The sequence below is a fragment of the Balaenoptera physalus genome (genome assembly GCF_965194825.1).
Source record: "Balaenoptera physalus genome assembly, chromosome: 1".
In the NCBI taxonomy this organism is placed as follows: Eukaryota; Metazoa; Chordata; class Mammalia; order Artiodactyla; family Balaenopteridae; genus Balaenoptera; species Balaenoptera physalus.
Window position 1 is genome coordinate 187935745 of NC_138882.1, and position 63531 is coordinate 187999275.

At 50.5% G+C, this 63531-nt stretch overlaps 1 protein-coding gene across 1 annotated transcript; it reads left to right on the plus strand.

Annotated features, from left to right (window-relative positions):
- Positions 1 to 20473: 20473 nt before the first annotated feature.
- Positions 20474 to 36704, plus strand: CIROZ (ciliated left-right organizer protein containing ZP-N domains; the record flags this gene model as incomplete). The annotated part of the gene is given in 15 exon segments (XM_082458328.1): positions 20474 to 20548; positions 22767 to 22808; positions 22810 to 22918; positions 23980 to 24077; positions 26927 to 27001; positions 27244 to 27323; positions 28798 to 28859; positions 28862 to 28940; positions 28942 to 29302; positions 29304 to 29474; positions 34448 to 34501; positions 34505 to 34532; positions 34535 to 34720; positions 34723 to 35807; positions 35953 to 36704. Coding segments are annotated over 14 exon segments (1566 nt in total). The 3' UTR covers positions 34869 to 35807; positions 35953 to 36704.
- Positions 36705 to 63531: the final 26827 nt, after the last annotated feature.

Below are 63531 nucleotides of genomic sequence, written 5' to 3' on the forward strand. Positions count from 1 at the left end.
GTAGCTATGTGTGTAGGGGTATGTGTGTAGGCGGAATGGACTTTGGATTGTCAAATAGGGAAGAAATTTGCTTTTCAATTACTGTTTCCTCTTCTCTTTTTCAGGTTTAAACAAAGACATAGAAAACAAACTTGTGGCTACCAAAGGGGAAAGGGGGGAGGGATTGATTGGGAATTTGGGATTAATAGATACACGACGGACCTACTGTATACTATATATAAAATAAACAAGAACCCACTGTATAGCACAGTGAACTATATTCAATATCTAGTAATAACCTATCATGGAAAAGAATATGGAAAAGTATATATATATATATGGAATTGAATCACTTTGCTGTACACCTGAAACATTGTAAATCAATTATACTTCAACAGGGACTTCCCTGGCGGTCCAGTGGTTAGGACTCCGTGCTTCCACTGCAGGGGGCACAGGTTCAATCCCTGGTCGGGGAACTAAGATCCCCCATGCCAGGCAGCATGGCCAAAAAAACCCCGCAAAAAACAAACAACTATACTTCAGTTAAAAAAAAGATATAAACAAGAGCTCAGGGGTGGTCCTCGTAGGTTCTCTTGAGTGAGATGAGTGAGCTGTGTACGGGGACACTGGCCTTGGCATTCCTGGGCGAGGCCTTCTGAAGAGGTCAGGGTCTCCAGAGAATCCCTGTGAAGGTTTAACCAGCTGTGTGTTCTGCTCTTGTTTGCTTCTGTTGGGTGTCGTGAGGGCCCTCCCATCCATGCATGAATAGACTCTGGTGACGAGCAGCCTTCAGGTACCGCACTGGGTCCTGATGTCCAACCCCATGTTTTCTCAGGTGGCTCATGATAAGTCCAGAGCAACGTGGGATTAAAAAAAGTTGATCAACAGAGTGATGAGTCAAAAAGAAATAATCCAAAATAGATGGAGCAATAGGTCAACAATCTAAGTAGAATCTCTGTGGTGGTTACATAAGTGTTTGTTGTACACTTTCGACTTTTCTGTATGTTTGAAAATTATCATAATAAAATGCTGTGTAAAGGGAGAGTCCAACTGAAAAAGAAAAGGTCTTGTTATCCCCAGACCCCCAAACTTTTAATTCTTATGTAGCTGGGATAATTTTCTTCCAGCTCAGTTAAAAAAAAAAAATCTGAAAATGATTGACAGAATTAATTGGATTCCTACAGATATTGAAAACAAACTTATGGTTACCAAGGGGAAATGTGGGGGGCAGGGATAAATCAGGAGCTTGGGATGAACATATACACACTACTATATGTAAGATAGATAACCAACAAGGACCTACTGTATATAGCACAGGGAACTCTGCTCAATACTCTATGATAACCTGTACGAGAAAAGAATCTGAAAAAGAATGAACATATGTGTATGTATAACTGAATCACTTTGCTGTACACCTGAAACTAACACAACATTGTAAATCAACTATACTCCAATAAAAAAAAAAGAATTAATTGGATTCTAAGAATGAAATGGAGAGGTAGATTCCTGACGTTTAAATTCTGCTGCAATCTTGCTCACTCTGAGTGGGCAAAGCAAGATGGTGGCTGTTGTGAGCTGACTTGTGTCCCCCCAAAAGATGTGCTCAAACCCCCGGTACTTGTGAATGGGACCTTATTTGGAAATACAGCCTTGGCAGATGTAATCAATGTAAAATGAGGTCATCCTGGATTAGGATGGGTTCGAATCCAGTGACTGGTATCCTTATGAGAAGAAGGAAATTTGGACCAGAGACATACAGGGAGAACGCCATGTGAAGATCAAGGCAGAGATTGGAGTGATGCGTCTCTAAGCCAAGGAACACCAAGGATGCTGGCAACCACTAGAAACTAGAAGGAAGGAAGTATCCTCCCCTAGAGCCTTCAGAAAGAGCATGGCCTTGCTGACAACTTGATTTGGACTTGTGGCCTCCGGAACTGTGAGAATCAACCTCTGTCTTTGTAAGTCACCAAGTGCGTGGTACTTTGTTATGGCAGCCCTGTAGCAGAGTGGCTGCTTTGGGCTGTAGCTGAAACAGAGGAGGCTGGCCCTGTTCACCTCTGGGCCAGATCCTGGCACAAAGTAGCTCATCAATACGTAGTTGGGGCTGACTAGCAATATTACATAATCAACTTCTTTTTTTGTCTTTATAGATTTATTTATTTTATTTATTTATTTTGGCTGCGTCGGGTCTTCGTTGTTGCATGCGGGCTTTCTCTAGTTGTGTTGAGCAGGGGCTGCTCTTCGTTCTGGTGTGCGGGCTTCTCACTGTGGTGGCTTCTCTTGTTGCAGGCTCAGTAGTTGTGGTACACGGGCTTAGTTGCAAGTGGGATCTTCCTGGACCAGGGCTCGAACCTCTGTCCCCTGCATTGGCAGGCGGATTCTTAACCACTGCACCATCAGGGAAGCCCTATTACATAATTAACTTTTTTATTTGCTTATGGCTTGTTCCCCTCCCCCAATACTAGAATGTCACCTCCAGGAAGGCAGGGAAGACAGTTCCTGTTCACCATTGTGATCCCTGCACCTAGAACAGGGCCTGGCACATAGTAAGTGCTCAATGAACATTTGTTGAATGAATGTCCACTATACTTCATAGAACTAAGGGTACTCCCTACTACTTCTGCCCTGTTGTTCCTTTTTTCATTCAGTGAGCATTTATTAAGAGCTACTGTGTGTCCAGCTCTCTGCCAGAATTTTGAAGTTCCTTGACTTTCGGTGATGGCAACTCTTTGAGGGGGAAGAAAGGCATATGTATAGTTAAAATAGAAGAGTGGAATCAAAACTGTATATTTTTTACTCACAAGGGTTCTTAGGAGCCTTGGGGTCCTAAGCCCTCATTTTGCATGTGTATTAGTCTGCTGGGGCTGCCGTAACAAAGTACCACAGACTGAGGGGCTTAAACAATGGAAATTTATTTTCTCACAGTTCTGGAGGCTAGAAGGCCGAGATCAAGGTGTCAGCAGGGTTGCTTTCTTCTGAGGCTTCTCTCCTTGGCTAGTGGATGGCTGTCTTCTCCCTGTGTCTTCACGTGGTTTTCTGCCTGTGTGTGTCTGTGTTCTAACTTCGTCTTATAAAGATACTAGTCAGGGGCTTCCTTGGTGGCACAGTGGGTGAGAATCTGCCTGCCAATGCAGGGGACACGGGTTCGAGCTCTGGTCTGGGAAGATCCCACATGCCGCGGAGCAACTAGGCCCGTGAGCCACAACTACTGAGCCTGCGCGGCTGGAGCTTGTGCTCCGCCACAAGAGAGGCCGTGAGAGTGAGAGGCCCGCGCACCGCGATGAAGAGTGGCCCCCGCTTGCCACAACTAGAGAAAGCCCTCGCACAGAAACGAAGACCCAACACAGCCTAAATAAATAAATAAATAAATAGCGTTCCCTTTAAAAAAAAAAAAAGATACTAGTCAGGTTAGATTAGGGCCCACCCTAGTGACCTCATTTGAACTTAGCTACCTCCATAAAGACTGTATCTCCAAATAAGGTCACATAATGAGGTACTGGGGTTAGGACTTCAACATATGAATTTTGGGGGGGACACAAGTCCATCCATAACAGCATACGTGGAAAGGCAAGCACAGGAAAATGAAGTGACTCACCCGAGCTGGTTAGCAATAGAACTGGGGCCAGGATGGGTCTCCCAACTTCCGGCCTGGTTCTTCTTCCCACTCTTATTTGTAGCCTTGCTTCGTGGCACTAGGATTGCTAGATAAAAGATAACCTTCAAAAAATCATATCTCCACACCAATAATATCCAACTAGAAAGTATAGTGGAAAAGGTATGCTTTTCATCATAAAACTATATAAATGGACTTCCCTGGTGGCGCAGTGGTTGAGAATCCGCCTGCCAATGCAGGGGACACGGGTTCGAGCCCTGGTCCGGGAGGATCCCACATGCCTCAGCGCAACTAAGCCCGTGTGCCACAACTACTGAGCCTGTGCTCTAGAGCCCGTGAGCCACAACTACTGAGCCCACGTGCTGCAACTACTGAAACCCGGGTGCCTAGAGCCCATGCTCCGCAACAAAGAGAAGCCACCGCAATGAGAAGCCCGCGCACCACAAGGAAGACCCAACACAGCCAAAAATAAATAAATAAATAAACTTACTTAAAAAAAAAATGTATATGAAATAAATGTGTATGCTTTTCTCCTGTTAATCTGTCTCGTCAGTTTAATTTTGAGACCCCACCAGGGACCCTAAGAAGGTCTAGGAAAACTTTTCTTTCCTCCCTACACAGGCTTCTCCTGCAAACTGAAGTTGAGGTCTTGCCTCTCAGGGAAACCGACCTATTGTCATCTTTCTGATCCCCACTCTTACTTGGCGCCCCCAGGGCTAAAGCAGGAGTTGGGAGATGCTGATGCCTACCTGTGCTTTCTGAGTGACCCTCGAGACCTGTACTGGAGGGGACGGGGAGAGGCTGGCCATTCATTTATGTGCTTGGAACTGCTTCCGGGTCAATTCGTCCAGCGCAGGAGAAAGCTGCTGAGCCTGAGGACACAGCGGTCCCCAGGGGTGGTCTGATGAGTGTCCCTTATCCAGGCTGTCCCCAAAGTTCTCACCTGGTTATTGTGGGACTTGGGGAGGCTGTTGGAGTGCTGAGCACGGCTTGGAGCAGAAACCAAATATTTTGTCAGAATTCTTTTAAAAAATGATTTTATTTTATTTTTTTTGGAATTGTTAAATATTTAATTTAAAGGAAATATATATTTAAATAACTCAATTTTTACAAAACCAAGTTTGTACAGGGATAATCCCAAAGAAAAGGAAACGAATAGGAAAAGCTTTGAAAATGAAATACACTTTTTACCTAAAAACATGGTAACTTAGAGGCTGAAAACTCTTCAAATAAACAAGTTATTTATGCACTATGTTTTCTTTTTTTTTTTATTGGAGTATAGTTGCTTTATACTGCTGTGTCAGTTTCTGCTGTACAGCAAAGTGAATCAGCCCTACGTATACACATCTCCCCTCTTTTTTGGATTTCCTTCCCATTTAGGTCACCACAGAGCACCGAGCAGAGTTCCCTGTGCTATACAATAGGTTCTCATTAGTAATCTATTTTATACACAACAGTGTACATATGTCAATCCCAATTTCCTAATTCATCCCACCACCCCCTTCCCCCTCGGTATCTATACGTTTGTTCTCTACATCTGTGACTCTATTTCTGCTTTGCAAATAAGTTCATCTATACCATTTTTCTAGATTCCACATGTAAGCGATATTATACGATATTTGTTTTTCTTTGTCAGAATCCTGAAACCTCGCATCTCAGTGGGAAGAGGGGCCCCAATGTGTGAGGCTTGACCAGGTCTGGGCGTGCTTTGGGAGCGGCTGGCCTTCTGGGGTGATGCCCAGCCACAGTTGCTCCCACCTTCCTGGGGCTCCTGGAATTCGAGTCATTCCGTCTTGTGAAGGAGAAAGCGCAACACTCCTTGTTTTTCTTAGAGGGGTCCTTAAAACAAGTTAGGGTTCACGATGCCCGAGAGATGCTTGATCTCAAGGAGTTTTCAAATGGCAGGGGCCCTGGTCACAAACTAGGGAATGGTGAGGATATGGAGAGAATCTCATTTGCATCAACAGCACGATTGCTGCTTCCCTTCCCCAGCTGAGACCCACTTTTCAGAAGCACTTTGAAAAGCTCCTGTGAGTGGGAAGGGAGGCCTCCAAGGACAGGCTTGAATGTCAACAGTAGCTGGCTGTTGTCACTTCTCCCGGGAGTGGGGTTGGCAGTTGGCTGCAGGGCTTCTGTTTCAAGTTTTGTGAGTGGAGGAGGGTGGTCCAGGAGGAGGCCTGGGCTCTGTCCCCTGTGAGGTCCCCAGGACCCACCCACTTCTCACAAATGCCCAACAAGGGGGCTCAGTTTTGGGATAGGTTGTCATTCCATCCCGAAGCCGCGACGGGAGATTTCAGGACCCGCCTCGGCTGGGTTGCAGAAGTGAGGGGGCAAAACCCAAACCCGCATCTTTCTCTTAATCGTTTATCAATCTTCAGTGGGTCAGTAGCTCATGGAGGAGTATTGGAGTGGGTCCGGAAGGAAGGGTGGCCACCCACCCCGGCAGCTCCTGGCCTCTTGCAAGGTCAGTTTCATGTAGCTTTCCTTAATGTAAAGGCAGAGGCAGGAATTTCCCTGGGAGGATGGGGCCAAATGTCAGAGACAACCCTTCTCCTTCTCTGGTTTATTTCTCTGCTCCAGTTCCAGATTTACTCGCCCTTAGAGAACCTTACTTCAAGCCCTACTGCCCCAGCCAGGTCTTTGTTTTCTGAATTAATCAAATAATTATAGCGTTCCCCCCTGCCTGGAGCCAGAGGACGCAGCAGGTTCAGCGAGTGGGGAGGAGCCTGCCTCCTCCAAGGGAGGCCTCTCTCGCTGGTGAATTTGGTGAATGAAGTTAGGCTCCCTTAGCCTCCTGTTCCTCTGGCTCTCAGGCTGCAGGCTTGGCTCAGATTCCCGGCCAGGAAATTGCCCTGTCATTCTTGCCAACCCACTGTGGGGAGCCTGTGGGCCTTGGCAGTTGGCCTGCCCCATCCCAGGGCTTGATGACAGCAGTCTTAGGTGGAGTCACAGCACCCTACCCTCCCTGCCCTTTTATCTTTAATTAATTAATTAATTTGGCTGCGTTGGGTCTTTGTTGCTGCACGCGGGCTTTCTCTAGTTGTGGCGAGCAGGGGCTACTCTTCCTTGCGGTGTGTGGGCTTCTCATTGTGGTGGCTTCTCTTGTTGCGGAGCACGGGCTTCAGTAGTTGTGGCGCATGGGCTTAGTTGCTCCGTGGCATGTGGGATCTTCCCGGACCAGGGCTCGAACCCATGTCCCCTGCATTGGCAGGAGGATTCTTAACCACTGCGCCACCAGGGAAGTCCCTGCCCTTTTATATTTAACTTTTTAAATTTAACTTTTAAAATTGAAGTCTAACACACAGACAGAAAAACCTATAGATCTTGTTAAAGGAGAATTTTTAAAAATAGTATAATCATGACTTTTGTACAAATATAAAATGAACATGTGGAGACTTCCCTGGTGGTCCAGTGGTTAGGACACCGCACTTCCATTGCAGGGGGCGCAGGTTTGATCCCTGGTTGGTGAACTAAGATCCCACATGCTGCACGGTGCGGCCATTAAAAAACAAACAAACAGGGCTTCCCTGGTGGCGCAGTGGTTGAGAATCTGCCTGCCAACGCAGGGGACACGGGTTCGAGCCCTGGTCTGGGAAGATCCCACATGCCGCGGAGCAACTAGGCCCGTGAGCCACAACTACTGAGCCTGCGCGTCTGGAGCCTGTGCTCCGCAACAAGAGAGGCCACGACAGTGAGAGGCCCGCGCACTGCGATGAAGAGTGGTCCCCACTCGCCGCAACTAGAGAAAGCCCTTGCACAGAAACAAAGACCCAACACAGCCATAAATTAATTAATTAATTAATTAATTAATTAATTAATTAATTAAAACAAACAAAACACATGTAGAAATCTTATTTAACTCATTAACTAACAAGAGAACCAGTAACACATTACAGTCTGTTCAAGGAAAATCCAAAGAGCAGACACACATATAGGCAGTCAGGAATGCTGGAGTGAATTTGCTTAGTAGATACAAAATTGGTCAGTATCCACAAGTCAGTAACCAACTGCAACCCCACTGGACACAATATATGCATTCTTCTGGACAATAATCATTTGTATTATTATCGATATTTAACAACTTACAGAGTTGTAAAGTAGCTCAAAGGTGATGAAAGGTGCATAGAATCAAATAATCCCAAAGAGTGCACTAGACAACTCCTGGTTTTCTATTAAAGAAACCTAGGAATTTTGGAGATCTATTTCAAAGGATTTCAGTTTTCCCTTCAGCTCTAGTGTATGGCCCCATTCATTGTTCCAAAGCAAGCACTTTTGTAAATACCATCCAGGACAAGAAACAGACCATCATCATCTCCTTGGTGGCCCTTCTTGGGCTTCTTCTCATTCATTCATTACTCTTGTCTTCCTCCCTGTAGTAACCACTCTCCTGATTTCCAAACCCAAGGGCTGTTTTCTTCTCTTTTTGAACTTCTATCAATGTAATCAAAGACTCTTCTATACGTGGCTTCTTACCCTCCTCAAAATGTTGCTGAGATTCATTCGTGCTGTTGTACACATCAGTAATTTGTTCCTTTTCATCACACGACAGCACTCCATTGGATGAACTGACCCCTATATCCATTCTACTATTGATGGGCATTTGAGCAGTTTCCAGTTTTAGGAAATAATAGTGCTGTGGTGAACCATTTTCTCTGCGTCTTTTGGTGCCCATGTGCTCGCACTTCGGTTGGAGTGGAATTGCTGGAGGTCAGAGGGTGGAGGAGGTATGTTCAGTTTAGTAGATCCTACCAGGCATCCAAAGTGGTTGAACCAATCTCATTCCCAGAGGAGGCAGGACCTTTCTCACTGCTCCGTATCCTGCTGTCTCTTCCTGTTATAGCCAGTCCTCTCCAGCTTCTGGCTCCAGGATTGCTTTCTGAACTTCCCTAAGGAAAATTTCCTCCCAGGAAGCTTAGGCTCTTGCCTACAGGTCATTTTTATTTTATTTATTTTAAAAATTTATTTGTTTATTTTTTGGGCCATGCCGCACAGCTTGTGAGATCTTAGCTCCCCGACCAGGGATCAAACCCGTGCCCCTGCAGTAGAAGTGTGGAGTCCTAACCAGTGGACTGCCAGGGAAGTCCCTACAAGTCTTTTTTTTTTTTTTAACATCTTTATTGGAGTATAATTGCTTTACAATGGTGGGTTAGTTTCTGCTTTATAACAAAGTGAATCAGCTATACATTTACATATATCCCTATACCTCCTCCCTCTTGCTTCTCCCTCCCACCCTCCCTACCCCACCCCTGTAGGTGGTCACAAAGCTCCGAGCTGATCTCCCTGTACTATGCGGCTGCTTGCCACTAGGAAGCTATCTATTTCACATTTGGTAGTGTATATAAGTCCATGTCACTCTCTCACTTCGTCCCAGCTTACCCTTCCCACTCTCCGTGTCCTCAAGTCCATTCTTTACGTCTGCATCTTTATTCCTGTCCTGCCCTTAGGTTCTTCAGAACCTTTTTTTTTTTTTTTAGATCCCATATATATGTGTTAGCATACTGTATTTGTTTTTCTCTTTCTGACTTACTTCACACTGTATGACAGACTCTAGGTCCATCCACCTCACTACAAATAACTCCATTTCATTTCTTTTTATGACTCTGAGTAATATTCCATTGTATATATGTGCCACAACTTCTTTATCCATTCATCTGTCGATGGACACTTAGGTTGCTTCCATGTCCTGGCTATTGTAAATAGAGCTGCAATGAACATTGTGGTACATGACTCTTTTTGAATTATGGTTTTCTCAGGGTATATGCCCAGGAGTGGGATTGCTGGGTTGTATGGTAGTTCTATTTTTAGTTTTTTTTTTGTTTTTTTTTTTTTTAATTTTTTTTTAATTTATTTTTATTTTTATTTTTATTTATGGCTGTGCTGGGTCTTCATTTCTGTGCGAGGGTTTTCTCTAGTTGCAGCAAGTGGGGGCCACTCTTCATTGCGGTGCGCGGGCCTCTCACTATCGCGGCCTCTCTTGTTGCGGAGCACAGGCTCCAGACACGCAGGCTCAGTAATTGTGGCTCACGGGCCCAGCTGCTCCGTGGCATGTGGGATCTTCCCAGACCAGGGCTCGAACCCGTGTCCCCTGCGTTGGCAGGCAGATTCTCAACCACTGCGCCACCAGGGAAGCCCCTATTTTTAGTTTTTTAAGGAACCTCCATACTGTTCTCCACAGTGGCTGTATAAATTTACATTCCCACCAACAGTGCAAGAAGGTTCCCTTTTCTCCACACCCTCTCCAGCATTTATTGTTTGTAGATTTTTGATGATGACCATTCTGACTGTTGTGAGGTGATACCTCATTGTAGTTTTGATTTGCATTTCTCTAATGATTAAGGATGTTGAGCATCCTTTCATGTGTTTGTTGGCAATCTGTATATCTTCTTTGGAGAAATGTCTATTTAGGTCTTCTGCCCATTTTTGGATTGGGTTTTTTGGGTTTTTTTTGATATTGAGCTGCATGAGCTGCTTGTAAATTTTGGAGATTAATCCTTTGTCAGTTGCTTCATTTGAAAATATTTTCTCCCATTCTGAGGGTTGTCTTTTCATCTTGTTTATGGTTTCCTTTGCTGTGCGAAAGCTTTTAAGCTTCATTAGGTCCCATTTGTTTATTTTTGTTTTTATTTCCATTTCTCTAGGAGGTGGGTCAAAAAGGATCTTGCTGTGATTTATGTCATAGAGTGTTCTGCTTATGTTTTCCTCTAAGAGTTTTATAGTGTATGGCCTTACATTTAGGTCTTTAATCCATTTTGAGTTTTTTTGTGTGTGTATGGTGTTAGGGAGTGTTCTAATTTCATTCTTTTACATGTAGCTGTCCAGTTTGCCCAGCACCACTTATTGAAGAGGCTGTCTTTTCTCCATTGTATATTCTTGACTCCTTTATCAAAAATAAGGTGACCATATGTGCGTGGGTTTATCTCTGGGCTTTCTATCCTGTTCCACTGATCTATATTTCTGTTTTTGTGCCAGTACCATACTGTCTTGATTACTGTAGCTTTGTAGTATAGTCTGAAGTCCAGGAGCCTGATTCCTCCAGCTCCATTTTTCTTTCTCAAGATTGCTTGAGAAAGGTCTTTTGATTGCTATTCGGGGTCTTTTGTGTTTCTATACAAATTGTGAACTTTTTTGTTCTAGTTCTGTGAAAAGTGCCATTGGTAATTTGATAAGGATTGCATTGAATCTGTAGATCGCTTTGGGTAGTATAGTCATTTTCACAATGTTGATTCTTCCAATCCAAGAACATGGTATATCTCTCCATCTGTTGGTATCATCTTTAATTTCTTTCATCAATGTCTTATAGTTTTCTGCATACAGGTCTTTTGTCTCCCTAGGTAGGTTTATTCCTAGGTATTTTATTCTTTTTGTTGCAATGGTAAATGGGAGTGTTTCCTTAATTTCTCTTTCAGATTTTTCATCATTAGTGTATAGGAATGCAAGAGATTTCTGTGCATTAATTTTGTATCTTGCTACTTTGCCAGATTCATTGATTAGCTGTAGTAGTTTTCTGGTAACATCTTTAGGATTCTCTATGTATAGTATCATGTCATCTGCAGACAGTGACAGCTTTACTTCTTCTTTTCTGATCTGGATTCCTTTTGTTTCTTTTTCTTCTCTGACTGCTGTGGCTAAAAATTCCAAAACTATGCTGAATAATAACAGTGAGAGTGGACAACCTTGTCTTGTTCCTGATCTTAGAGGAAATGGTTTCAGTTTTTCACCATTGAGAACGATGTTGGTTGTGGGTTTGTCATATAAGGCCTTTATTATGTTGAGGTAAGTTCCCTCTATGCCTACTTTCTGGAAGGTTTTTATCATAAATGGGTGTTGAATTTCGTCGAAAGCTTTTTCTGCATCTGTTGAGATGATCATATGGTTTTTCTCCTTCAATTTGTTAATATGGTTTATCACATTGATTGATTTGCGTATATTGAAGAATTGTTGCATTCCTGGTATAAACCCCACTTGATCATGGTGTATGATCCTTTTAATGTGCTGTTGGATTCTGTTTGCTAGTATTTTGTTGAGGATTTTTGCATCTATGTTCATCAGTGATATTGGCCCCTACAAGTCATTTTTAAGTAGCCACAGTCTCAGCAGCCAGAAAGATTCTTTTGAAACGTAAGGGAGAGCCTGTCCCTTCCTTGCTCAGAGTTCTCCAGGGTAAAAATCTTCATTTTTTAAGATAAAATCCTAGTCTGCACTTTTTTGCTCTGGCCGCTGCCTGCTTGCCTCACTTTGTGCCCACCACTTGCCCCCTTGTCACTGGCTCCAGCTCCACTGACCTTCTTTTGGTTCCTTAAACACACTTGACTCATCCCCTACTTTAGGATCTTTACACCTACTGTTCCCTCCCCTGGGGATACCCCTCCCCAGAGCTTTGCCCGGGACTCCTTGACACACCGTCTTGGCCCAGATGTTACTTCTCAGCAATGTTTTATCTGACATAGGGAATTTGGAACAAGCAAAAAAGATTACTGCCTGTCTCCAGTGTTTACAGGACACCCTTCCTGCTATCTGACTCCAGTCCTTCATTGTCTCTGACCTGTTTTACAGTGTTGGAAGTTGTAGAGCACCTATGGCAATGCAAGTGTTCCTTGTCTTTGGACATGCAAATAAATTGAGTCCAGGGCAGTTCAATCAACTTCCAACACCCTGAGGGAGAAGCCAGTTTTGGTCTATTTGCAAATTCATTCCAACACTTTTCATCATAAATGTGTCTGTTCTTTGATTTCTCCTTTGAACTGGTTGTAACATCTGCCTGGTTCCCTCGTTAATAATGAGTTAGATAAAATCTTTAACATGGGTTCTTTGTTGTATTTTTTTTTTTATCAGTACAGGAGTCATGATGTTACCTTTTTTTGAAAATTATCTTTTTTTTTTTAAATTGAAGTATAGCGATTTTTTTTTAAATTAATTAATTAATTTATTTTTGGCTGTGTTGGGTCTTCGTTTCTGTGCAAGGGCTCTCCCCAGTTGTGGCAAGCGGGGTCCACTCTTCATCGCGGTGCGCGGGCCTCTCACCATCGCGGCCTCTCTTGCTGCGGAGCACAGGCTCCAGACGCGCAGGCTCAGCAGTTGTGGCTCACGGGCCCAGCTGCTCCGCGGCATGTGGGATCTTCCCAGACCAGGGCTCGAACCTGTGTCCCCTGCATTGGCAGGCAGATTCTCAACCACTGCGCCACCAGCGAAGCCCTGAAAATTATCTTTTAACACTGACCTTCCCCAACCAAACTCTTTGCATTTCATTGCTTTGTTTTACTTTCTTCAGAGCTGGATCATCTTCTGAGATACTTTGTTCATTTATTTCTTTACTTGTTTTTGGTGGTCTTTCCCTGTCTTGGTCACTGCATGGGGTCGCACTCCAAATAAATATAATGGACTGAATGAAGGTAGGTAGATCAGTAGCAGCTGTCTCCTACCCATGGCCCTTCTCTGTCCCTCCTCTCCTGCAGGTCCGTCTGTCTTGTCTGTGTTCACCTGTGGTGTTCCCAGGGATCTTCCCCTTCAGATCAAACAAAGACAGGCCCACCCTGCGCTTGAAATTTCAACAAGTATATGAATGACATTTTTATGGCTTGCATCAGGCTTCAAGCATTTCCCCACTGAGCAGACTGATAAGTGACCTGGTGATACTGGGTCACTTGGAAAGTGAGAAGCCTTCTGCAGAAGCCTGGATTTCAGTCTCTTGTTCTCCCAGTGGGGAACCGGGAGGCCAAGTGCCGGTGGTCACGTGGGTGGCTGGTGCCTGAAATGGGATTGGACCTGGATCCTCTGACTCAGAGTTCAGCACTTGTTTCAGTAATAAAAATCGTCGTGGAGCATGTGTTGTGTGCCGGGCCTGCCTTCAGGGATTTGGGTCTATTGACCCATCCTTATGAAAGTATGACTTTTAGATAAGGAAACCGAAGTCCAGGGGAGGGAATGGCTTGTCTGAGGTTCCATGGCAGTGAGCCAGAGGATTTCACCCCAGGCAGGCGAGCTCCAGAGGCTCTGCCACCACACCAAATAGAAGACACTAGAAAAATAGCACATCTTTATTGAACACTTATTCTGAGTGTTGTATGTACATCATCTCATTTTATCTTCTTGGTACCCAAGGAGGGAGGTGCTGGTTTAGGAGTCCCCAAGACCAACCTCTCTTTTGACATCAATTTTTTTTTAAATGAATTTATTTATTTATTTATTTATTTATTTATTTATGGCTGCGTTGGGTCTTTGTTGCTGCATGCGGGCTTTCTCTAGTTGTGGCGAGCGGGGGCTACACTTCGTTGCGGCGTGCAGGCTTCTCATTGCGGTGGCTTCGGTCGTTGCGGAGCACGGGCTCTAGGTGCATAGGCTTCAGTAGTTGTGGTACGTGGGCTCAGCAGTTGTGGCTCGCGGGCTCTAGAGCGCAGGCTCAGCAGTTGTGGCGCACGGGCTTAGTTGCTCCACGGCATGTGGGATCTTTCTGGACCAGGGCTCGAACCCGTGTCCCCTGCATTGGCAGGCGGATTCTTAACCACTGCGCCACCAGGGAAGCCCACTAACATCAACTTTAAGTTCAGGAGTCCCCAAGACCACCCTTGGTTTGGTCATTCATTAGAAGGATTCATAGAACTCGGAAAAGCTGTTATAGTCATGGTTCTGGTTCATTACAGTTAAAGGATACAGATTGAGATTAGCCGAAGGAAGAGGAGCACAGGGCAGAATCCAGAACAGATCCAGGTACAAGCTTCTAGACATTCTTTTCCAGTGGAGTCATGAGAACAGAGCTAACTTCTCCCAGCAATGATGTGTGACAGTATGTCAGGGTATTGCCAACCAGGTAAGCTCACCTGAGGCTTGGTGTCCAGAGTTTTTACTAGGGGTCAGTCATGTAGGCATGGCTGACCCCCTGTGTGGCTGACCTCAGTCTCCAGCCCCTCCAGAGGTTGAGCTGATACCACAAGGTTCAAAGCCCCCCACCATATATCACATAGATAACACAGACTATCCTGTGTGGTCCAAGGCCCCCAGGTAGAGAAAGACACTTATCAGGTGAGATATTACAAGGGCTTAGAATTTACTTCCCAGGAGCTGGGGGCAAATGGCCAAACCTTTCTGTGGGCAAGGTTAATCCTTTATTGAACATATGCCCATTTTGCAGAAGAGGAAATGGAATCTCAGAGAGGTTAAATAACTTGCCCAGGTCACACAGCTAGATCCAGGATCTGAAACCTGACAGTCCAACCCCAGGTCCCCATGTATCTTGTGCTCTTCATGGCAGCTTTAATGTCTCCACTGAGAGAGAAATTAATCCAGGAGTTAAGATTTTTCCATCTCCCCATTTCTCTATTTGTCAGATAAGTCATGTCTAGAGTATATTGAATTTAAGATCTCCTCTATGCATTAAGGAGGCCTGGGCAGGGCTCTGTTTGGGGAATTACATCATGTCCAACAAGATTCGATATTGTTTTTCCTGTGTGGTTACAGAAAACTGTACTGTACTTGGAATGAAAACACATATTTAACACTTATTTATCAGGCACTGGGCAAGGGTTTGGGGTGCTATGGTGAGTAAGTTGGACACAATTTATACCTTTTCATGGAGCTTATATTTTATGGGTCGGGGAAAGAAGGGAAATAGACAAATCACCAGGCCATTACTTCTTCCATCATTCCCTGTCTCCTGGGCAGGCTAGGCTGCAGCTAAAACCATTTACTGGAGAAATATTTACTAAGCAGCTACTCTGTGCCAGGCACTGGCCTTGGGAAAAGAGAGTGAACAAGATAGATACAGTCATTGCCCTCCCCGAGCTCGTTTTCACTTGACTGAGAGACAAGATTATCTGTGCTTATCTTCAGTCAACTGGGAAAAATATGCAAAAATCCTGTGAACCACTAGATAACATAATGTCCAACAGAGATGTGAGCCAGGAAGGAAACAAACACAAAGTCAGGGTAGAGAAGAGATGGGAGTGGGCAGGGAGGGCCTCCCAGAGAAGCTGACATTGAAGCTAAGACCTCCTGGATGAAGAGGAGCCAGTCATGTGAAGAATGAGGAACAGTGTTTCAGGCAGAGGGAACAGTATTGCGGAGGCCCTGAGGTGGAGATAAGACCGGCTTGGCTGGAGTGTAGTGATGGAAGAGGACAGAGAGGTGGGCAGGGCTGCATGGGCTGTGAAAGTGTTTGGATTTTATTCCAAGGGCAGTGGGGAGCCATTGAAGGGTTCTGAGAAGGGACTGACATGATTTTATTTACTTTTTTTTTTTTTTTTGGCCACTCCATGCGACTTGTGGGATCTTAGTTCTCCGACCAGGGATCAAACCCGTTTCCCCTGCAGTGGAAGAGTGGAGTCCTAACCGGTGGACCACCAGGGAAGTCCTTTATTTACACTTTAAGATCCCTCTTGGCTGCCATCTGGGGTGGATTGGGGGTGGGGAGCAGGGGTGAAGATAGGGTGTCACCAGGACACTGCACACTGCCTCTCACCTCTGGCTGCGCCCACTAGCCGGAGTTGCAGCTGAGTTGCAAAGCTCCAAGGATGCCCTGGTTTCCCCCTACTTCACTTTTATGAGTTGAGTGACTTGTAAACAAGTTCCTACTCAGGGCCAATTCATACCTTTAAACTGCACATGCCTATCACGTATCTGTGCTGGACAGATTCAGCCCAGAGCCCCCATTTTCTCCAGCCTCCTTGTGGGAGGCTGTGTCCACAACAATGACCCTGAGGCCAGCCAGGGGGCAGATGTACTTCTCATACTAGCAGAGGAACATCACATTGAGTTCAGTATTGATTCAGGGTCATGTGCGTTCTAGTGTTTATTCGATCTCTCTGACACCCTAATTTATTGACTATGAGCTGGAAAATGATGGTAGGAATGTTTAGGCACCGGGTCCTGCTGCTCCGTGACTCTGTACAAGTCCTTTAATCTCTGGGTGACAGTAATTATCATTGTAAGAGCTGTCATCTTTAGGCACCGCTCTCTGTGATGAGCACTCCGTGAAGATCATTGTGTGCATGACCTCATTCAAGTCTCACACCCACCCTGTGAAGTTCTATCACCACCGTCATCACCGTTATCACTACCATCATCATCAAAATCATCACCATTGTCACCACCACCATCACCATCATTACCATTATCACTAACATCATCAGCACCACCATCACCATCATCACCATTATCCCACCATCATTACCATTTTCACTACCATCATCACCATCATGACCACCACCATCACCATCATCACCATTATCCCACCATCACCATCACCATCATTACCATGATCACTACCATCATGACCACCACCATCACCATCATGACCACCACCATCACCATCATCACCATTATCCCACCATCACCATCACCATCATTACCATTATCACTACCATCATCATCACCATCATCACCATTGTCACCACCACCATCACCATCATTACCATGATCACTACCATCATCATCACCATCATCACCAGTATCTCTACCACCACTGTGACCATCATCACTGCCATTGTCATCATACAATCAATTTACAGGAAGAAACTAAAACTAAGGAACTGGTAAACACACACACACACACACACACAGAACAGACCCAGGTGCTCTGACTCCAGATCCCTGTTACCATTAAGTCACATTGTTCCCCGTCTCCCCCTGTAAAACATAGTGGTGAGATTTAATGACCGCTAGGATCTTGCTACTCAAAGTGTGGTCCCTGGACCAGCAGCATTGGCATCACCTGGGAGCTTGTTAGAATTGTTGAATCTCAGGCCCCACCTTGGACCTACCGAATCAGAATCCATATTTTAAAAAGACCTCGAGGTGATTTGTAGGGACCTGAAGTTTGAGAAGCTGCACCCTAAAACATATCCCCTCTGACACTGTGCTGTGACCTCTGCATGGTGTAAAGGGTCTTTCTCGTTGTGACAGTATGACTCCTTTGTGCCTCTTCCTAACCATTCCATTGAAGTAGGGCTCGGAGGAGAAGTATTTTCTTATTTGACAGACGAGGTTGAGTGCTTCTGCACTACATGTCCTATGGGTCCCAGGAGCCACATAGAGGGTTTGAGGCAGTTGCTGAGCAGATCCTGCACGTGCCAGGTAAGGGACAGTTGTTGTCTGGGCAGGGCCTTCACCTAGGCAGAGACACTTGTATGTATACCTCACCCAAGGGCCTTTGCACTGCCTTTCCCCTGCCAGGAATGTTTCTCACGGCTGGTTCCTTTCTGTCACTCAAATCTCTGCTCAAAGGCCGCCTCCCCAAGAAGCCTTCCTGACTCTCCATCAAAAGTAGTCCCCACCCACTCCTGTCACAATCTTATCCTGTTGGCTTCTCAGCATTTATTACTTAAATGATCTTAAAATTATCTTCTACAACGTTCACCTGCTGTCATCTTCGCTCCCCTCCGACAGATGGGCTCCGTGAGGGCAAGGCCCATGTGTTTCTGGTTTATTCCTGCATCTCCAGAACCGAGAACACAGCCTGGTACTTAGTATACACTCAATAAATATTTGCTGAATGAACGAACAGCCTGAAGCTCTTAGAAGAAGTGCCCATCTGGTGCCAATATGTTTCACAATCTAAATTACCCAGAAAAATAAATGGATGATTTATTTTATTTATTTATTTTAAAAATATAATTATTTTTTTAAAATTAATTAGCTTATTTATTTTTGGCTGCTTTGGCTCTTCGTCCCCGCCCACGGGCTTTCTCAGCTGCAGCGAGCGGGGGCTACTCTTTGTTATGGGGCGTGGGCTTCTCATTGCAGTGGCTTCTCTTGTTGCGGAGCACGGACTCTAGGCGCGTGGGCTTCAGTAGTTGTAGCACTCGGGCTTAGTAGTTGCGGCACACAGGCTCAGTAGTTGCGGCACTCGGGCTCAGTAGTTGTGGCTTGCGGGCTCTAGAGCGCAGGCTCAGTAGTTGTGGCACACGGGCTTAGTTGCTCCGCGGCATGTGGGATCTTCCCGGACTAGGGCTCGAACCCGTCTCCCCTGCATTGGCAGGCAGATTAACTACTGCATCACCAGGGAATTCCCGGATGATTTATTTTAAAGGGATTATTCATACACACTTGAAGTAAGAAGCCATCTCATGCTTAGTGGGGGAATTGTGCCCCGAAAATAGCAAAAACAGGGGCATAGTATCATGGAAAACTTTCAGCCATGGGCTTGCCAACAGAAGAAGGGGGGATGGGTACAACCAGATGGGTACCTGGAACCTTCCAGAAGGAACAAGGATAGCGATGTGTAACTTGTCTGCTTCCCTCTGTGCTCTCCATCGGGCATTGCAAAACAGGCCCGCGGAATACCTCTTGTCTTTTGCACAAAAAGAGAGAAATTGAGGAGAGGGGCTTGCCAGTCTCTCTCAGAGACTAGCAAAATCTCCCCGGGCCCCTGTTCATTCTGGAAATCCTTAAGGCACCCTCTGGGACTGGTAGAGCCTAAATCTGTCCTGGGAGGGTCAGCTGCCCAATGGCCGGCCAGCCCGCGATGCTTTGGGAGCAGCATTTATGTCTTAAAAGACCACTTTTCGAGGAGAAATGCTGTGGATACATTAAGCTGTCGCCCGTTCTTTGGAGAGTCATTATTAATGGAAAACAATAGATTAATAGTTTTAAAACGCTTGTTCAATAAGTAATTTTTATGACTCTGGATAGAGCTCATTAAACATTTCTGTGTGTTATTATAAAGAAGTTTTAAGCATAAAATCATAAAGTCAATAATCAGAGAATTAGTCACAGCGGCCAGCCACAGGCCATTAGTTTTAGGCGCTGTCAGAGACACCTGTGGCTTTCGCAGGCGAGTTTCCCTTTCACACGGCCTTGCTGGCAGCGCCAGCAGCGCCAGGTGGGGCTGGAGAAATGACAGTGCCTGCTGCCTTCCATAAACTTGAGGGGACAGCAAGCAGGTGTGAGCAGCGGGGTGACAGGCAAATATTTACAAAGTGCAAACGTGAATGCAAAACTAAAACGATCCAGGTCAATTTGCACATCCAGGCTAAGACACTTTATTTCCCCAGTGATCTACCTTTCAGAGCTTCCCTCTGCCAGAGGCAGGGCCGTGATCGCTTGCTAAGATAGAGGTGGAAGCTGCCGTGCTTTTAAAAGAAAAGCATGTCACCAGAGAATCCCCTCCAGAAAGGCTTCCAGAGCTGTTTTTTGAAATAACGCATTCATCTCCTATCAAGTACACAACTGAGTCAAGCATTTGAAAAAGAAACCATGAGCTTTTAAAAATGACTTAAAAAAATCATGACAAAGCAGTATGCGATAATTATGGAAACTAGAGAGAATCCAAAGGAGATAATGAAAATTACCCATAATCTCTCTACCCAGAGACAGTCCTCTGTATATTTCACTCATTCAACAAATATTTATTGACAGCCCTCTATATGCCTGACTGCTCGAGGCACCAGGGATGCAGCGATGAGCAAAACAGACTCCCTGGCCCCATGGAGCTGACCTTTGGGCGGGGGGACATGAGCCTTAAATATAACAAATAAGGTTAGAAGGTATCAAGTGCTACAGAGAAAGGAAGCAGGGCCATAGGATAAAGCAGGTCAGGGTGGGCCTCACTGAAAAGAGACATTTTTTTTTTTGAACTTTTGAATTCTATTTTATTTATTTTTTTATACAGCGGTTTCTTATTAGTTATCTATTTTATACATATTAGTGTATATATGTCAATCTCAATGTCCCAGTTCATCCCACCACTCCCCCCCCACTCCCGCCACTTTCCCCCCTTGGTGTCCATACATTTGTTCTCTGCATCTGTGTCTCCAATTCTGAAAGGCAACATTTTTGCAAAGACTTGAAGGAGGTGGGGGAGTGAGTCATGCAGGTATCTAAGAGAAGGAGTTCCACACAGAGGGCACAGCCAGTGCAAAGGTCCTGAGGCAGCACTGGCATGTCTGAGAAATGGCGGGGAGACCAGTGTGGCTGGAGCAGTGCGGCTGGGAGGGAGATGAGGAAGTGGGAGAGGAGGTCAGGGAGGTGAGGGGGCAAATCATTCGGGCCTTCAAGGACTTTGGCTTTTCCTCGGAGTGAAAAATGGGGAGGTTTGAACAGAGGAGGCACATGAGCTGACTTAGTTTTGAACAGGATCACGCGGCTGCTGTGTGGAGTACAGACAATTAGGGGCGAGGCGGGAAGCCAGGAGACAAGGAGCAGGCAGCTGCAGAAACCCAGGACCAGAGTGGGGAGAAGGGGGAGGATTCTAGATATATTTTGAAGGTAGAACCAATGGGATTTCTTGTTGGGGTATACCTTTCCAGACTTTTTCCTATTACTGCTATTTTTAATCTATTACCAGTAAGGAGCTTCTAGGCAGAGCAGCCTTTCAGTTTCTATCTGGGTGTCTGAGATTTCCAACCTTGCAGAGAAGTAGCCTGAGCAAGCTCAACCCATGTTTCTGTCCTCCTCTCATTACAGGGACCTGCAGGGCCCCCCCTACAGCCTGGATTCTTTTCCTGCCAAATGTGGCTACTTCCTGCGTCACAGTCCTGATGGTAATTTCATTTTTCAAGCCTGATACTTCGCCTTCTGCACGCAGAAGGAAGTGGGTTTGGGAAACATCAGACTCAATGATGTCTCTTGAGAAGCTTGCATTCTGGGAGACACAAGGAGCTCAGCCTGAGCTCAGGTGTCCAGAAAGGGGACACTGTCGCCCTTCCTCCCCATGAAGTCAGCCAAGGGAGAGGGGTGAGACCAGGCCCTGCCCTCTCGGAGTTTATGGGCACAGATCTCAGAAGACTGCTGAGGTTGTTAACCCAGCTCGGATGCTGCCTTCTCCAGGCCTCCAGGCGGTCTTCCTAATAGCTGATCACTCCTCCTCTGTGCATTGTACCTGCTTCTACCTTGACACCTGCCACCCTGATTAATAACAGCTGCTCACACTGCATCTCCTGCTAGATCTGCAGTGCCTTTGGGGTAAGGGAGTCCCCCCCACAGTGTTTGCCTTAGGGCCTGGCACACAGTAGGTGCTCAGTGAGGTGAGTAAATGCTGATTGACCATGGAGCTGACAGAGCATAAGCCCAGGACCCCTCAGTCGCATGGCCCATTACATGCCTACAAGACCATATGACTCTGTAAAATTTGCAAAAGTAAGATATTTTCATATTCTTTTTCTTAAAGAGGTCCTTCTCCCAAATTGCATGAGCTGCAGGCCCCATAAAACGTGGACCCCATCCAGGGAAGCAGGTTTCAAACCTGGGGTTGGAGGGGTGGGCTCATGCCAGTCAGAGGGGGAACTGATGCTTCTTTGGGGGCCAGGAGGACAAGGAGCCACCCTGATTTAGGCAGCGGCTGATGGCCTGGGGGCTGGAGGGCTGCAGCTCCCTGGGCACACCTGTTGCTTTATTCCACCGCCTGGCCCCCAAGACGGTGTGAACTGCTCCACGGACCCTCATGTTTTCCTCTTCTCTTTTTCTCCTCACCTCCATTTCCTCTTTCCTTCATTTCTTTGTCTTCCTCCCTCAATCCAGCCCAGAATTTCTACCGAGGGGGCTGTGGTCCATCGTGGGGGAGAAATTTCAGGAACTATCCTCTTCCTTCTCTTTCCCTTCCTTTCTGCAATCATCCTCCTCTTTGACTTCCCCCACCTCCCACCCCATCAGTACACACTGTTCTCAGGCCCCACCACAAAGCCTCGAATTGGGTTCGTCCTCTGTGGCTGAATGAGGTCAGCCCCAGCATCTCCTGTGGGACCCACTGGTTTGATATCTTTGAAGCTCCATCTGGCACATGATGCAATGAGCCAGGCAGTCCCAGAGTGGCCACATGCCTTTGGCTTAGTTATTTACCTCCTCTGAGCCTCAACTGCTTCATCTGTAAAATGGGAATAAGAAAGCCTACCCTATGGGATCTTTGTGAGGATCGAGGGAGACAAGTTGTGAGCAGATGCTTGACACCTGTCAAGGGATGTTCAGGCACAAGCTCCTGTTCTGTCCGGACAGGTTGGACCTTCCTGAAATCCACTGGCCCTGAGGGCTTCCCTGGTGGAAGCTGAACTGCTGGATTCCAGAAGCTGGACCCAGGTTTTGATCCCCGGCAGCCTCAGCTCACTTCCTATCCTCTTCCATGAGAACCGCCCAGCTTCCAGTGGGTTGATGTTAATCATATTTGCTGTGAATAGTCACTGACCTATAATTGCAGCCTATTAACTGTGTTTTCCTCTCTCATTTGCACACAGGAATTTTGTCCTACTTCTAGAAAGCAAATTACAGGTTGGAAACCAGAATATTTCAAAGGGGAGGTGAAAAGGTTGGAGCAGAGCGACTGCTACATAATGAAGTGTCCAGTGATCGCGTCCAGGCTGGGCCAAGAGAGTGTCCACTGCCGGCCCACATTCATTCAGCTAATAGGCTAAGAGGCCTGGGGGTGGGAGTAGGGGTTCCCAGGATGGGTTTCTCTCCAGAGGCCGTGGCTCCTGAGCTTCAAGATGTGGCCGGGCCCACAGGTGGCACCTGGAGGTGCCGCGTGGCATGGTTCTTCTGCAGACATTCGTGGGCCCTGGCTGGATGCCCGGGTCTGCTGAGCTGTTGTCTGAGCAACCTGGGAAGAGATGGGATGGAGTGGGAGTGGGGCTATTAAAGGTTCTGAACTAATATTCTCCACTTCCCATCGTCGCTGGCACTGGGGACAGTGGGAGGACGGGATTATCACCAAAGCTGCAATATTATGTCCTTGTGTTCTTTTTCTCTCCATTGAAAAAAGTTGCCAGGTTGCATGCTCCTTCTTGACCTGGGTAGTGCCGAGGAATTATAGACTTTTAGTCATAAAAGAACCTCCGTTACAATCAGGTATAATGTCTCCATTTTAAAGATCAGGAAACAGGAAAGGAGAAATGAAAAGAGGAGTTTGGCACAAAAAGCCTGCTAATGACAATCACCATTCACGCAACAAGCATTTATTAAGCACCTACTATATGCCAGGTGTTGTGCTGTTGCTAAGGGAACAGATTTGAATGAGACGTGGAGCCTTTGCCACAGGAAGGCTTTATAGCTGTGTTCTCATCTGGTCTGAAGTTTCAAGCAGGTGTGTCTGGCAGGGAGCATCCCCGGACCACGGCTCAGAGGACCTGAGCTCCTCCAACTCTGAGCCCAGCTCACTGCCGTCTTGGGCCCATGGGCAGACCTCTCTGAGATTCCTTTGCTTCCCAGTCTTAAGGAGCAGGGGCAGAGTGGCAAGGCTTCCTCTGCCTACTTGCCTTTTTAGTGGCACAAGTGGCCACACCAAGCCTGGTGCTGGTCCTCCTAAGAATCACAGGATCGGACCCCAGGATCCCCAAGCATTGCCACCAGCGCGTTCCTTTGACATTCCGGCGCTGGTCACTCCTCCCTCTGCACTGGGCCTGTAATTTTGGGAGCTGCCGCCAGGCGGACGGCGTTGCCGGTGTCACGCGACATTGGGCTGAGTGACTGAGAAAAGCAAGACCTGCTCCCGGCCCAGGGGCCTGCTTTGTTTCCAACCACCTGCCTTGAAGCCCGGATACCCGAATCCCAGCATCCTTCACCAAGCGAGGTACGGGCGTGTGCGGTGGCCCCAAGTCCCAGAGCACAGACGCAGAGAGGTGGGCAGCAAGTACTCAGCAGAAGACAGGTCTCCGCAGCCCTGGCCCCCCTCCCCGCCACCCCCTTCCACACCCCCCCCCCCAAGAACCTCATCGAATTGACTGATTCATTCCTGGTGACTTCTGCAGCCGCGGCTTCCGTGTCTGCACCTTGAACTTGCATTAAGTTTTAATTAAAGCCGTTTCACCGGCCTTGCCCTTGGCTAAATGCAGCTGTGGGCACAGGGCACATAGATATTTAATACTCTGCCTCTCCCCGCTGAAAGCGCAGGGTGCCCAAGGGTGTACCCGAGCCGTGCAGCTCCCAGCGATCCGCCGCACTCGCTTAAGTGTGCCCACAGGCCCCGAGCGGGAGGCCGAGCAATAACTATTCATTGCCCTGGGTTAAGTGTGCCCAGGGGCACCCGTAAACTCAATGCGGTGATTAGCGATTGCTCCCAGGGAAGGCTGCCCGAGGTCCTGCGAAATGTCCTCGGCCCTAAATATAGCCTCCGCGTGGGGCCTTAAAGGGCCGTGCGTTTTTGCTTTGCTCTTGATCTGTCTTCTCTTCCTTCTTGGAGCAGAACTGTCTCCCTCTTCAAAGTTCAGCCTCCGGGGGGCTTCCCTGCCTTCCTCCAGGTTGCAGTGGAGGACAGGAGTGGAAACGATGGGACAGCTTTGGTGGTGGCAAAGGCAGATGCCGAATCCTCTCCATCCTCTCACCAAAGCTCAGGCATCTGTCCCATTCCTGCCCCTTCGCCCCGCAAGTGAAGGCAGCACCTCCAAAGACAAGGAAACAGCCAGCCTCACTCAAGGAGCTCCCCGTGGGCCATCGTGAGCCTGCTGCCAGGAGAGGCTCTCAGGGCCAAGGAGCAGCAGGGCTGGGGAGCAGAGAAGGCTGAGCTGCCTGGGGTCTCCTCCCGGTCCCTTTCGCTTCTTTCTGCTGCAGGGAGCCCCTCTCTGTCCCTCCGTATGGAGGAGTGGGAGTGGTCTTGGATGGGGGCATCATCAAGGCAAGTCAGTCCCCTCTGGCCTCATTCCTCCCCACATTGTACAGGGAGGGGTGTTGGTCAGATGATCTCCGAGGGGCCCTCGGCTGGTCTGTGACTCCTTCCTTGTGCCGAGACTTCCCTGCCAAGGTCTGAAGCAAATGCAAAGCGGAGTTTGGAGAAAGCAGAAAGAACTGAGAGAAGGGCAGGGTGGAGGGTGTGGGCTGCAGCAGAAGCTCCAGGAAAGGTGCCCAGCCCACACCATCACCTTCCCCTCATCTGTGCATTTCTCAGATGACCATCTGGGAGAACGGTCCCCCCGTGGCGTGGCTGCGAGGTTCACAGGCGGTACGGTGACCGACCATCCCAGTTTGCCTGGGCCTTTCCTGTTTTGGCACTAAGTCCCAGGGGGACCTGCTCAGTCCCCAGGAAACTGGGATGGGTGGTCACCCCAAGTTCAGTGCCAGTGGTGAAAGTGTCCGCCCTTGGAAGCCCTCCCTCCACCATTGCTTTTTGGATCTGAAAAGGAAAGAGAAAGGGCGAGGGAGAAATGGGTGAACTCGGGAGAAAAACAAGGTGGGAGGACTGGGAGATGACCATCCCGGCCACGCGCCTGCGCTCTTGGCCTTGCCAGCTGCTCCCGGGACCCTAGCCGCCCCCTTGGCCAGGCCCAGGGTGGCAGCTGAGGCAACGACATTTCCCTGGGTCTGTTGACACTGGAGTCTCAGAACATAAATGATTTTCTTGTCTTAATGAGCAAACAACCCAGCCGTGTGGCTCTCTCGCCGACCTCCTGCTGGGGTAATTGCCAGCGCTTCTGTGCTCAGACAGAAATGTTTACTCTCACCTTCGCTTACTGCTTTGCCAGGAGATGTTGCTTCCTTTTTGTTCTGCAGGTCTCCCTGCCCCTACCCCTGGGAAGCACCAGTGGACACGTAGGTGGGTCAGAAGCAACTTTCTGGAAGGTTCTACCAGGCCTGGTGCTTGGGGACACCCTGAGGCAGGAGGTTTTGGTTTCTGTTCTCCTTTGGAGCCTTGGTGGACAAGGCCAGCTCTGCTGGGCTCGTGTCTCAGCAGCCGAGGCTGGAAGCGTTCCCTGGTGTCCTGCAGGCAGAGGCCATCTGAGAGGAAATCTGAGGAGGGGTCCCGGCTTTGGGTTGAAGGCCTCTGAGGTCCTCCTCGTGCTAAGATCCTCTCTGCACAGTCTCCAGTGATGGGGAGCTCATTCCTTTGCAAGACCACCTGTTCCCATATTGCACAGCCGTTTCCCCAAACTTTCCTTCTGCTGGTCCTCTGTTCTCCGCAGCCCCCCTGAAGGAGCCGGTCCCTTCTCCATTTCACAGCCCTTTGAATATTTGAAGTCAGTGAGCTTTCCCTTCCTCAAGTCTTCTCCTGAATTCCTCTTGCTAGTCCTCCTAGGATAGGGGCCGGGGGCCCCTCTCTGTCCCCCTCCCGCCCTCCAGGCACCCGCCTTTATTCAAGGCCCCGATGGCCAATGTCCCTCTGGAGCATTGCAAAGGGAACCGAGGCCAGGACTCAGACCGGGCAGCGTGTGGGTCACCCTTTGGCCTTGCTAGTGGGGGTAACGGCTCATTGGATCTTTCAGCCCCGTGGCGCACCTGCCACGTGCCCAGTGCTCCTGCCAGGGGTCTGCTTCCCTGGAGCATAAGGAGTGTAAATGTCCAGGTTGCCTTCCTCCCTCGTGGTCCTGCCTAGTCTCCCCTTGGCCCTGTCACCTTCCTGAGTGTGCCCTCAAGTGCGCCTTCTCCTTGATCCCCTAGCGACCCCATCTCCTTGGCCAGACTGTTTATGAGTACCTCCTGTTTGTCCAGACCCCGTGGCTGCTGTGCATCGGAGGGGAGCCGGTGGCTTCTCTGGGGGACGCCAGCCTGATGGGATCATCAACAGCATGATGATCAGCGTGGACGTCACCGCCACCACCCTCACCTTCCAGAGCCCAAGGCAAGACCCTGTCCAGAGGCAGGAGGTCAGTGGCGGGCAGCAGCCCTACCAGGCGGGGAGCCTCAAGGAGTGGCACCCTCGGGGAGGCCCCGGAGAGCAGTCTGCCGGCTCTCCAGTGCCGATTCAAATGTCCACCTGGAGACCGGACAGATTTAGGCAGGCAGCTTTGAAAATTGGGCTCCATTAGCGTCAAGCGCTCCGCGTGGCAGATGAGCGGCTCCTGCAATCACGCATTCAGCTCGTCGTCCTGATCGTGGTGGCAGGAACGTAATTACCATCTCTTTAAATAGCCCAAAGTTGCCGTGGAAGAGAAGACGGCTCACATGACATTTGCTCCGAGCTCGCTTTCCTGTTAAAAATATCCCGGCTAAATAATATATCCTGGTTGCATTGGAGCAACAGTCCCTGACCTGAGCTCTGGGACCCTTGGGGGTTCAGTCCACAGGCTGGTCCGAAGGTGGGAGGGGGGGCCCTGTGGAGGGAGTTTGCTTCTGGAAGGAGCAGTTTCGGAGGCCACGGGGAGACAATCCTGCCTCAGCAAGCGTTGCACACCCCACAGGGCTCCTGCCGCTTATGGCTTGTCTTTAGGAGCCGCTGGCCCACGGGGTGAGACCCAAGAGGGCCCCCAATGCCCATCCTTTCCGGCTACATCGCCCTCTTGTCCCTTTTGTGTTCCTCCCTCCTCTGGCACCTTATGTCCGTGGTCCCACCCCACCTCGCCTCTTCTTAGCCCCAACCTTGGCCATGCGTTCCTGAATTGCTTGGGACAGAGAGACCTTGGCTCTTTCTGGCGGGTACAAGTGTGTGTGGAGCAGGGGTGGGGTGTAGAGAGTGGATGAAAAGTGAAATCATCCACTTTTCCAAACCCGGGGTCTTTGAACTCCTGGGAAGTCCCAAGATGGCCTCCAGGGGGTCCGAGAACAAAGATGAGAGAGGGTCTGCGGTCTTCATCAGGCTCTTGAGGGCTCCATGCTCTGACAGAGGTTGGGACCCTTGATCTAGACCCTGTATGTGATAACTATTTCATTCAGCTTGGGGTGTGATACAGAGAGGCCCGGAGTCTGGAAGACCACTTCCTACCTCCGGGGAATTTAAATTCTAAGGAACTCTGTATGCAAAGTTAGGTACATCAAAGGCTTCATCCTGAGTGGGTAGATCTGAGATGACTAAGACTTGACATTTGTATAGAATTTTATCATGGACGAGATTTCATGATGGGACTCTGGGGAGTTTAGGGCATTGGGGACGGCCTCACCAAGCCCCCAAACATCCCTTTCCTTATTCATAATGCTTGAAATCCTTTTACTTGGAGACAGATGCTTTCATTTAGCCACTGCAGAGCTGGCTTTAAATGCCCCTGTGAGAGGGCTGACACAACGAAATTCTTGCTAAAGTGCAAACAACTGATACAAGCTTTATTTCTTAAGAGCAGCTTTGGTAACGGAAGGGGCACCAGGCTAGGTCACGGAGCTGAAGACAGTCTTGGCAGAGACATTTCTGCAACTTCCATGGGCAGCCCCGCTCTCAGCATCTGCTTCCTCACGGGTCTTTGCAAACGGCGGGATCCCCAGGTGCTTGGGGATGGCCTTTCCTTCTCTTCTGCATCAGTGCAGTCACGTTCCAGCCCAGGCAGTGATACCAAACACCGAGTAATCCCATGTCACCAATCCCGAAAGTGCCGGCCACGGGTGTGGCCCCTGGCTGAGGTCCTGTCACCACCCTTTCGTCCACGTGCCTGCAGAGTGTGTATTTTTCTGTGCCACGCGTCCTTCCCCATTCCAGTGTCATCCCAGCCAGAGATGGAGGTCTTGTTCACATCCCAAAGCAGAGACTGGATCTGGTCAAAAGAGGTTCCTACTTGGAGGAAAGCCTGAGCCTAAAATTCCCGGGTCCCCCAGTCCCTTACCTTCACAGTGACCGAAAACAGGGACTTTGCCGCGGTCGGTGTCCTGGCGGCTGGGGTGATCCAGGTCCAGGTCAGGGTCTTGGTGGTGGCATTGGCTGTCCTGCCCCTTCTGGAGACCCCTTCTCCTTGGGCCACTGATGCCATGTGGAGTCAGAGACGTGACAGCAGAGCTGTGGAGCCAGCAGAAAATGGACCTTTGCCACTTATAGCCCGGAAGCCTGGCACTCTTGCCAGGGTAGCCCCATGGGAGGGCAGCCACAGGACACAGGATGCACCCTGCCACACGCGACTAACTCCTCGCTGCCCCACAGCAATGCCAGGAGGCCCAAGGAGCTCTGGGGACGCAGGCTTTCTATAGGGTGGTCCTGAGCCTGGGATTTGCTGAGGTGGCCGCTCCCATCCTCTGGACGGCGGAGAGCTCCTTCCAGGGTGTGGGTGAGAGTCATGGTGAGGGTGTGCCTGCCGGCCCTGCCTGTGGTTCTTCCTCCCATGACAAGGCTTCCTTCTCCCCGGCCTGACAGGTCCCACACCCAACCCGGGTAAACGATGGTGTCAGGCACACTGGTTGGAACTGGCCGGGGAGCAGGAGGGCTGCGGGGAGCTAGGCAGAGTCAAAGTGCTGGGGAGGGGGTGGGGGACACATCAACTTTCTAGCTAGCTGCAGGACCTGGGCGACTCACTTCACCTTGTTGAGCCTCAGTTTCTTCCATCTGCAAAATGGAAATAGCCCGGGACTTCCCTGGTGGCGCGGTGGATAAGACTAAGAGCTCCCTATGCAGGGGGCCCGGGTTCGATCCCTGGTCAGGGAACTAGATCCCACATGCATGCCACAACTAAGGAGCCCGCATGCCGCAACTAAGGAGCCCGCCTGCCACAACTCAGACCCGGTGCAACCAAATAGATAAATAAATATTTTTTTAAAAGTGGGAATACCGCTACCTGTTGTGAGGACTGGAGATGATGGAGTTAGGAGCTCAGCAGAGTTCCTGGCACAAGAGGAGCCACTTCTGTTTCGATCGTCCAGCGACCTGCGTGGGCTCCAGTTCCACGGGTCACCTACTGCAGGGATCCCCAACCCCCGGGCCGCGGCCTGTTAGGAAGTAGGCCACAGAGCAGGAGGTGGGCGGCGGGCGAGCGAGCAAAGCTTCATCTGCCCTTTCCTCATAGCTTGCATTACCACCTGAACCATCCCCCCCGCCTTCCATGGAAAAACTGTCTTCCGCGAAACCGGTCCCTGGTGCCTGAAAGGTCGGGGACCGCTGGCCTACGGCACGGAGTAGGCTCCTTGGCAAGAGCACTATGCGAGGCCACTTATTTCTTTTTCTTTTTTTTTTTATTGGGGTATAGTTGCTTTACCACTTATTTCTTAACCAAGACAAACCCTCCTCTAAACGTGGTGTGTGTCCTCCGTGCCAGGATGATGGGATTCAAGTCTTGAAAGGCGTTTTTGGTGAAAGCACAGCTACCAGACAACCTGGTATTCACAAAATCACTAGGAGCAGAACGCATTGAAATACAGCATAAGGAAATACACATAATTCACAAATGATGTCGATCACTTTCATCTTCGACTTCCTAACTGTCCTCAATAGAAGACAGACGCAAAGGAGATTTAACTCAGATGTTAATAGCGCAAGAATGCCCCGTTACCAGGATATGATGTTTCGGTGCTGCATAAAAATGTAATTATATTCAGAACTATATTTAAAGATTAAAAGGGGGACTGCCTACCATCCAGCCCCAAATTCAGAATTAGAAACAAAGGAAAAGGCGGGGCGGGGATGAGTTCTAACAGTCTGCTAAAAATGGAAATGTTTCCTGAAAGTTTTTACACATTTCGGCTGTTTTTATTTTAACAGTTTCCTGCAGCGATGACATTGATTTTGGAAAGGGAGGGCCAGAACTTTATCCAACAAATATTCGCTAAGCATTTGCTGTGCGTGAGGCCCCGTGGGAGGGAACAGAGGCCGCCAGATTCGGTCCTTGCTTTCAACTAGTGGCCTGCCTGGAAGGGGAGAGAAGCAATGTCCAGAGAGTTGAAACGGAGGGCAGGCGGCCTTGAGGGAGACGCCAAGGAGCAGGTGACCTTTGTCCTGGGCTTTGAGGAGAGGGTAGGTTCTTGGTAGGGACATAGTACATAAAATACAGAAATAGCTGGGGCAACAGCAATAAGAACATTTTAGAAAGGCGTTTTGGCCTCTCTGGAAAGATTTACACGGGGAAAGAATGTTCTCTTCCTCGTTTTATTAATTTCATATCAGCAGCCAGAATTAACCTCTCCCTCCCCTGGTTTCCAGCACACCTTCCCTGCACCTCCCCTGCAGCTTCTAGGTCTTTCTCTTCTTATTGTTAGTGGTACATGGTCTTGTCTCTCCCTGTGGTCTATGAGCTCCTTGCCATCAGGGGCCGTGCCCTATTCAGCATTTTACTCTTCATGGGCCTTATCATACTGCCTTGCCCTTGGTAAGCACTTAATACATGCTTGTTGGATTGAATTTTCACCAGGCTTTTTTTTTTTTTTTTTTAAGCCAGGCTTTGGTTTAGGTTATTTATTTATTTTTTGGCTGTGTTGGGTCTTCGTTTCTGTGCGAGGGCTTTCTCTAGCTGTGGCAAGCAGGGGCCATTCTTCATCGCGGTGCACGGGCCTCTCACTATCGCGGCCTCTCTTATTGCGGAGCACAGGCTCCAGACGCGCAGGCTCAGTAGTTGTGGCTCACGGGCCCAGTTGCTCCGTGGCATGTGGGATCTTCCCAGACCAGGGCTCGAACCCGTGTCCCCTGCATTGGCAGGCAGATTCTCAACCACTGCGCCACCAGGGAAGCCCTCACCAGGCATTTTTTTAAAAATGTTTTAGACAAAGAACATTTCTCTGGGATAATATGTGGCGAATATGTTGGAATATTAGGGCACCAGGATTGCCTAAGCACTTGGTGGTTACAGATTTTTAAAAATCTCCTTCCTCTCTGCCAAAAAGTGATTAGAACCTGTGGGAGAAACCCTAATTATGTAAGGTTGGAGGTATCAAGAGCAGTGGAGGCAATGGAGTGCCCAGCCTGAGAAGAGAAGCCAAGAGGGTGGTTTAGCTACCGCTGTTTTACATTGTAAAGCAGGGGTTACTGGCAAAAATGCCTCTAGGGGTCAGGCAGGGAGTGTAAAGGAATGAGGGTAAGAAAACCCATGGCCCAAGGGTGGGATGACAAAGCTCAGTGTAGGAGCCAGTGGGGAGTGGTGGGGACTCCAGTGGTGAACTGGCAGCCACCAGACCCCTTCTTTTTTTTTGTTTTCGGCTGCATTGGGTCTTCGTGGCTGTGCACGGCTTTCTCTAGTTGCGGCGAGCGGGCACTACTCTTCGTTGCGGTGCGCGGGCTTCTCATTGCGGTGGCTTCTCTTGTTGCGGAGCACGGGCTCTAGTCACCCAGGCTTCAGTAGTTGTGGCACGCGGGCTCTAGAGCCCATTCTCAGGAGTTGTGGCGCACGGGCTTAGTTGCTCCGCAGTGTGTGAGATCTTCCCGGACCAGGGCTCAAACCCGTGTCCCCTGCATTGGCAGGCGGATTCTTAACCACTGTGCCGCCACCAGGGAAGTCCCACCAGACCCTTTTCAAGAGAGTAGTCTCATTTAAGTGGAGCCGATTCCTGCCTTGTAGGGAGGCAGACCAGTGTGGCCAAATCTTCTGACTTTCCAGGAGAAGCTGGAAAATTATAAAATTTTGTCAGTTAATTTAAAAATATTTAAAACCCTCTGCAGGCCAAACCAAACATGTCTAAGGGCTATATTTGATCTGTGAGCCAGAATTTGCAACTGGGGGTACATTTTTGCCTCCCGGAGGGAGATTTAGCAATGTCTGGAGACATTTTTGATTGTCACAACTCATGGGGACGCTACTAGCATGTGGTGGGTAGAGGCCAGGGATCCTGCTAAACATCTTGCAGTGCACAGGAGCCCTCTCCCCGACACAACAAAGAATGATCTTGCCCAGGATGTCAACGGGGTCAAGGCAGAGTCTGGGTCTGTGTGGTTCCTGGGGCTGGGCTGATGGATTTGGCCTCAAAATAGGGAATGGCTCAGAGACGACACCGTCTGGTGGCATCAAGCAGAGGCAGAGAGTCAGGGACAGGTGTTCTTTAGAGAAAACCTGAAATTCTGTGATTCAATTTCAGAACTAGGGACTTCCCTGGTGGTGCAGTGGTTGGGACTCCACGCTCCCAGTGCAGGGGGCCCGGGTTCCATCTCTGGTCGGGGAACTAGATCCCACATGTATGCCTCAACTAAGAGTTCACATGCCACAACTAAGACCCGGCGCAACAAAATAAATAAATAAATAAAAAAAAAAAAAAAAAAAGAAATAGATTTTGATGCCTGCATGATCTCAAAAAGGACTCCAGGTCAAAGGTCTGTGAAATTCAGCCAAGGAGGACAGTTCCTAATCCGGTGCTTGAACTTGACCTCTAAAGCCTCTATTTCCCCGTCTGTAAAAAGGGGACCCATGTGGCCCCTCCAGCAGGGTGTTGGGAGGATTCTGCTACCTTAGGAGAAGGACTGACCTCTGCTTCCTTTCTGGGAGGTTTAGGACGGGAGTTGTCTGGCTCAACTGCCACACCGAGGACCACTCCCCAGCAGGAGCCCCTCCAGGAGGATTACCATCTGCTGCCTTTTCCCAGTTCCAAACTGCAGGAGGCCTCGGGGAAGGGTTTTCTCAGAGTTTCGCTCACTAGCCTTCCCGTGGGCCAGCCAATGGAAGTCCCTCGCCCTGACTTCCACCCACGGTTTCCCTTGAAGGGCGCATCCCCACGAAGCATCAGTGGACCCAGCCAGGCACGAGGCCCCTCTCTTTCACCACCATTCTACCAAAGGGAGTCCCACTCAGACCTCTGGCCATGTCTCCTCCCCTTCAAATTCCGACCATTCCCCAGAGAAAGCGGGGCTCCCCGAGAGCTCCCACCTGAGCGCAGCCCAGCTGTCTTGCCTGGCTCACGGCCACGCAGGGCCTTGGGACCCGGCACAAGGAGGTGGAGGGGAGGGCCCGCGGCGGTGCACACAGACCAGAGGGAAACCGAGGCACGCTTCAAAGGAGCTGGAGCCCAGGCGCCAGGCTGGAGCCCAGGAGCCAGGCTTGGAGAACCAGCCTGAGGTCGCAGCTGCCACAGGCCTTTCCCCGGGCTGCCATCCTCAGGGTGGCCGAAACCACATCCTTTTATTTCTGATGCTTTTTCTCTCTCCACTGTTTTCTCGCTGAAGAAGGGGCTTGGACCTTTTCTGCGAACAGCCAAACCTGCGGAAGAAGCTGGACATCTACTGGCTTCCTTTTTCCCTTTCCCAGAGGATCAGCTCCCCCAGGGAAAGCGGGGTGACCTGGACCCCCTGCCTTCAGCTGCACTGTCCTCAGTGTCCATAGTAGTTGTCCAGTCTTCCCGCCCCCTGGGCCTGGACCATGCCTTTGTCCTCAGATGTCTCGTTTCCAGCTGCCTCTCTGGGGGTCCCAATAGTCTCAGGCCATCTGTTACCCTAAGTGGCAGTCTAGGCCTGAGCAGAGCCCCGCCTAGCTACCAGGAAGTCCCCTCCTACTGGAAGGTTGTCACAGGGGGACGTGGCTGCCGACCAGCCCATGCGGGGGCCCTGGCAGGCCAGCAAGGAGGTCCAGCCGTTGACAAAGCCCTTGGTGACCAGCCTGGCTGAAGAGGTGCTGTGTTCCCGCGGCTCCCCTGGAGAGCCCCAGGAAACATCCTCCAGAGCGGAAGCTGGGGGGCCACCCAGGGAGGGGCCAGAGGGCACCTGGGCCTCTCATTCCCAGAACCAAGTCAGGACCTGGAGGGGACTCGCCCTCCTTCCGGGGATGGATGCCACAGCACTGCCCCAGTGGTGAATACTTACAAGGTGTGGTGGCAGCAGGCCCCAGTGCCCGTCTGAGGGCCTCAGGACCGGAGCGCAAGGGGAAGCACAGGGAGGGCCCAGCAGCCCCCTGCCAATTCTTACTGCTGAGCAGCTGCCAGCAGAGTGCAGCTCCCGAGAGCCATCCGGCCTCCGCCTCCGAGAAGCCCACTGCCTCATCTGTGGGAAAGTCATGTAGAGCCTGAGGCCTCAAGTCAGCCTGTAGCTGGCCAGCGGAGCAGGCTGAGACGGGGGCCACACACACGTCCAGCAACCTCAGAGCCTGCGGGCTCCCACGGACATTTCCTCACCCAGCCTGGCCGAGCCTAGAGACCCTTTCACTGCTGGCCAGGGTACCCCCTGGCAGGAGCCAGCAGAGCCCACACTGGCAACCAGCCTTGAAAGGCACAGGCCTCCTGAGCTTCAGAACATCATGCAGGGGCTTCTGAGAGACCCCCTTGCTGGGGTGTGTCCTGGGAGCACCCCAGGGGATGCCAAGTGTGAAACAGCGCGGTGGGCAGCATTGGGGCATGCCTCCCACCCGCTTGGACTGCCCACGAGTGCAGGCCCCAGCGTTTTTGTTCTTGCCCTTTCGCTGTTAAATGTGTGAGGCATGGGGGAGGGGAAAGTTTGCAGGCTCTGCAGCCAGGCTGCCGTGGTTCATGGCCCAGTCCTTTCACTCTTTAGCTGTGTGACCTTGGGCAAGGCACTAACCTCTCTGTGCCTCAGTTTCCCGATCAGTCAAATAGGGGGTGATACTAATTCTTCCCAATGGGTCTGTTTAGGGGCAAGCAAGAAGATGGACACAGGCCTCTAGGTCAGAACCTGTGAGCCATTCTTGAGGTCATTACTGCTGCCGTCCTGGCAAATCAGAGAAGCTGAACAGCTGGGCTCCCAGACCCAGGCAGAGGGGATGTTTGCTTATTCCAGGAGAGCATGGAAAGCCTTCAGCTACAGTTCAGACATCTTTCTGAGAAGGTAGGTGGTGATAAGATCCTATGATGTGAGAAGCCCTCTCCCCTGGGCCCCAGGGGGCCATGACCCCAGGTCTCTAAAGAACCCCCTGAGTGTTATTGCTTTGTTTTCATGACTCACCACTCCCTTCCTCTGGTTCCCATGGCAGCAGCTGGTACCCTGCTGGCTTGGACAGCTCTGGTGACCCCTGTTGACCCCCAGGGATGCCAGTGTTCCCAGGCTCCCTGGCCCAGAAGCCCAGCTGTGGCCTGAGCCAGAGTGGTACCTAGTGCTTCCCTGGAAGGGTAGCAACCCTATCCCCACCTCCAGGCCGGCCCATCACTAGAAGAGGGATTTGAAACGCAGCCAAGAAGAAGAGGCCTTCGGCAACGCCCGGAACGTGAAATAAATAAATAAATAAATAAATAAATAAATAAATAAATAAATAAATAATCAGGGTTGTCTTGGCTGATGAACGGTCTCTGCCTCGAGGACGACTTCTCCCCTTGCCCACCCTCCCTCTTTCCTCCTTCTCCGGGCAGATCCATCCCAGGCAAAAGCTTAATAGCCCCATTTAAGGCTTTTCCTTTTCACCACAGAATTGAGCTGCTCCTGCCATTACGAGGTTTTCAGCTTCTCTCTGAAATCAAATTACTGACTCCATTTAATTTTTTAAAAGCTCGGATGATTTCCTTTCTTGAATCGGAGCCGTGACTCCAAGCGCGGCCCCCTCCCCATCCCCCTGCCCCGCCAGGCGTTTCCCGGGATGGCCGCCCCCATGCCAGGGCAAGCCTGACACCTAGAGGGGAAGCCAGCAGGAGGAGGACCAAGCCTCTGACCGCTGCCCTGGACACCTGACTGGGTGGCCTGGACTGGTGAGGAAGGAAGGCCTTGACCTCCTCTAAGCCTGGATCAGCTCATAGGAGCCCGTGGCTTCGGGGCTACAAGGTCTTCAGAGGCTGGTGGGGAAGTTGTTTAGAGCCCAGCGCTGAGGTCGTGGGCTTACCGTTGGCTGGTTCCCCGGATCACTTGCCTTTCCGTAGAGCGTCTCCTGGGCCCCACGGCTCGGTTACGGAGCGCGTCCTCTGTGCAGACACCGATCCAGCTTGGAAGGGAAGGGTGAATCGGACAGAGAAAGGCCCACGTGCTCGTGTGTGAAGGGGCAGGGAGACTGACAGTAAACACATGCGTGGATGTTTTCACACCAAGTGCTCTGAAGAGTCCTAAACGTGCAACGTCGGTGGGGGCAGGTTGTGCGCTGCTTTGGGTGGGATGGTGGGGACGACCCCCCCGAGGAAGTAAATCTGGAAAGGGCTGGGGCAGGGGTATCCGCGCAGAGGCACGGCAAGTGCCAGAGTCCTGGGGAGGGTTGGAGGGACTGAAAGACGCCATCCGGCAGGAGGAAGTGGAGGGGACCAGGGGCCTGCAGGGCCTGAAGGCTGAGGTAGGAGCCCAGCTTTATTCTGGCTTTAAAAGGCTGGACAACAGAGGCACAAGAACAGCAGCAGGGGGACAAGGTGGGAGGGGATGAGAGAGGCCCCATGAGGAGTGACTCCAAGGGTTCCCTGTTGAGGGCTTGTGCCGCTCCTGCCCTGCACGTGGAGGACTCGATGGAGGTGGCTGCTGGTGGTGTTTGAGACGTGTCACATCTACCCCAACACCAGCCTGCAGTGTTTCAGCTAGGAGCCAGTCTCTTTCTCAAGTCTGTCTCTCCTCCGCCCCCAATCACCTCTTCCCCTCTTCGTCTCTGCAGAGACACTCAGCTTGGGGACTTCGTAGACCAGGGGCGCATACCCGCCCCAGAAAGTCCTGCCAACCAGGCTGACCCTTTACCAATCCCGCTCACGTTTAACCACCCGCGCCCTTGGAGATGAGACGCCAGGAGTGGAGTTAATGAAATCGCCTGCCTTTACCTGGCATAAATGGCTCTTCACCCCCCAGGCGGGCGGCGATTTGCAAGGCTGAGAGGGTCTGGGCATTAACTGTTCTGGGCACTCTTCCCAGCTCAGCGTTTCGCGCAGCTGGAACAAACCACTTTTCTTCTCTTCCTTCCCTTTGCTCCGCTCCGCCTCGGCTCAAAACCCGGACAGTCGTGTTTAATTAGAAAGTGATCGGGGTTCTCCGGAGGTCTCCTGTTCTGCCTCAACACGGGACAACCCCAGATCTGTGACCAGGGCTCCGGGTCCGCCAGGGCCTGGGTGGCTCCTGGGTCTGACCCACAGTCATGCGTACACGTGCGCCAGTGTTTTCTCTGCCCTGGGGACCTCCGGTTTTCCTGTTGAGACCTCCCCGGTCGGTCGTGCAGTCATTTGTTTATGGCTGACAGCTGACACGTCTGTGATCAGTGAAATCCTGGCAGAGAGCAGCTCTGCCACTCCCGGTCAGTGGCCTGCCGGCTGGGATCTCAGGCAACCTGGGATTTGGGGGTAATTAGAAATGGGGGCCCCACCCCCCCCTGCAGCTTGAATCCTCAGCATTCCCCACACGACTCTGTGTGTCGAGTCCAGGGTCTGTGACGCGTTTATTGTCCTTCTCTCCTGTTACAGGGGACAGCCAGTGGTCCAGTTTCCCTTTTTGGGTTTTCCGCCTTGAGCACAAGGCCAGTTTTCACGCCCTGAAACATCCAGGCTCCTTGTTTTTCCCTCGTTGAAGGTCTCGAATTTCCAGATTTTAGATGCTTCCCATGTCAGACCTCTTCCATCACAACACGCTCTTTCAGCCTTAGCTGCAAGTCTCTGTTGGGTATTTGAATATTACTTAAAGTGGAATTGGAGTCGTCAATTTAGTAATCCTCCAAATTACTGCGTAACCAGAGAGGCAGCGTGGTGGGAAGCACTTTCTTCTGGGTGTCCTGCCCAAGCTGTGTGACCTTGAGCAAATCAGTTCACTTCTCTGAGCTCCTGCTTCAGCATGGGGTTTTTGGAAACAGGAGTAGTTGGCCAGGCGACCTCCGCTCTAGGGTGACGTGGGGGTCAGCCCCTGAAGATGACAAGTCAAAAGTCTCTAACGCAGCTCTGAGAGAACCCCTCACCCCGGAGGGTCCATCCTCCCCAGCTCAGCCCACCTCCTGACACTCCTGCTGTTCGCAGGTCTGGTCGCTGGGGGTGGGGCTGCCGGAGACATCAGGTCAAGCCAGCGTGGGGGACAAGATGGGGTGATGTGGACTGATGCTCATTCCCATGGAGCTGGCTACAGCCCAGCCCCACCTGGCACCACAGGTGACCTCCCACCTGCTCCTCATTCCTCTCCTGAGGCCCAGGCTGAGCTGTGTCACATCCCAGATCTCAAAAGCCTCGGAACGGTGGTTCTCAAAGCGGGGTCCCCGGAGGAGCTGCATCAGCTTCACCCGAGAACTCGTGAAACATGCAAACTCTTGGACCTACAGTTCCAGAAACTCACGGGGTGGGACCCAGCAATCTGTGTTTGAACAAGTCCTCCAGGTGATTCTGATGCACATGGCAGTTGAGGACAACTGCCTGGGAGAACCTGTGCCAGGGACGCCCCCCAGAGTCAGAGAATTCCTCTGCCTTCATGCAATAGCAATACTTGCACTTCTGCAGCGTCCAAGTACTTTCCACCTCCCTCTGTTCACGGCATCTAGCACCATCCCTCTGGGGAAGAGAGGAATTGTTCTTCCCATTTTACAGACCAGGAAACTTGGCCTTACCCAAGGTCACACAGCTAATAGGAGACACAACCAGGGCTCGAAGCCTGGCCTCCTCATTCCAAGGCCAGGGCTCCCTCCTGGACACCTTGGGTTTCTGCGGCTCCTTAGACCGAAGGAATAAACACATGTCCATTGGCGAGAAAGGAAATTCCTCCTTACAGCCCCCCTCCCCAATTTCCAGCTGCAATCCCAAGAGAAAGCATCCAGGAAACATAAATTTTGCCTGACGGCTGAATAAGAGCTCTGAAAGGAGTTACACGTCAGGGAGATGGGACTTTATTTCTCAATGAAATAGCCTTTTTATGGTTGGAATAAAAGTGCCAGCAGGAGCCTAATGCCAGGAAGTAGTGAGCACATTTGATAAGCTCCTTCAGCCAGGGGTGGGGCAGCCCAGGAGGGGGTGCCGGAGAGCGGGCCCCATGTTTCCAGATGCGTGTTTCTATTTAGGTTAGAGCCTGGAGGCTCCTGGGGTCCCTCTCATAGACCCTGCAGCTGGAGACGGGCTGACCCTGGACCAGGCCAGCTCCTTTGCTCAGCTGCTGGGTCCTGAGCGGGGCTGCAATGTGGAGAGCAGGCAGCAGGGGGCAGCATAACCCACCGTTCCAGCCGGGAGAGTGGGCGCTGTGTGGGGGGCAATGGCAGGGGGGGTCTCAGAGGCTTAGCCCTCAGAGGGGGTCAACAGCAGCCCACTCCCCCTTACCCTGGTCCTCTTCCTCCTCCCTGGGCCCTTCCCATCCTCAGCCCTTTCAAAGGACAGTTTGTCACCCTTACCCTGCCTGCAGCCCCTGCCAGACCCAAATCTTAACTGGGGTGGGCATGAGTGGGGGGTGGGAGTGTCTCCATCCCCATGCCTACCCTCCGGCCGGTTTCTAGAAACTTCTCCAAGCTTGGCTTTGGACCTGATTAACCCCTTGGCTTCCTTCCGAGGGACCTCTTGAGGGGTTCAGAGTGTCTGTGTGTGGGTGGGTGGCTTTTATGGGTGGGGGACCACAGCCTTCATGGTCCCTGGGGGCAGGAGAAAACCCTGAAGGACAAAGAGGAAGCGAGGAGACCTCCTCATTTGAGAATGTGTGTGATTGGCAGGTTTACGGCCTCGGGAAGGTGCGTGGTATTCCGCACAATCAAGTCATTTTTAAAAATAATCTCCCTGCTTAAGTCGTACACGCTGCTAATTGCATTTTAATAAGTCTCTTAAAATCTTGCCATATTTTTTAATATCCTAATATTAGGTAAGTGATTGCGGGGGACACTGGAGGGCACGGGGAGTTTATGTAAGGGAAGGAGGGCTGTATTGAAGCTGGGGGTGGCGGGGGCCAAGTGGCCTGTGATGTGTGTCTGTGTGTGTTACGACATGTGTGATGGGGGCGGTGAGTGTGTGCCCATCTGAGAGTGGCTCTGATGTGTGCGTGTGCCTGTGTGTGTGAGTGGGTGTCCACAGACCAGGCTTCCCCTCTGACCCAGTCCATCCTATCCTCTTTTTTCCGAGGATGAGGGTCCTGAGCTCAGAGAGGGAATGTGATGGGCCCAAGGCCATGTAGCGAGAGAGAGACCCATGGGGGAACTCCAACCCCAGTCCTGTGAGAGCGGGGGAAGGACCACCTTTGCACCATCCCAGCACAGCGCCTTTGCACACGGCATTCCTCACACTGCTCCGTAACACGCGGAGGGAAAAGGTGGGGAGCTTCCAGTGGTAGGTCGTGGGCATCCCACAGTGAATAAGTGCAGAGCTGGGATTTGAACTCACAGTCGGCTCATGTGCCTGGGGGAAGCTCTTAACTATGATTGGATGGGAGGCTGAGCTGAGGTACAAACACTTCCTGCATCTCCAAGGATCCAGGACCAGTGAGGACCAAGTTGGGAGCAGCAGGGGCAACTGGCAGAGGCCGGGAGGGAGGTCGATGGTGGCTGGCTGTGGTCTCATTTGCTCGCCCCACCCCTCTGTTACTACAAGGGAGGGTGTCCCAAGGCCAAGGGCAACATGGCATCTTCTCCTCAGAGCCCCCAGAGGTCAGAGGCCAGGGAAGGCCACGGCTGAGGTTGTGAGGCCTTGGACCTTAGGGAGCCCTGGACTTCTGGAGGCCCCCTGAGGCCCCCACTGGCCTGGCCTTCCTCTTCCGCCCCCCCACCCTCCTCCTCCTTCTCCCCCTCCCCCTCCTCCCCTTCCTTATCCCCCTCCCCTCCGCCCTCCTCCTCCCCCTCCCCCCTCCCCCTCCTCCTCCTGGCTACATGCCACCGGCCGGGTGGGAGGCACATGGTGAGTGAACTTCTGAACAGGAAGTCAGGGTCCAGGTCGTCCCAAATCCCTTTTCATGTGGTTTCTTTAATCCCCCGGGCTGGGTTTCAGAAGCGTTTTACAGTTTCAGTTTTACAAAGCTACGCTCTCTTTAATGTTGGCGTTTTTGGGGGGGCAGGGAGAGCGGCTTCAGTCAAAACATGTGTGTTTTACATCAGCCAGCTGTGGACTGCATGGCCCGGGGAGGGGAGGCGGCAATGTGGCCTCCAGGCTCGGAGGCCCGGGTGGATGCAGCCGGCCAGCCGGCTGGGGTAAGCCCTGGAGCCCCGCTGGCCTCTCTCCCTCTTCCCATCTCCCTGCCTGCTTCCTTCTCTCCTGTCCAGGCCTCCATGGGCTTCGCCCCAGCCAATGGGGCCAGGGCACCCTGCTTGTAGCCCCCCTAGGCAGCTGGTATCCTCCTCTCGCTGATGTGGTCATTGTACCAGCTCCTGTTCCCCAGACATGGGCGACTGATATGCCACATCCTCCTACCACCTGTGTTTTTACGTACTTAATATCATCCCTCAAGTCAACGCACCTTTCTCACTTACGTAGACACCACCTAAGCAAAAATATCCGTGAAACTGTGGGTTGGATGTGCTAGTCACATCTCTCTGGTCTAATACACAATAGAACAAATCTATAACAACTAAAATAGAAGGAAAAGGCTGAGTACCACCTAAAATCATTCTGCCAGCCATGCATGCTTTGGGAACTCCCTGAAAGAGAAGATGAAGGTCTTGAGGTGAGGTGACCTGCCCGGGGTCCCGGGATTGGTGGGATCTCCAGCCAGCCGGTCTGTCTCCAAGGCCGGCATACCTCCTGCTCCAGCACACCTCTCTGTAGGGCAGGCTTCTTGGCCCTGGAGTTTCAGGCTTTAGAGGAGCCACCTGGGGCTGCTCTGAGCTGAGGAGAGGGCCTGGCAGTGTGCTGGAGTGAAAAGAACACAAACTTTGGAATCAATCAGACCAGGCTCCAAGTCCGGGCTGCCCTCCTTCGTAAGTGTGTGACTGTGGAAGAGCCTGGACCTCCCCATCTGTGAAATGGGGACGACCATGGGTGAGGGTCAGACGTGTATCTTGGAAGGGCCTGCATCTGCACGCCCGCAAACACAGTGGTCGCCCAGGAGCGCTCGGGACCTGGGTCTTACCCACTTTGCTCTTGTCTGCAGCCCTGGCGGCACCACGTCTCCTCCCTGACCCATGAGAGGCAGCAAGCTGTCAAGCAGGAGAGGACCAGGAGTGAGGGGCAGGCCTGTGTGGGGCTCACAGACCCCCTCCCTCCCCGGCCGTGTACTGAGCAGCGTGAACAAGCAATGTGTGTGCAAGGACGAGGTGACCAGGACGGTGCAGCCAGCGCCCTGTACCGGAGGAGGACAGAGGTGGCTCTTCCTCCAAGGTGGCGTGGCTGGGAGAATCCAGAGACGGTCTGGACAGGGATCAGGGCAGAGGACACCCAGTCCATGCTGCCCGGGCCATATGGGGTCTGGGACTGCAGAAGCCACGTGCCTGGTACAGCAGATGTCCTACCCCCTGCTGCTCTAAAGTGCTGCTGCCCCGTGGCCTCCAGTTGTACGCGGAGGGGTCGACAGGCTCCGCAGGCCTGGGTCAGGGGAGGGGCCCACTAGGATCCCCGATGTGACTTTGCATCCATTACGGCAGGAGGTCCCGGAGCATGATACCTCTGGTCTGAGCTGCCATTCTTGGTCCAGAGACATCAGTGGTCAAGGTCAGTGGTCCTGCTTCCCCCCAGGCCAGGGCCTGCCCCCAAGGGACCTAGGAGAGAGGAGGTAGGAGCTCAGGCCGAAGCATGAAGGATTAGCCCTGGGGGTGGGCACTCTTCTGGCAGCTGGTTCTCTTCCCTCAGTGCCTGGGAGTGGTTAAGAGACCCTGCGGTACTTAGCAGTAATGATGATGATGGCGATGATGATGATGCCGGTTGACGTGTACTGAGCTATTTCCACATGCCAGTCACCATGCTAAGCACTTTACATGCATCATTTCATGCCATCTGCTCTGTGAAACATACTAGGAGGGCACCTAGAACGGCACCTGGCACACAGTAGGCCCTCAATAGATATTGGTTGAATTAAAGAGACTTAGAGAGGTAAAGGGATCCACCCAACTCTCAACCGCCGCCATGTTCTTGTTGCGTTTGTTCGTAAGGCCTGGCCACTGACGGTGGACACTCAGGCATTAGCAGGAGAGAGATTCGAGGCTGCAGCCTCCCCCGCATCCTACGCATCACGCCTGCTCCTTCCTCTCCAGGGAAGCTGTCACTCTCCCTTTTGGGTGGGTCTGTCTATGGGAGGGTCGATCCCCCAGAACGGAGGGTGCTTCCTCTGCTTACGTTCCAAGCCACCCAGGGGAGAAACGCCCTTGGCCTGGGGCCTCTCCTGCTCCCTCTGGGGTAGCGAAGGGCTGGGCCTGGCCTGGCTGCAGCTGTGAGGGCCCAGGGAGGAGGGAATCAAAGGCAGCCGTGTGGGCCCCGCTTTCATCTCCCGGCTTCAAAGAGGTGCAAACAAACTCTGTCCCCGTGCCAGGCGGCAGCAGCAGCTCCCTCCTCGAGGCCCCAGACTGCTCTCCCCCCTCCTCCTCCTGCTCCTTCCTGGAAAGCCAGCAGCGCCTCAGTCCCAGGGGCACCCAAGAGGGGCCTTGACTCCTGGCTGTGCAGGAGGAAAGGGGAGGCTTTGCCAGGCTGAGGGCAGGAAGGCACTGGGACCCTCGCACCTGTACGTGTTCCCACTGTGGGCCAGGCTGGGAGCTGGAGGCTTACACGCCCGTGCCCTCTGATCTCTATTGAACCTTCCAGCCTGGGGCCGTGCTGTCCAGTACGATGGCCACACGTGGCTACTGAGCAATGGATGTGTGGCTAGTCCAAAGGAAGATGTGCCGGAAGGGGGATGTGCACAGGATTTCTCGGGGCCAGTACAAACAAAAGCATGTCGAATATCTCATTCATTATTTTTACATCGATTGCATGCTGAAATGATAGTATTTTGGAGATATTGGGTTCAAAAAGTATGTTATTAAAATTAATTTCACCTGTTACCTTTTACTCCTTTAAACGTGGCTACTAGGAGATTTAAAATTACACACATGGGCCGCTGTATTATATTTGGACCCCTCTGTTCAGACAACATTCACATTTTGCAGATGAGGGGCCGGAGGCTCAGGGGGGTTTTGGCACATGACTGCCTGGAGGTACTCAGTGAAAATTCTATGGAATGAATGAGTGAATGAGTGAATGTCTAGTGCTGGCTTCGGGGGAGGCAGAGAGGAACCCTGTCCCCTGTTCCTGCCCTCAAGGAGCTCCCAGTCCAGAGTCTGGTCCAGTCGGGGGGAGGGGTAGTGGTGAGATCAGAGACCCCAGCTCACTGGGCACTCCTGGCCTCTGAGATTAAGAGGCTCCTGGGCCCAGATCCTGGCTTCATTACTTACCAGTTGTGCGACCTTGGGCCAGCTACTTAACCTCTTCCCGCCTCAGCTTTCTCATCTGTAAAATGGGGATGATGACGATGATGGTGATGACGATGATGGTGGTGATGATGATGATGATGATGATAGCTCCTTCATGGGGTTGCTGAGAGGATAAAAGGAGTTAACACACTTTAAAGGCTTGGCTTATGGTAAGTGCAGCGTGTCACTGATTAGTGATAATTTGGGACAAATTGCTACAGAGCATGTATCACCCAGGTACCGTCCTGCACTGGAGAGAGAGTCACACTCCCAGCTGATCCCAGAGGTGGGAGTAGAGGGAACTCTCTGACTTTCCCTCCACATCACTCCTCTGTCTCCACGTGGGTGGGTGCCTGGAGTGCCTGCTCTCTGGGGTCAGTCATCCCCCATCTCCTCTTGTCCCATCAGCTCTTTGCGCCCTGACCCCCCCATCCCCACCCTGTACAGCTCTGTCCCTGAGGTTCAGCAACCCCTGGAAGTGGCTCTAGGACCATGTCCTTTGGAGAGAAACGCCCTCCAGGGAAACATGCCTTCTCTGGCTCACTCTCACCAAGGACCTCCCAGGGAGGGCTGGGTGTGGGGATGGAGGAGCCCGGCACGGTGCCTGACACAGGAGGCCCCTCCCCAGGAGGTGAAGGGGGCACGGCACGGGGATAGCGGGGTTCCTAGTAGATGTCTGGGTCAGACCCGGTAGGATGCAGGTGGGCATCACCAGAGCCAGGGCACCCCAGAATAATGGCCAGGAGGCACATCTGGAGGACAGTGAGATGACCCATCACGTTCATGAGAGCGGTCAGCGGGGGACCCACAAGCCTGCTGGGGGACTCCTCTGCGCGGGGCTTGCTGCAGGCTGAGGGGAGGGCAGGGGGAGGGGTCTGTTCCCACAGATGGGGGGGCGGGGTGCCCAGAGACGGTAGCAGGAAGTGAGACAATTGGAACCAAACAGGACCAATGTGAACCAGATGTGATTAGGGTTGGGGGCTCTCGCAGGAGGGCTGGGGAAGAGCAGGGAGCAAAGCATCTGTTCCCGCCTCCTCCAGGCCAGAGTGGCTCTGCAGCGCCAGTCACTGAGAAGTAATGAGAGCTACACCCGGGAGGTGATTTGCGTTACTGCCCCCATACTGCCCCACAGCCATTCTCTGGGGGGGGTGGGGGGCTGGGCAGGAACCGTGGGGGGCGGGGTGGGTGGGACCAACAGCCTCCAGCCCAGGGGATGCTTGGGGGTCCCGGCTCTGGACTGCAGAAGGTGTTGCTTCCGAGTCTCCTGCTGCTACTGTTCAGCCTTCTCATAGCCCATGCTCCTGCTCCGGCCACTTCTTGCAGGAAGCCCTCCCTGATTCTCTGGTTGGGTTAAGCACCTCCTTTGGGGTCCCAGAGCTCCTAATGTTTACTGCAGTGGATTATCACCACCTCTTCCAGTGAGCTACTTAGACATCCCCCCCCACCGTGCTCAGCATTGGTCTTAATAAGGTAACCCCTTATTGGCCATACCCTCCAGCACCTCCAGGCCTCTCTGGACCCTAACCTCTCCTTCATGTCCACCCTTTGACCCTCCTAAGGTCACCTGAACTTTATATATGTATATATTTTTAAAAGCTGGTTTTTAAAAAATCATGTGAGTTATCCAAGAACAAGCGCTCATTGCAAAGATTACAAACCAGACAGAAGCATAGAGAGTTAAATGTGAAAGACCCTCTTTACCTGCACTAACCCCAGTTCACTCCCCTTCCCATGGCAACCACTGTTAGGTCTGGTGTAGGGCCTTCTAAATCTTTTTTTGTGTATGTGGTAAAATATACATAACATAAAATTCACCATTTTAACCATTTTTAAGAGTGCAGTTCAGTGGCATTAAGTACAGTCACAGTGTGGTGCAACCATCACCACCATCCATTTCCAGAACTTCTTCATCTTCCCAAACTGAAACTCTGTCCCCATAAAACACTGACTCCCATCCTCCCTCCAGCCAGCCACTGACAACCACCATTCTACTTTCTGTCTCTATGAATCTGACTACTCTTGGTCCCTCATAAAAGTAGAATCACACAGTATTTGTCCTTTTGTGACTGGCTTAGGTCACTAGCATAATGTCCTCAGGCTTCACCCGTGTTGTAGCATGTGTCCGAATTTCCTTCTAGATCTTTTAAAAAGTTATCCACACGTGTAAATGTGCATACACATGTACGAGTGTGTTTTATCCAAAACTGAAAGCAAACAACACATCTGGCTCTGTGACTTGATCTGGTTTCTCCCCCCAACCCCCAAAATGTCCCAGAGATCTCTTCACAATAAAGACTGACCTCATTCTTCTGAAGGGCTGCACAGTATTCCACATTTAGTTGTTTCCAGTTTTTCCAGTGAGAAGCAGTGTGGCCGCAAACATCCTCTTCTGAGCTCCCTGACGGGTGTTTTTCCAGGCTGCATTCTTAGAAGTGGAATTGCTGGGTCAAATATCATGTGCATTTTAAAGATTGATAGATGGTGTATATTAATCACTTCAAATCACAACTCCACACCTGACCTCCGGGATCAAGAATATAGGGCGGAGTCCAAATGCAGTGAATTTGGGAATTCCCTGGCGGTCCAGTGGTTAGGACTCGGCATTTTCGGGCCTGGGTTCAATCCCTGGTCAGGGAACTAAGATCCCACAAACTGCACGGTGTGACCAAAACAAAACAAAAACAAAAAACAGACAAACAAAAATCCTGTGGTTTGGTGTTCAAGGCCCTTTATAGCCCCACGCTTGCTTCTTCCCCCAGATCTATGGCCCCTGCATGCATCTGTGATTTTCAAACTACAGGTCGTGACCCACTGATGGGTCATGACGTCAATTTAATGAGTGATGACTAGCACTTGAAAAAAATAGTAAAACAGGATCAACTAGAATAGAAAACATCAAAGTGCACAGCATGTAGTGGGATAGGTACTGCTGTGTGAAATTTTTATTCATTTAGGTATACGTGTGTGTTACAGGTAAAATGTGTTTCTCACTCTGAAGCTGTGGTCAAGAATTTTGAGAAGCACTGCCTACATTTCTGCACCAGCCAGACACCTTAGCATGCCTTTGCCCACGTGGGTCCTCCTATGAGGTGCCCTCCTCCTCGACTCCCCTTGTCTAAGTCATTCCCACCCTTCAAAGCTCAGCTCAAATGCCCCCTTCGCCAGGAAGGCTTCCCTTTCCTCCCCATTCCCGGGGGACCTCTCCCTCTGGCTCCTGTAGCTCTCTGTCTCAAGTCCTCCTGTGGCAGCTGAGCACACACTGCCCCGTAGGATGGGTGACCAGGCTTTCCGACCAGATGGTAAGCTTCTCTACGAAGGGGCCTGGCTGAACGTGGGTTCTAACAGTCTGTGTGGCCTTCACACGGAAGGGCTGGAACCAGACTTATAACAATAACTAGGATGACACTGTTGCTGGTATCCGTGGTCATGTGCTGGTGACAGTAACTGGTGGTCATTGTAGGGGACCGTTTTCACGCTCATGTGGCCACTTTGCATCCTGCAAACTCTCTTCCTAGATTCGCGGTGTCTCCCACTCTACGAGTCCTGCTCCACTGAGGCAGAAATCAGAAATTCACTTTCCAGGGGCTTCCCTGGCGGTCCAGTGGTTAAGATTCTGCACTTCCACTGCAAGGGGCACAGGTTCGATTCCTGGTCGGGGAACTAAGATCCCACATGCCACATGGCGTGGCAAAAAAAAAAAAAAAAGAAAGAAATTCACTTTCCAGCCTCCCTTGCAGCTAGTGTAGCCGTGTGATCTCCCGTCCATCGATCAGATGCAGACACAGGGTTCTGACAGGGAAGAGGCACTGGCAGACTCGGTGCAGATGTAGAGTAGGATGGAGAGACAGCTGGAGTCCAGTGGCAGCAGGGGTGGGGTCCCGGCAGGGGCTTCCCTGCCCACCTTGGTGGTGGGAGCCTCCATACCTGTGTTCAGTGACAGTAGCAGAAGCCTCGCCACTAGCCCTGGGTGCTATTCTAGCCTCCAAGTCTGATTCTATGGTGCCTCTGGGAAGTTTGTGAGTTACCATAGGCCCCTTATTTCAGGTTTATTGAAGTATAACTGACATCCGGTAAAATTACCCTGTTTATATGCACAGTTCTATATATCTTGACAAACTTATACAGTCTTATAGCTGCTGCCACAGTCAAGATGTAGAACATTTTTGTCACCCTCAAAAGTTCCCAAGTGCCACTTGGTAGTCGATCCTGGTGGCGTGCTAGAGCTGGCTAGCGCTACCTTGTGAGAGTCAATTGTTGAATTTTCAGAAACTTCACAAGCTGATTGTTAAACACAGCCCTCATTAAATGTTAAATTGTATAAACCTACAAACAACTTATATTAAAAACAGCCGTAATAAACTCATTACTTCCTAAACACTTCGCTACATTTTACTATTTACGCTTGCGAGATTATGTTTATTGCATCAGTTTGGTAGAAATACTATGTAATGATAGCTCTTCTCAACTCTGAATTCAGTGACCTCATGTTGGTGGGGGTATTTGCACCAGAGAAATTGTACTCCTTATACAAAAATTAACTAAAAATGGATCAGTGACCTAAACATAAGAGCCAAAACTATAAAACTATTATAAGAAACATGAGAGTACATCTTCATGATTTCAGATTTGGCAATGGAATTCTTAGATTTGACACCAAAAGTGCAAGCATAAATGAAAAAAATAGATAAATTGGACTTCACCAAATTAAAAACTTTTGTGCATTAAAGGGCATTATCAAGAATGTGAAAAGACAACCTATGGAACGGGAGAAAATATTTGCAAAGCATGTATCTGATAAGGGTGTAATATCCAGAATATCTAAGGAACTCTTACAACTCAACAACAGAAAGACACAAAATCCAATTTTAAGTGGGCAAAAGAATTGAGTAGACATTTCCCCAAAGAAGATATACAAATGGCCAACAAACATATGAAAAGATATTCAATACTATTCATTATTAAGAAAATGCAAATTAAAACCCAGTGAGATGGGTTTCCCTGGTGGCACAGTGGTTAAGAATCTGCCTGCCAATGCAGGGGACACAGGTTCAAGCCCTGGTCCGGGAAGATCCCACATGTCGCAGAGCAACTAAGCCTGCGCGCCACAACTACTGAAGCCCACATGCCTAGAGCCCATGCTCTGCAACAAGAGAAGCCACCACAATGAGAAGCCCACTCACCACAACGAAGTGTAGCCCCCACTCACCTCAACTAGAGAAGGCCTGCGCGTAGCAATAAAGACCCAATGCAGCCAAAAAAAACACAAAAATTAAAATCTTTAAAAAACCCCAAAAAAACCCAGTGAGATACCAGTTCATACTCACTAAAATGGCTATAGTTAAAAAAAGGGAAAATAACACATGTTGACGAGGATATGGAGAAACAGGAATCCTTGTACATTACTGGAGGGAATATAAAATGGTGCAACCACTGTGGAAAACAGTTTGGTGGCCCCTCAAAAAGTTAGACATAGAATTACCATATGACCCAGCAATTCCTTACCTAGGTATACATCCAAGAAAAATGAAAATATACATCTACATAGAAACTTGTACGTACATGATTATAGCAACATTATTCATATAGTCAAAGGGTGGAAACCACCCAAATATCTATCAATGGATAAACTGATAAACAAATTACTGGAGATCTGTACAATGGAATATTATTCAGCAATGAAAAGGAATGAAGTACTGATACATGCTACAACTTGGGTGAACATTGAAAACGTTATGCTAAATATAAGAAACCAGACACAAAAGGTCACATATTGTATGGTTCCATTTATGTGTAATATCCAGAATAGGCAAATCCATAGAGACAGAAGGCAAAGCAGTGGTTGCCAGGGGATGGTGGGGGGAGGATGGGGAGAATTTGATGAGTATGGGGTTTTTTTCAGGGACGATGAAAATGTTGTGAAACTAGAGAGAGGTGATTGTGGCACAACACTGTGAATGCACCAAACACCATTGAATTGTACACTTTAAAATGGTACAATTGTATGTTATGTGAATTTTACTCAAATAAAAAAATATATGTGCTACACATCTTTTATATCAGTAAGATTTATAATAAGCATATACATGGGTATACACATGTATACCTATATACACATACATACATTTACATACATATATATATATATATAGAAAATCTCTCACTTGTCCTGAGCTGGTTGTTAAACATTAACAGAACATCACTGATGCTGTTGAATCCCCTCCTCTATCCCCAGCCTCCTACAACCACTCATCTGATTTCTTTTGCTATAGATTTGTCTTTTCTGGAATGTCATATAAATTGAATTATACAGTATGTAGCCTTTTGAGTCTGGCTTCCTTAACTTAGCATAATCCTTTTGAGAGTCATCCATGTCATTGCATATACCAGTAATTTGTTCCTTTTTATTGTTGAATAGTATTCCATTGAATGGATATACCATAATCTGTTTATCCATCCACCTGTTGATGGACATTTAGGTTGTTTCCAATTTTTGGTAATGAATAAAGCTTCTATAAACCTTCACATATACTTTGTTTGTTTGTTTGTTTTTTTGGCAAGGACATATATCTCAATTTCTCTTTGGTAAATACCTAGGAGTGGGATTGGTGGGTCATGTGTTAAGTATATGTTTAACCTTACAAGAAACTGCCTAACAAGTTTTCAAAGTGGATGCATCATTTTGCATTCCCACCAGCAATGTATGAGAGTTCCAGCTACTCTGCATCCTTGCGAGCATTTTGTATTGTCAGTTTTTAAAAATTTGAACCATTCAAATAGGTGTGTAGTGGTATCACATTATGGTTTAAATTTTCATTTTCCTAGTGACTACTGATGTTGAGCATGTTTTCAAGTGCTTATTTTCCACCCATATACCTTCTTTGGGAAAGTGTCTATGCAAATCTTTAGCCCGTATTTTTATTGGATTGTCTCTTTTCTTATTTTTGAGTTTTGAGAGTTCTTTGTATATGTGGCTACCAGTCTTTCATGAGTTGTACATTTTGCAAATATTTTCTCCCAGTCTGTGGCTTCTTTTTTCATCTTCATAACAATGTCTTCAAAAGCAAACATTTTAAATTCTGATGAAGTTAAATTCATCAATTTTGGTCTTTTATGATCTGTGCCTTTGTCTTAAGAAATCTTTACCTAATCCCAGGTCTTAAAGAATTTCTCTTATGTTTTTTTTTCTTGGAGTTTTCTAATTCTAGGTTTTACATTTAGATGTTTGCCTAATACCTTTTTATAATACCTTTCCACTTAAATCAGAGTGGGTTCTGTTGTCTGCAACTGAGAACACAGGCCGGTATGGAAATGATGGTGTTGGTGGTTATGGTGATGGCACTGGTGTTGATGGTCTGGCTGGTGGGGACAGTGGTTCTGGCAGTCATGATTTGACGATAGTGTTGGTGCTGCTGTTTAGGATGGAAATAAGGGAGGTGTTGTTGATCAGTTTCTAAGTGAAATCCTACTGTGGTGCAAAATCCATGGCAGCCCTGTCCACTCTAGACAGAGTTACTGTTTGTCACCAACTTGTCCCTTCTCATTAAAGATCCATGCAAATTGCAAACTCCAGTTTGTCAATCTCTTATAAAATGAGAAAGATGGAAATTTGGGTGAACCTTAAAGTTATTCCCAGGAATGTACTAGAGACATGCTTGTAGAAGTATTCAGAGGTGGCCATATAATGGTGTCTGTTGCATCATTGTCTATTGTAGGAAAAAAAAAAAAAAAAGAAAACAGCCTAAATGTCCACCAGTAGAAGAATAGTTAAATAAAAAATGGTATATCAATATTGTGGAATATTATGCAGCCTTCCAATAGAATGAGATAGATCCTATGGAATTCCATGGAAAGGTACCCATGATATATTGCTAAGTGCAAAAAACAAATTGTAACAACATATACCATCTCATTTTTTAAAAAGTGTATACAGATGTTGTGTGTTTGTACCTGCAAAGAAAATGTCTGGAAACACACAAGAAACTATTAACAGTGGTTCCTCCAAAAGAGACTCCTCACCTCACATGCTTCTGATCTGTTTGAATTCATTGCCTTGAGCAATTCCTACTTTAATCTAAAAAGAAAACACACACAATCACACATACACGGTGGGGTGGGGAGAGATTATTCTTTTTATTTGAGAAATGCGGGAATAGAGGCATGGGGTGGGGATGTTGTTCTGACTTGCCCAGGTGGGTGGTACAGGGAGCCGGGGGGCAGGAACTGGCTAGACAGGAGTCCTCCTGTCTGGTTTTCCAGTCTCTGCCTGACCCCTGCCTTCCTCAGAAGCCAGCAGTCCTGAATCCTTGCCTGTCCTGGGGCGGAGCTGACCTCTGAGCGCTGGTCAACCACAGAGGTGGGACAGAATGTTACAGCCAGGGCCAGCCGGTGGCTTTGCCTCTGGTCTCCCTCTGTGGCCTTTCTCATCTCCCCAGGTGGAGGTTCCCGGAGCCCTGAGGAATGTGGCCTCACAAGCCCAGTGAATACTTCTTGCTGGCTGAGGCGGAACGCTGTGTAGACAGGTTAGCTGAGCAGCGCTGAGGATGAGGAAGACGGAGGAGCGTTTCTTGACACGTGGCCTGGGGTCCACCTGCATCAGGAGCCCCTGGGAAGTGTGTTAAGAATGCTGACTCCTGGGTTCCACCCCAGGCCCGATGAATGTGAAGCCCCAAAGGAGGAAATAAAATCTTGGGTTTGATGGGATCTGGCGACAGCAAACACTATGTGAGACGCAGCTCAAAGCTCTAGTTCTCAAGCCTGGCTGTTGGTCAGAATCACCTGAGTGCTTTAAAAAATGCAGGTGCCCAGGTGCCGCCCCAGAGACTCTGATTTAATTGGCCGGGGATGTGGCCTAGGTTTTGGTAGTTTTTCAAAGTGCCCCTGGCCCCCAAAATTGCCAGTCTTCCTTTCCAGTGACACCAGAATCTCTGGGCTGGGACCCAGGCATCCAGATTTTTTCAAACTCCACAGATGATTTGGATGTGCAGACACGCTCGAGAGCCGTTGGTGTGGAGCCTCAGTACTCAAAGCGTGGTCCTTGTAGGAGCAGCGTCAGCATCACCTGGGGACTTGTTAGGAATGCAGAATCCCAGGCTCCAACCCAGAGAGATCCCCTGCATCAGAGCCTGCATTTTATCAGGATCCCCGGGTGATCCGTGTGCACATTACAGTCGCACAGAATTATAGAGAAGCTTAAGAGGATTTAGCTGAAGCAGGACAAAGGCAGGGGTTCCCAACATTAGGACCACTTGGGAGTTTTAAAAAAATCCTGTTGCCCACGCAGGACCCAGGCCACTTCAAACCTGGGCATCAGTGGTTTTAAGGTCCCCAGATGATTCCAATGTGCAGGGCTGAGGACCACTTTGCAGAAGGTGTAGCTGCAGCAGGGGTGCAGGATAAGGGCAGTGTTTGAGGAGGTGTTCCCTTCCCAGTTAAGGGCTCCCGTGGGGTCAGCCTGGATTTCATTCCATGTCCCACATCCTGTAACCTGGGGCAAGTTAACTCCTCAGAGCCACAGCCTTCTCATCTGTAAGATGCGAGTACCGACAGTGCCTGCCTCCAAGGGTGGTTAGGATGAAGTGGGGGTAAACCAGGACGTCTGACTCTCAGTAAAGTTCTTCATGTCAGCTACGGCTTTTGTTATTATTTGGCAGAATTTCCGGTATGTTCAGTGGAGCACAGAGGGTTAAGAGCAGAGAGTGGGAAGGCAAACCCACCACACCAAAGTGTGAAGTGCGGGCCCATCACTTAACCTCTCTGAGCCTTGCTTTCACATCAGCACAGGGAACTCTACTCAATACTCTGTAATGACCTATATGGGAAAAGAATCTACAAAAGAGTGGGTATATGTATATATATAACTGATTCACTTTGCTGTACACGTGAAACTAACACAACATTGTAAATCAACTATACTCCAATACATTTTTTTTTTTAAATCTCAGTAACAATAATAGTGCCCACCTCTGGATATGGTCACCTCTCACAGGTGTCCGCTCACATCCTTGCCCACCTAGAGGCTATACATCCCAAACAGAAACAACTCCCTTTCATGTACCGAGAGACAGAGGATATTTTATTAAAGATTTCTTAGGGAGTCAAGGAAGAAGGTCTTCTCGTCATGCCCCCAGTGGCAGAAACTTTTCCGAGCTGTCCACTGGAAATCACTGTTTTGTTGCTCCAGGTTCCTGTGCCCTGCTGGCCGCCGCTTCTCTCCTGGTCCTCATACAGCCTCTGGAAACCCTTCTGAAGAGCTATTCTACAAAGCCACACCTCACCCATCTCCCTTAGCAAAACAAGAGTTACCTGCCAGGCACTGTTCAGAGCGCCTTACGCTGAGAATCTCATCCAGAATTCACAGTCATCCTAGGAGGTAGATCTATTACTATGCCCATTTTGCAGATGAGGAAACTGAGGCAGAGTTCTGGAAACTGTCTCAAGGTCGCAGCACTTGTAAGTGTAGAATCACCATCCTAATCCAAGCTTGGCGCCTGTCCCTTTAGTCCCTCGAATGTCTCCTGGGCTGGGGTCCCTTTCGGTCCACACAGGGTTAGAGTGAGGAGTAATTTGAGCTTGTTTCATACAGTATGTTCGGGTAACAAATATTTATTGAGCACCGACTATGTGCCAGATCCAGGGACACAGAGCTGAGCAAACAAGATGTGGTCCCTGTCCTCATAGAAACAGTCCGTTAAACTGTTTGAAAAGAAAAGAAAAAGCCCCACCTAGATCAGGAGGGGGACAGGCATTGTTTGCAGACCCTCTAAGCTTTGTGGGGCTGCTTGGCTAGTAGCCAAACCTCGCCCCCTCCCCACAGTTCACCCACAGAGTCAAGGGGAGGCAAGCCCCCTCCTCCCACCGACGCTGGATGGTGGGATTGGTCTCTGGTGAGAGAAGAGCAGAGTGGGGTCACCTGACAGCAGCATCTTTGTCCTCAGGTGAGCTGCAGCCCCAGCCCAGACCTCGGCAACTGCTCCCCTTCGACTTCCTCCCTGCCTCCCCCTCCCCAGATGCTGGTAATTGGTAGACAAAGGAGTTTCAGACAGTTGGGGACCTGCGTCCTTTGAGTCCCTGAAAACATGCTATCATTAATTAAAGACTTTGGCTTCTGCGGGGCCCGGGCCTGCCTGTTTCTGGCTGGGCCTCAGACTCATGTCTCTCCAGTACTCTCTTCTTGCTAAATTTTTCAGTGTTTTTAACATCAGACTGATGTTACGTATAATTACCGACTTTGCACCCAAATTATATTTGACATGGCTTGTGTGGGAAATTAGACCATTTCAGCGCCTACAAATTCACCTGGGGAAGCCAAGGCAGGCATGAGGGTGTGCTGAGGGGAAGTCATTTAAATATTACATGCACCCTTGTGAAAATGCCAAAACTCCTGAAACTGCCAGGAAGAATTTTATCTCCCCCTCCCTTCCCCACCGACCCACCCAACCCTGACTTACTGAGTATGCGGAGGGTCCGGAAGCAGGGCCCTGGGGGTAAGGGGCTGCAGGGGGAGGGGACTTTCCACTGAGGGGACTCATAATGATGACCTGGTTTGTCGGGGGAGGGGCCTCCAGGGATGCCTATGGCGGCCCTGGTGTCACCTCCGTGGGGAGGGCCCATTGCGGTGCTGTCTGTCTGACTGTCTGCCTTTCCCCTCTCTCCCTCCTGCCTCTGATCCATCTGTCCCTGTACCAAGGGGGCCAAAGCTCCTCCCCCTTACCCCTGCCCTGGACGTGGAGGAGGGTAGGGGTGGGGAGATGGTGGGGTGTGGGAACTCATGGGGCATGCCCAGAGCCCAGGCCCTCCCAGGATGCTAAGGCGGGGGCCCCATGGGCCAGTCTAAACAGTAGCCCATCTCTAAAGTCCCCTTTGGGTTTTTTTTGTGTGTTTTGTTTTGTTTTGGCCATGCTTCGTGGCATGCGGGATCTTAGTTCCCTGACCAGGGATGGAACCTGGGTCCCCTGCAGTGGAAGTGCAGAGTCTTAGCCACTGGACCGCCAGGGAAGTTCCTGAAGTCCCCTTTGGACCAGATGGGCCCTCAGGAGTTTTGCTTTGTCATTTCAATTCAATAGATCCTAAATACCTACTATGTGTTGGGCATTAGGGATCTAGAGAAGAATGAAATTCATTAATTCAACAAATGATTATTGGGTACCTACTGGGTATGTATGTGCCAAGCACAGTGCTATGCACTGGGAATATAGACATTGAAAAGATTCATTCATTCGTGTGTCCATTTAGCGTATGCTAACTAAGAACCTACGATGTGCCAGGTGCTGCGCCGGGTCACAGAGATGAAGCAGGCTCTGCCAACCCTTAACTGCTTGCAGTGAACTTGGGAAGACAGACTTCCAGGCAGGTAAACCCAGACTCACTGTGTTTATCGGCCTGGAAGGCCAGACCCCGCCCCAGCTCTTTCCTTGCTGATGGAGGCTGCCCGGTGGAGGGAGGGAGACCCTGCCGGCTGCTGGCACTGCCACCTGGACCTGTGAGTCTGACGACAAGGCAGGGGCTCTGCAGCTGACAGGCCACCCCGGTCCCGGCCCATGAGGGTGGGGAGATGTAGGGCCCAGCCTGGCAGCGCCTGGGAGGGAAGCCTCCTTTTTTCCCCCTCCCTGCACATCGATTGCTGTCTTAGACTGCAAGAGGACAGCTGGCCCTTTTGTGAGCTTTACCACCTGCTGGGAGACATCCGGGCTCCTTCAGAGGCAGGGGCGTGAGAGCAAGGATGGGGGAGAAGCAGGCTTGCTGCTGCTCCCTTTCACCAGTGCCTAGGCAGGTCTAGCCCCTGAGAGAAGGCAGCCAGAGGCAGGGACCCTCAGCCCGGAATAAAGGGGCTCCATGGGGATACACCCCCTGTACCTCAGAGCCTTCCAAAGTTACGGAGGGGCCCTGGAACCCCAGCCTTGGGTGGGTGCAAGGAGGGCTGGGTCTGGGCGGCATCCTTGGTGGACCATCCAGGAAGTCCTAATCCAGGGTATCAGCTTCTGCCCCTGCCTGGCGACTGGACCCCCAAGGTTTTCTGTCTTCTCTTCTCTCTATTCCCTGCTATCCTTTTCTTCCCTCCTGCACCAGGGGAAGTCAGCCCCATTAGCCCAGTATTCAAGATGTGCGTGATCTCTGTAGCCAACTGTGTTTTCCAAATACGCTGCCACAATGTCTCTCATCCCACAAGTTCTTACAGTGTGATACTGACAGTCCTCCCAGTGGCGGGGTCTGTGTCCTTCCCCTTGAATCTGCGCAGACCTTTGTGATTGCCTCGACCAATGGAGCCTGATGGCAGTGACAGTGTGTGACTTCCGAGGCTAGATCATTAAAATTCCATGCACTTCTGACTTGTTCTCTTGGGACACTAGCCTTTGGAACCTAGCCCCACGATGCTGTGAGGAAGCCCAAGCTAACCCACGTGGAGAGACCACATAGAGAGGTCACGTGTGGGGTTCCGGCCAAGAGCCCAGTGGAGGTCCCAACTTTAGTGGTCAGTTATCCCCACCACACCGCAAGCTCCTGGTGTGCAGGCCGCAGGTCCTGTTCTTCCCGGGTACCCTTGTCTCCTGCCCAGACCATCACCAGCTGTGTCTGGCACAGAGGAAGTGCCCAGGAAAAGCTTGTTTGACTGATTGGAAGGCACAGAGAATGCATGCTGTTCCCAGCAGCCTGGGGAGCCCTCCCTCAAGTTTGGGTTCCGCCCCCCGCCTGCATCCTCTGAGCTCTCATTGTACAGATCACTGTTGGACAAGCGGGCCTGATTTGGATGCTGAGTGACCTGGGGTTGGGCTTTTTCCTCTCCGGGTCCCAGTTTCCCAACCTGTGAAATGAGAACGTTGGAACTGGAGGGTCCTCCAGCTCATTTGCTCTGGGATCCTTTGAGAGGGGTGAGGCAGCTTCTCCACCACTGACCTAATAACAGGGAAGGAGGGGGGATGGGGGTGGGAGAAATGGGGTGTAGCGAGGAAGTTCTGCCTGGCCATCTTGGTTCCTTTTCACAGCCTTTGTTTGAAGCCTGGTGACCCTCAGCAAAATCCAGCCCTGGAGTGCTGAACTGGGGCATGATGGAGGGTCCCTTGGGATCAGGAGCCCTCCAAGGGCAGGGCCAGGACTGCAGCAGGGCAAGAATGCGGGTTTGGAGTCTGCCTGCATGCATGCAAGTCCTGCTTCTCCCCCTCACTCGTTGTATGACTCAGGCAAATCACTCCACTTCAGCAAGCCTCAGTTTTCTCATCTGAAGAATGGGAGTAGCAATAAAGCAGCCACCGTGGAGAACTCCTGGGAGGATTTGAAGACTGAGATGGGACAGGCAAAGGGCTCGGCACGGTGTCCACATGCTCCATGGCCAGTAACATAACGGAAGCCCCATTAATGAGAACCTGCCAAGTGCCATGGGCCAAGCGTCACACATTCCCATGATGTCAGTTCCCACCAGAAATCCTGCTGTTTTATAGGGGAGGGAATAAGTCGCAGAGAGGTGGCATGACTTGTCCAAGGCCACACAGCCATGAAGAAGTGGGGCTGGAAATTAGAACCCAGTTCTGTCTGATCCCAGAGATCCTATGGTCTCCTGTCCTTGGGTACCTCCATGCAGGGCAGGGCCAAGAACTGCAACAGCTGACACCGCTGCACGAAGAGCCAACCTCAGCACTGCCCATGATTTTGTTGATGGAAGAGAGGAGTGCGGCCTCCCTGGGCAGACTCTCTAGCCCCAGGGCTAAGCCCCTGCTGAACTCTCCAGGGGGATCCCCGAGTGAGCGCCAGGATGGCACTTGACAGGCAGCGGCTGTGACAGGGGTAACCCCACCAGGCTGGAGACGGGCTAAGAGGGGCAGGATTTCCCCCAAGTAACTTCCCCAGGCAATTGGTGGTAATCACAGCCCTCGTCAGGGCCCTCCCCACCCACGAGCACAGCCCTGCTCCCGGCAACCTTGACTCCCACACCAGGTATACACATGGGCGGACCCCCAGCCCTGTAGACACATCGGTACATGCATAGCTGCGTTCACAGGCTCATGTGTGCGTGCCCACCACGTGTGAGGATGCACAGGTGACTCCCTGGGCTGGATATCCACAGGCACGTGTGGCCTTGCACATTCAGGGCCTTGCACACCTGTCCAGGCTCAGCCCTGATTCCTGAGACCACCTGGGCATGTCTACATGGATATGGCCCCCGGTGCTCCTGGGCTGTGTGTGTGTGTGTGTGTGTGTGTGTGTGTGTGTATGTGTGTGGTGAAGAAGCTGGTGTGGGGTCTTGAGAAGCAGATGGTCCTGGAGCTGACGCTACTATCAAAGCCACAGATCCTCCCTGTGTTCTGAGCCTCATTCAGTCCTGGGGACAAACCCACCCATCAGGTATTAAGATAGTAGCTCTTATTATTCCTCATTTCAGCAATGATGAAACAAGAGGCCCAGAGAGGTTAAATAACTCACCCAAAGCCACACAGCTAGATTAGAGTCAGGCATCTTGGCAGCTCAGAGCCCAAGGCCCTAACCACCAGGTGATGCTGCGGCCGTGGGTAGGCCCTCGAACCCTGTTCCATCACAGCCTCTGCCCTCCCCTCTGCTTTGTAGCCCTCAGTACTTTAACATTCTGTGCTGGTTAAACACACCATGAATTTTTGCTATTTGCTTTTCTGCCCCTTCCCCTCTCTCTCCCCACCTGTCACCACCCGAGTACAAGCCCACTGACTTTCAAACAGGCATTTGTCTTGTTCCCTCTGTATCCCCAATGTCCTGCTGCATGGAAGGGACTCAACAGATATGTGTTGCGTGGAAGGACTTGATGCCTGAATGGACAGGGTCATCTAGCCTTGACATACAGGACCTCTTGCTGCCCTGGGTTCTGAGGAGGGACAGGGTGTGATGGGCAGGAGGCTGGGGCCACTTGAGGGCTGCAGATGACATTCCTAGCTCCCCTCTCCGTCGCTCTTGTTCTCCCTCAGTGAAAGTGAAGGCATCTGAGCTGTGGCTGGTGGGCCTGGCTGGGGACTCCTGAGCTGGCACAGGGTGCCCTGGAGGTGGCTCCTCCCTGTTCTGTTCTTCCAGGGGGGCTGCCATGCCTGGGGCGGGGTGGCCTCTTGGGTGTATGCTGGCCCAGAAAGTGCCCAGCGAGACAGGTGGATACCTGTGCCTGGCCACTTCTCCCCTCTCTGGTATCCATCACACCCCATAGCCCCACCCTGCCCCTACTAGGTGCCCTGGTGCCCCCACCCACCACTAGGTGGCACCAAGAGCCCTGAGACAGTGGGGAACTCTCCCAGAAGGGCTCAGGGGCAGGGGGGGGGGGGCTTCCATTTTGGCACTGGCTGGACCTCCTGCCCCCATGGTCCTTCCCTTGAATGGCATGGCGGCCTCTAAGCCCTGTGCTAAAGGATTTTCATTCATTACCTTGCATTCCCCCACAAGCCTCACAAAGGCCCAATGAGGTAGACACCATTTCTGTTCCCATTTTACAGATGAGGAAACTGAGGCATAGAGAGGTTAAAGCAATGTATCCAAGTCACATAGATAATAAGAAGGAGAGCCAGGACTCAAACCCTGTCTTCCTGGTTCTTCTTAGCTACTGCTTCCCTAAAGCTCTCTCATAAGGGTCAGTGACCCCCAGAGTGAACCATGGGGTCCCAGAGCTAGCTGACCAGAGGCTCTGAGGAAGCCTTCAGAGTAGGGAGGCTGACTTGGAGGATTGGGGTGGGTTTGGGAGGGGAGAAGCTAGGGTCTGAGAGCAGGATGGAGGGGAGATTGATGGAAGAGTCATGTTCTCCGAGCAGCTGCCTGACCAGGGGTCCAGGAAATGGAGGAGAGAATACAGGAAAGGCCTCGAGGGGAAACCCAGGGTGGGAAAACAGAGCCAGCTTCCCCAGAGGGCCAGGAACAGGTGAGAGAAATTTGGGGGGGGCAGGAACAGGATGGGGGAGATGCTGTCCCAGGTGTTAGAGGCAGTGCTGGGTCCAGATGGTGCTGAAATCCGGAGGCCCTGTTTTCAACTGTGCAGGCTGCGGTGGGTCCAGCCCAGGTTGGGGCCCCTGGATCTGGTGGGGTGGTGGAGCCCCCAAACACGGGAAGCTGGGCCTGCCCTGGGAACTCTGGGGATTGGAGGAGGATAAGCCACAGGCTCAGATGTGCTCCAGCCTCAGCCCACTGTGACAGCCAAGTGGCAGCGCCGTCCATCCATCCATCCATCCTTCCATCTCCACATGTGGACTGTACATGCGCCAGGAACTAGGGACACTGCAGTGAACAAGACCAATGAGGTCCCTGCCTTCTTGGGACTTATACTCTAGTTTGGGGGAAATAGGCAATAAACAAGTAAATAAAACACAGAGAGATAAGACAAAAAGTGATGCAGGGTCAGGTTTAGATCGGGTAATCCAGGAGGACTTCTCAGAGGAGGTGGTATTTGATGTAAAGGGCCAGAAAAGACTTCCCAGGCAGAGGAAACAGCAGGCGCCCAGGCCCTAAGGCAGGAGTGAGCTTAGTGGCCTGAAGACACAGAGGGAAGGTCGGTAGATCTGATGCAGAGTGAGCACTGGGCAGGGGGCGGGAGAGGAGGTGACAGAGGAGGGCAGGGCCAGATGGAGGAGGACCCTGCCAGGGCCAGATTGTTTCCTAAGTAGGATGGAATATGCTTGGAGGGTGCTAGGAGAGACAAGATTTGGTTTGCATTTTGGAAGATTATACTTGTTGATACTGGAGAATGGATTACAGGGGGCAAGGGTGGGGCAGAGAGATCACCCCCAGGGAGCTAGGGGCCCACGCTGGTGACTGTCAGGCACCTGAGTAGCTGGTATCAGTGGAAGGGGCACTGAACTGGGACTCTGGTGCTCTGCCCTGGATTCTAGTCCTGAGCACATCCCTCACTGGCTATGTGACTTAGAGTTAACTGTCCCTGTCTGAGCCCCAATGTCTTTATCTGCAAAATAGGGACAAGAATAGCTTCCCAGCCTCCTTCCCCGGGATGCAGTGAGGGTCAGGGTTGGGGAAGGACAAAGAGCCAGAGCTTTATAAACCATAAGGTGCTAAGGTGCATCTAGAAGGTAGGAGTTCCCTGAGCCTGGGGTTACTTTGGGGGACAGATTTTTCCTGGGGGGAGCAGAAAAGGGGGTGACACTGTGATTGAAATCATCACTGGGGGTCAGCCCCCACCCCTGCTCTGGGCTCCCCAGTCTTCCGGGTCTGGGATCCCAGCTCAACTCTGATTCCCAGAGGTTGCCCGCACCCCTCCCCCACCCTCTGTCCCTCGATATATTTTTTTCTTGCATCTTCTTTTTAAAATAAAAATGCCGACCGCTCGTGGCTCGCTGATGTTTATGCCTCAGTAATACATTATGTATTATTTTGTTTTAAGCACAGCTTTTGCATCCTGACAGTAAC